General features: G+C 30.8%; 2 protein-coding genes across 9 annotated transcripts in view; both read left to right on the forward strand.

The window, feature by feature from the left end:
- Positions 1 to 6,772: 6,772 nt before the first annotated feature.
- LOC129957200 (uncharacterized) lies at positions 6,773 to 51,135 on the forward strand. 7 transcript variants are annotated; one of them, XM_056069405.1, is made up of 4 exons: positions 6,802 to 6,904; positions 37,841 to 37,951; positions 41,680 to 41,754; positions 49,313 to 51,135. In XM_056069405.1, exons 2-4 carry the CDS (start codon positions 37,919 to 37,921, stop codon positions 50,714 to 50,716), a joined length of 1,512 nt encoding a protein of 503 aa, XP_055925380.1. In that variant the 5' UTR covers positions 6,802 to 6,904; positions 37,841 to 37,918; the 3' UTR covers positions 50,717 to 51,135. The 7 variants fall into 7 exon arrangements, with proteins under 7 accessions (XP_055925382.1, XP_055925380.1, XP_055925384.1 ...); XM_056069406.1 differs by lacking the exon at positions 6,802 to 6,904 and adding an exon at positions 33,897 to 34,014; XM_056069409.1 differs by lacking the exon at positions 37,841 to 37,951.
- Positions 51,136 to 69,857: 18,722 nt separating this feature from the next.
- The window catches only part of LOC129957208 (uncharacterized), an 8,554-nt gene continuing 6,322 nt past the window's right edge, over positions 69,858 to 72,089 (forward strand). For both annotated transcript variants that reach the window (XM_056069431.1, XM_056069430.1), the window contains exon 1: positions 69,858 to 70,031. The gene's annotated coding sequence lies outside the window, so the exon portion shown is untranslated. The remainder of the gene's footprint in view (positions 70,032 to 72,089) is intronic.

The raw sequence follows: 72,089 nt of genomic DNA on the forward strand, positions 1-72,089 counted from the left end.
TTTTAAAATTCATTTAATATCGGTTAATTCTAGAACAAACGGCACGCCTATTTCTGTCCCTATACTTCAGTTTGAAGGTTATTTTAAGAAAATATTTTATTTTATGTTACTTTTAATTACCAGAAATATTTGTTCGGACTATAATATTTCATGCCTAATACTGACGCATTTATACTTTAACTTTTATATAACATATTTTAACTCATTAGGTGCCACGACCCCCATTTTTTAGAATTTTATGTACGTCACTAGGCGCCAAAAATATATTTGGTACGTCTGACATTTTAGTTATAATCAATATTGCGTGTAATGGAAAATGTTTATTCTTTGCTTCATTTCTTTACAGCAAGCAAGGAAATTTGTCTGTAAGTTGAATGGAACATAATTGTTATATTTGAAGCAATATGTTTTTGGTTTCGTTTTTATATTTTAACTACCCGCACAGCGTTGCCCAGGGCATAACGTCCAAGAGGAAAAATTAGCTTTAAACTGAAGTTTAGCCTCCACCCGATATGACATGGGCATGTCGCGCAACGTCAAACAAACCTCTTTCCCGAAGTGTGGACATTCTTTCTCTGGTATTCGCTAACCGAACGTTTCTTTCCTCTACATTTTCATTAACGCTCAACAAACGAAGCGTTTTGGCATTTAATGTGCTCCGCCAAAGTTGGCTTTCCTTTTTTTTTTTTTTCATAATGAGTTTTGAATTACTGTTTAAATCAGACGTAAACGAAGAAATGCATCGCATATACATATAGCTCTTGCTATTTGCGGATAAGTGCAAAGCACAGACACTACTGTTTTACGCATGTGCGAACCGTCGCAGGAAAATAATTAAAATCGCAATTATAAAACTCGTTTTTATGTTTTGATATAACTTCAATATACTAAAACCTTCCCCAACAAATGCCATACAAAATGGTACAAATATCTCCAATATCAATTAAGTATTTCTCGAGTTTTTAGCTTTTCTCTTTCAAACATACAGACGTCTCAGGAGACTTCATTTTTTACTATGTTTAGATGAAATACTTTACAAATATGTAATTTAGGGATTATAGTAACAATCTGTTACCTCCTCAGTCTTTTGTTTTTTATTGAAATGATTCATTTGATTGATCATTTTATTACAATACACTTTTTAAAAAAATATCAAATGTTTTCAAAGCAAAACAGGATTAATAAAATAAAAATTGAAATCTGTTATCTCAAATTTCAAGATATCATGTGAGAACATTATTTTCCGACAGAAATCCGAGTGAAGCACTTGAGTTAATTGAATTGGAATTCGTTCTAGTTAAACAATGTAGGAAGTTTGTCATGGGTTATTTGTTGATAACTTTCTATAACTTTTTGCCCAGTATTTAAAATTTTTCGTCCAGCATTTCCATTTTCTCTTCTGATTGCGAAGAGTTTGTCTTCAGAGAAAAACCTTGCCATTATTATTTTATCTTATTCAATCAAAGAGTTTTAGATTGGTGATCAAAGAGTTTTACATTGGTGAACGTGAAAAATCAACTATAACTGCGGCAGCAACACGATTTCTCCAGAAATTAAAATATTACATTAATCAAATTAAACTAGCATTGTGTCTCTCGTAAATTCTTTAGAACAAAGAACATTTTATATCCATAACAATTACTAAGTTTTATTGGTTCAACTTTCCAGTGATGAAAGTAGATATTCCTTAGGAAATTTGTAAAGCTGCTTTTCGATTGCATTATTTTTCTTGGCCACTTTTTACTAGCTTCAGATTTGCTATAATTTCAAAGTTTCACATCTGTATTAGCTTCCTATTTTTAATTTCTTGCAGAGTCTCAAATTCGGCATTAGCCAAAATTTGTTGTTCCTTAATATCAATTAATTCTTTTAAAATTAATAATTTTACTTCTAAAAATCTTTTCCGCACTACTAATAAACTATTTTTAGCCAGTGGTTGTTTTCCGTACAGGCGTTTGCATCGTGTATATGTTGTAGATCTAGGTGTGTCGAAATTGTTTCGACGTATATTATAATGCTAAGTTGAAGATACATATTTTACATTGCAATCTTGTTCACATAAGGTATGCCCCTCTTATATTTTTCTTAAAGGGGGTGGGAAGAGTGAAAAATGATCTGAAAAACGCAAATAAAACATAAAATAAACCAGCTGGAGTGGTCTTCTCAAAACTTTCCCCCATACTATCTAATAAACGTATTATTCCTGAGAATGCCTTGCATGGCATTGGCGTACAAGAGTTACTCTTGCCAAATTTGATGTATTAAAGTCATTGCATTTTTCTAATGAATGCCATAATTTTGGAAGTAAGAACAGGCAGACAGTCCACCCACAGTTAGTTGTATATGGCCCAAAATTTGACAGGTGACTAATCAAAAGATGTTAGATATGTGTACCGAATTTTATCTGTGTAAATCTCTTCACAAATTTTCGAACAGTCAGGCAAACGGACTTCATCTGAACAGATTTTACTCAAAACTTGATAAAAATCTGCAAATTTGATGATAAGATCGTATACCAACTTTCAACCACCTATCTCAAAGCGGTTTTGAGTTATCTTTGTCAAGGACAGACGGACACTTTCTAAAAGTGTGTTTCTCGAACTCAGGGAGTTCTAAAACTTGGAGATGAGTCAAAATCTCGAGTTCGAATTTTTTGACGATTATTATACTTTCTCTATACTTCTATACGAGATAGGAAAAATGGATTCGACGGTTTAAGGAGGTTTAATTTTGTAAACACGATGATTATTAAAGTTGAATGTGGCGAAATTAATTTTAACTGTTTCAGTAACGAGTCATACTTCCAACTCCAAGGATATGTTAACAAACAGAACAGGTTCTGTGTCACTGAAAATCCACATCATGCAACAATTCGGCCACTGCACTCACTTTGGCTCACAGTTTGGTGTACGTTATCTGCCGAAGCAATCATTGGGCCAATTAAGATAGACTTCACCGCACTCAGCGAAGCATCGATCGAAGCTACTATATTGTTACGAATCTGTGATGCGGCTTTCCAGCATAGTTGGTTCCATGGGAGGTCCCAGAGTTTGGTGACAAACTTGGCGACTTTGGCGCCAAAATAGATTATACCCGAAACATCGAGAATTTTCCCGATCTGTCCAGTAGGAACGGAGATACGCCTCGAACGTTCCTGATTGGTTGAGAGGCTTCTAGCCCCGCCTCCTGAGGCCTATAAAAGGGAGTACCCGCAGCTACCGGGGGGACGGTGAGTCGGGTTGTGAGCCAGTGGTGAATTGAGTCGTGGACCAGTGGAGTCGAAGAGTAGTCGGAAGCGACGGAGAAGAACTCGTCTTCCAGGAACTAGCGGAGCAGCGACGGAGTAGAGCTGCTGTGTATACTGTTGTATGCTGCTGTGTATATTGTTGTATGCTGCACGTCTTGGCTGAAGATAATCATCTTCTGTGCTGTATATAGTTGTCGTCTTTCTGCTGTCCTGTGTGTCTTCGTGCAAATAAACGTCGTTGTTTTATTTTCTACTGCCGCCTGGTGATTGAGCGTTCTCCACACCATATAACTTCCACTATCCAAACGAACCCCGGAAATTTCGCAACAATATTTTCTGTATACTATGTATACGAGAAAGTAATCAAGGAGAGCAAATAAAGGATTACAGATATATTTCTTAACAGAAAGTAGGCTTTGAAATTTCATTTCAACAAGAGCGCTACTGGCTTTTTTTCACCCTCATAAAGAATATTTAAAACTGAGTTTTATTTATTTGACATAAAGAGATATTAACTGATCTTAGTTTGGTCATTGCAGGAATGAAAAGGAATTCAAGACAGATTTCTTAATATAAAATATGCTTTAAAACATCCTATTAATAAGAGTGTTATAAGTTTTCGATTTATCTCCAGAAAGAGCATTTACAAATTAATCTCAATTATCAGTCTCAACTAATTACAGATGGTTTATAGGGATACAACAGAAAAAAGAATTTTCTTATGCAAAATCTCCTGTGCCATGTATATGGATATCTAAAATAATGTAATTGTTAATCGTCTTAAAATAAGGATATTCAAAGCTTTAGATCAGGTTTGATCTCAGAAGATTGAAGCATTTGATTGCCCAGATAATTTTACTGAATATGATAGGATCGAAGATCTGTATAAAATTTAGACTTCATAATTGTTTTCAGAAGTACATTTATTGATTAAAATATTATTTACCGCATTTAAATTGTTTAGAAAATAAATCTCAATTTTTTGATGAATTAAAAAAAATATTGAATAATTTTTTTTTAAATATTGCATAAGGTATTTAAAAAAATATTCTGTGGTACACATAAAATTACAATGCTGAAGAATTCGATTTTGTATAATCATATTTTTTAAAAAATATGTTTGATTTCAGCTAAAAAGTTTCGCATTTACTGGAGTTTCATCTTTTCCATTTGAAATAGAAATTAAAAATTAACGGGAGTTGACAGTAAATTAGAGAGGTATATATTACAATACTCTGAATACCGTAAAGTTACTATGATAATATGAGTTACATATCAAAATTAGAAGCTTAATTGTTTTTTACTGAAGAAGCTATTAAGAGACCAAGATACATAAATATAAAATTGAAAATTTACGAGAGTATTAATAAGCTGGTTGCCAAAAGCGACTAGTTTAAAATAATTAGGGAAGCCAAACTACCAGTTCCTCAATAATTAGTCCGATTTCAGCATTTTTTTTTTTTTTTTTTTTTTTTTCATTCTTCCAGATACGTCATTATTGATTCTATACCCCAGTCTCCTTACATTTTTTAGAAAAGTTTCAAAAGCACACTGCAGTATGCATTCAGTAGGGAGGAAAACCGAGACAAACCATTATTTTCGGATTTCGAAAATAATTGTTTCCTTCGACACTCACTACCCTCATGTACGTCATCAATGATCAATCATTCTTTTATCGACAAAAAATATCATGAGATACTATAAAATAAAATTTTGGCAGATATAGCAGCCTTAACAATTCGACCATTTCCGCCAATTTATAGACACTGTATATCAATGAAATTGCTCTGTGCTTAGTTTCCACGTTGAATTTAAAATTGCACTATGCGTTAGTTGCCATAATTAGTTGACGATTATTAATAGGATCGGTGAACAAGTGATTGCCGAAGACGTTTTGTTAAACTTATTTTCACGATATATTATTATATGTTTGGACAAAAAGAGAAAATATAAAAACAAAAATTCATAACCTAATTCACTTTTATAAAAAAAGAAGTTAACACCATTCACATAAATTGACATAGACAAAAAAAAAAAAAAGTTCAATATTTTTATAATACGTTTGCTACAGCTTCACGCCGATAGATGGCGTATCTGTCGAGTACAAAGTTTTTGTTAATTCTTTTTTGTATCTGAACGTAGAGTGTGAAAGAACGATTCTGTGAGCTAGACGTGGCATCCAACTGTCAGAGGTGTCCTAATCTGTAATAGTCTTCCTGAAGAGGCACAAAAAATGTGTCCGAAAATAAAATGGTGTTCACCAGAAAGATTGAGTATTATTTGAAGAGAATTACGAAGTTTATATTTTATAATAATACAATAATAAGGTCTATTATTTGATAATAACAAACTTACTATCACAGAATTCGACTTTGAGATTTGGAAGAAGTCCCGAAGTTCAATCATCGCTTAGTCGATGCAGACAGTAATTCAAAAAACAGAGACAACTAGATCGATAATAAATAAATAAAATAAAATAAAAAAACTCACTTATAGCTTTTTTTCAATTCACCACAAATAAAAAAAAATGTATTATAATTTCGTAATTACCTGGAAATGATATAATAATACCAAAAAATTCGATTTTGAACCCACATTTCTAAACACAAAATATAATCTTTAGTCTTTAGAGACAATTATAATTTCATTCATTACAAAAATATTAAAATTAAAAAATAAATAGCTATGGGTGTTTTAAAATTACTATCGGATAGCTAAATATGTTTAAAATGTAATTTACATTTTCAGTGTTAATCGATGACAGAATATAAATAAGGTAACGGTCCTGTTTTTTTTTGTTGTAAAATTATTAAAGAAAAGAAAGAGTATTTTTGTTTCGTTATTAAAAGAAATAAGGCGCATATATGCCGTGTTTTTATCATCGCTAATTGTTTGCATTTGATCCATAAAAACATATCACGATATATTTTCATTGAAATTAACCAGCAAATTACTAGACTTATTATTTTAAATAATTTGAAATATTGATATTTCAAAGAAAATGAATAACCAAATAAATAAGTTTTATTTCTGAAAGAACATAAAAAAATTATTCTAAGAAGAATGTATTCAATAGGCTTAATTCCAAATTACTGTGAAAGAAAAAAAAAAGAAAGCGAACGCATAAATAAAAGAATTCCCTAGCTGTAAAAGAAAAGATGTGCTTAATTTTATATTACTTTCTGAGACTTCCTATAGCAATCGTTTATTTCTTGTCTGAAAGAAGTTCTTAGTGCTTATTGAAAACGTTATGTTACCAAACCAAACCCGAATTCACTTCTATTCCCTTTGTTCCGGCATGGTCTGTCTCTAACGCTTTCCACAAATTGTCGCCAAGCCCTCCCTTTCCAAGCCTGTTCCTCGAATATGAAGCAGGGAAAGAGGTTGCAATTGTCCGATATGTCAATTTGGCGCCTTAATAATTTTTTTGGTGATTTTCTTTGAAATATTTTCTACACATTAGTCACAGAGAAGGAGAACTTACTGTGTGACATTAGTTTAGTTTGGCGATGTTCTTCTGCAGTTTCGCCAAGCTAGTGTTGTTTGTTGTCATTTCTCCGGCTTATGCGATGTTCTTTCAGGCATCGTTAGAATGTTATTTTAAAGTTCTATGATAATTTAGATCAACATATTAATTTATTTTGTTCTGATTTTAATGTAAGTGCTTTTTGATTCTTATTTTCTTTTTCTATTTATATAATTCATGTTGTTTTCTTTTTCTATTTATATAATTCATGTTGCTTTCTTTTTCGTATACTATGCATTCTTATTTACGAAATCTTGATATTTGTACTTGTACAAATGTTTCTGAAATTATATTTCACTCGCTTAGAAATATCTGATTTTAGATCTGAAGATTCTTATATCTTTTAATAATGATCATGGTTTTGTTGATTATTTTCATGGTATAGATAAATTTTGGTGAAATTGGGAACCGAGATTTTACCGCCATTTTGAGGAGCTTGATGTCTGGAACTATTTGCTTTGTGTTAGATAAGCATATATAAATGTTGCAGCTTTCATTTCATTATCAAACAAAAAACACGAATTATAATAGCATGCAATTTTCAATTCATTTCAGAGTAATAATAAATATCTTATTTGTTTTTGTAGCTCATGAAAAGTTTATTTTCTTCGAATATTTAATTCTAATTCTTCTGGATAATTTTGAAATTATCAGTTTTTCTACTATTAAATATATTATTAATGTTATTTGATTATGTTGATGCTAAGATATTACATTATGATTTGTTTGGAAATTAATAAATAATATATCCCATTTTGTATCCCAAATTAATAAATAATATATCCCATTTTGTATCCCAAATTAATAAATAATATATCCCATTTTGTATCCCAAATTAATAAATAATATATATTAAAATTTGCTTCATTTTATATCAATTCTCTCATGACATTCTGTTAATTTTTTTTATTTGTGTCATTCCTTTCAAATTGAAATAGCTATTTGCTTTTCATATGAAGACTAATTTTTGAAATGCATATATTTTTGGTATTATTTTTCAAATGAACTTTAATTAATTTAATTTTGCTTCATTTTGGGGGGGTTTCTTGATTTTTCAATACCTGGTATTAGTGGATTTTTACTATTTCAACTAATACTTTGGTATTAATTTAAGTAAATACATCTTGTTATGCATGTTTGAAGTGCATGCTTATATTTATTTATTTAATAATAGAATTTCTTAATGTAAAGATGGTATTTTGAGAAAAAATTCTTGAATTAAGTACCTAGTTAGTTTCTCTTAAAATCTTTAAGATAGAACAAAGAAAAATAATTGAGGTGGATATTGTAAATGGATTTGAAATGTTATTAATAATATTTTTTTAAATCAATTCATAAAACTAATTTAATTTTGGTTTTAATTAAATTTTTATTGATTTTTTACATTTAATTTTATATACATGGGAACCATAATAATGTAATTTTTTCATCAGTGAGCCTTTTAGAATCATTTTGATGTGAAATAATTGTCAAGTATAGAAAACAAGATATCTAGATTCGTTTGAAATATTAAATTTTGTGATAAAATGTGTTTAAAAAGAAATAGATATTTATAAAAGGAATTTTTTAAAATTGTAATTCTGTAACTTTATTCATTCATTTATAATTTTTGTTTTCTCTTTGGCAACAGTGTAGTAGATTTGTTTTCTAGCTCTATAAAAATGAAAATTTCAAGTTCGACTAAAGCAATTTTTAACTTTCTTGTGTTTGAAATATGATAGAAAGAAAAGTAGTGTAATTGTCAAAATTTTTTATCTTGAGATTTAATTATTATTATTATTATTATTATTTTTTTTTTTTGTATCTTTACATTTATCTAACTTGAATCTGACAAAACTAATATGAACATGAACATGCTTTCGCAAAACCCCAATGCATTGGGGGCGAGTGATAAAATTTGTTTTAGTATTTACTATCGAGGACCTTCTATCAAATACTAGACAATATTTATCTCAATGGTTCTGTCTGTATACTTGTTTTTATTTTCTCATATAAGTAGTGTAGAGAAGGTATTGTAACCGTCAAAAAATTCATTTTGATTTCTAAAGATCTTCTTCCATGACTCAAAATTTTGACAAATTTCCACGTTTTAGACCACTCTAAGTTCGAAAAAGCACTTTTTTGGAAAATGTCCATCAATCTGTACTTGACAAAGGTAACTCAACTCTTTGAGCTATATGGATGAAATTTAGCATTTAGTCTTTAAACCAAACTTGTAGGTTTCTGTCACATTTTGAGTAAAATCCGTTTAGAGGAAATCTGTCTGTCTGGCTGTTTGAATACAGCTGAATATAATAATTAAAAATCAGAGAGAGCTAGATGAATAAAAGTCGGTGCGCTGATTTAATATCTATAGTAAAATCTAAATTTTTTTAATATCTATAGTTACCTATCAAATTTTGAGCCAAAACCAACAACAGGGTTGACTGTCGTTCTGTCTTTTCTGAAATATTTAAACGTCATAGTTCAAAAATGCAATTACTTAAATACATCAAATTTGGTATGGGATTTTATGAGTACAAATGCAGTTTTATGTCAAATTTTTATTTCAGTTGATGGAGAAAAACTTGTTTAAAATACAAATTGGATTATTATTAATACATGCCATGGATTAATTGTCTAGTAACTCGCCAAGGATGACATGAAAGATTCAGTTGAAATATTACATTCACATTAATAATTAATATTTCGTAACTATTGTACGCCAATACCATTGAAGGCGTTCTTTGGCATGACACTTTTATTAGAGAGTATGCGAGAAAGTTTCGAGGAGACCACTGCCGCTTGTTGTGTGTATGGTATCGATGATAAAAATCATTGGTCTCACAGGGGGCCATGATGGTTAGGGAGATTTTAAGATCTGCCCAATGCAGAAGCAGGACCTGTTGTTAGGAGGAAGGGTTGTAACGATGGATACTCAAATTTTCACTACAGCTTTATTTCTTAATTGAACAGACTGATGCATGAATGGGATATAAAAATATTGAGTTATTATTGTACACATTTCAGAGGAAATACTGTTCATTTCAGTATTCTGAGACTGTTATTTTCCGACGATTCTATCTCATTAAGGGGAGAGACGATGAAGGATGAGCGCATTTCCGGAATTCTTCGTCCTTCTTTGACCTTGAATTCGATCTATAAGATACTTTTATGTTCAATTTTTTCCCCCACTTGTATGTGAGTATCGTATCGTGTCGTTTCTGACCGTGTTATTTTAATTCAGTCCGCGAATAATCCGAGTTTATTTTATTGTTAAATGTAAACATCTCCTCCTTTCATATTTCTTGTCATCCCTATTTTGATGAATTAAATCTAACCTAATGCATGCGCAAAAGTCCGGAGGGTTTTAGAATCCATTGTCAAACAATAATCATCTTCTCATTATTGATAAAATTAACTTCAAATCGCTTATTTTTGTTTCCTTAATTAGAATTATTTAAAATTTTATGCTGTTTTTAAAAGATCACAAAAATGAGATCCGACGATCAAATTACAGATCTTTGAATTCAAATACGGTAATATAAATAATTTGTAATTGCTATTTAAAATTAAAAAAAAATTAACGTTGTTTTTTACATTTGTCATAAAGATTTTAATTTAAAGGATATTATCGCGATAAATTAAGATTTGAGAAAGGCATTTAATTGTATCTATGCACAGATATCCATTTCATTTTTATATTTCAAAAAAAGAAAAGGCCTATTAAATTATAACAAATAAATACGCCATTATAAATCAGATATATGAACACAGAGGTGCAAAATTGTAATGTATTACTGTGATACATGATAAACCGGCTCTTAGCGACAGTCATCAACATCTATAAGACTAGTTAGTTATATGAACGTCCCTTTTGTAAAGCAACACATTAGGGCTTTTCCCGGACTGACCTCGTAATGTGGAACCGCGGCTAGTTAACAAGCCCCCCCCCCTTCCAAGCTTCCGCACCACACCAACGGGTTGACATTTGGATTCGACGGATGTACTGTACAGGTTAGGTTATTTAGATTTTTTGGCACAAAAGCCAAATCTGGCTATGCTGCGCCACTCTAATGGAGTGATAAATCAAATTCAATTAAAAAGGTAGTAATAACAAAGTTATATATATAAAGTCAAATCTTGAAAGGCAACGTATGTTTTAAAATTAGTACTTTAAAAATAGTATACTTTTCAGATTTTCTAAAATAAGCGTCAAACAAATTAAAAACGAAAATATGAAAAATCGAGAAAGCAAAACTGGATATCAAGGCGTTTATCCCTAATAGAGTCTAGGACTCATTTATTTTGCAGTATAGTTTGTAATGTCTTTGGTGAAATCAAAAAAAGTTGTTAGTAGTGAATGTTACGTCATGGCATGCAAGAGCGCCACCTACAACAAATGTGATCTTGTTCATTCGAATGCTGTAACCCGTTGAAAGCGGTTGCACAAAATAAAGCCTGAATAACTACATAACGTCATCCGTATTTTCTTCTAATACATCCATTTTTAATCGACGATAACATTGGTCAAAAGCGAGCCGGAGCAAATACCATGGATAAAAAAGTTGAAAAAAGCGATGACCGAGAAGCGGTTTCAGAAAAGAAACTAAATAAACTGAAAGGCTCGATAAAAACTACTTTGAAAAGAATCGAAAGTTTTAATGCCGAAAAGTCAGCTTCCAAGGACATTAACGCAATGGAATTAGAAGTGAAATTAAGGAAACTTGGACAATTGCAAGCACAGTTGGACAAGATATCCGAACAATATTGCGGTATTGAAACGTCGGAAGATATAGAAACCATCCTAGAAGATATTGATCAAATAAATATAAGGATTGAAGAAACAGAGGTAGGTCTGAAATTGCTATTAAATTCAATTAAAGATGAATTTAAAATTAACCCTGTTTCAAAGGATAATGCAGTAACTAAAATCCGACTACCGGAAATTCCATTACCAGAATTTTCTGGAAAAATAGCTGATTTTGCAAATTTTAAAAATTTATTTGTTAATTTAATTAGCAACAATGAGCAATTAAATGATTCTCAAAAGCTGTATTATCTCCGTGCATGCTTAAGAGGAGAAGCTAAATTATTAGAATCGTCTAGTGATAACTTTCAATCACTCTTTAAAGCATTATCAGATCGTTATGAAAATCAACGTCAATTGATAGACTCTCATATATTAGAAATAATAAATTTTGAGAAAATTCGTAGCGAATCTGCTAAAGAACTGTGTGCCTTAATAGACTGCGTTAATAAAAACATCAGAGCGTTAAAGGTTCTTACATTCGAACAAAATAAGCTATCTGATTTAATGCTTGTAAACATCATTCTACAGAAAGTAGATAAAGAGACAAGGAAGCAATTCGAGCTTTCTCTAAATACGGCAGAAATTCCTACATTTGAAAATTTGATGAAATTTCTAGAAAAGCGAAGTTCTTTGTTAGAAAGTATTAACCGTATTCCAAGTAAATACGAACGTCCACAAAATACGAGCATATTTAAAAGAGCGAAAACACTTATAGTTAATAATAAAAATTCCAATGCTAAAGCTTGTATTTTATGCAAAAACTATCACGCACTATTTAGATGCGTAACTTTTCAAAATATGTCTATCGATGCTAGAAAGAACTTTGTTAGGAATAACAAATTATGCATTAACTGTCTTAAACCTCACCCGGGGATCTGCAAATCAAAATATTCTTGCAACATTCCAAGTTGCGGTAAAAGGCATAACTCGCTCATACATGATGAGTCAGCTGAAAATCGCGCTACCACTTCAGATTCAAGGGCACGGGCGAGCGAAAGCCAAACAGATGCAGAAACGAAACCGAAACTAAACGTACTAACCGAAGTATCTGCTTTGACGTTGAATCCGAGAGAGACTAAACAGGCGATAGAAGGGAATAAATCAGTTATATTAAACACTCTTCTTATTTATGTGAAAACTGCAGATGGTCGGAGAGTTCAATTAAGAGGGCTCTTAGACAATGCTTCGACTTTATGTATTCTTCGAGAAGATGTAGCTAGAAAATTGGGAATCAAACTAAAATCAATAAAACAAGGCATAACTGGTATAAATGGAATTACGCAGTTTATTAAACACGCTGCTAACATTGAAGTATCAAATCGAGATTATTCATTTTCACACATGGTGAAATGTTCTATTCTTCCTAAAATAACCGATGAGATTCCTGTATCGAAATTAAATATATCTGCATTAAATATTCCCTGTTCAATTGAACTAGCTGATTTCAATTTCCACACACCAGGTCAAATTGATATACTATTAGGAAGTGAGCTATTTTTTGAGATTTTAAAACCTGAGCAACTTCGTCTGCAAAATGGAGATGTAATATTACAAAATACTAAGTTTGGTTATTTAGTTACAGGCATTCTTCCCCAGTTACCTCAAAAAGCCAATTGTTATCTCGTAAGTGAACCAAATTTAGATGAAGCAGTTAAACAATTTTTTGAATTGGAATCATTGCCGGATAATGTTAAAGAAATAACAAAGAGTGAAGAAGAAATTTATTGTGAGGAGCATTTTGTTAAAACCTATAAAAGAGATAAAACAGGAAGATTTATAGTTCAGTTACCCATAAAGGAAAATGCCGAATCATTACTAGGAAATTCCAAAGAAAATGCAATCAAGCGCCTAAATGGTATCTGGAATAAATTAAACAAAAATAATACTATGGAAATCTTATATAAGGAATTTATGCGAGAATATGAGAGTTTAGAACACATGGAGGAGATTAAAATTGAAGCTGATAGCAATGTGAACTATTACATTCCCCACCATGCGATATATAAACCTGAGAAAACGTCAACTCCCTTAAGAGTGGTTTTTGATGCAAGTGCAAAAACAACAAGTGGATATTCTCTGAATTCCATTTTACTAAATGGAGGTATTATTCAGCAAGATCTTTTTTCCATAGTAAGTAGATTCAGAAAGCACAGATATGCATTTAGTGCAGATATTAAAAAAATGTACAGACAAATACTGATCGATCCCACTCAAAGAGACTTACAGCGTATTGTCTGGAAATCAAGTGCTGATGGTCCAGTGAAGATTTACAAACTGTCTACAGTAACCTATGGAACAGTTTCTGCGCCATTTTTGGCTACCAGGACTTTAAGAGCTTTAGCAGATGAGGAAAAAAAGGACTTTCCTAAGGCTGCAGATGTGATTTGTTCTGATTTCTACATGGATGACATTCTGTCAGGTGATGCAACGCTAGAAGATACTAAAAATCTTCAAACCCAGATTTCTGAACTCCTCGGAAGAGCTGGATTTGAGCTTCACAAATGGGTCGCTAATAACTCTTAATTTATTACAAAACCTGTCTACAACATCCTATTCATTTTCGAAAGAACAGGGTGTTAGTTCTGTAAAAACATTAGGTATGTTTTGGGATCCAAAAGAAGATTGCTTTACATATAAGGTAAAGATCAAGCCTAAGGACTCTTTTTCAAAAAGGGAGGTGCTGTCAGAAATAGCGAGTCTTTATGATCCACTTGGACTTTTAGGCCCTCTCATTACAAAGGCAAAAATATTTATCCAAGGACTTTGGAAGATAAAATTGGACTGGAATGAAAAATTACCACCTGATGCAATGACAGAATGGAAAAGGTTCTACATAAAACTCTGGGAAGTAAACAACTTCAGAATTCAAAGGTTTATTCTACTTCCTGATGCAGTTCGCATTGAGATTCATGGATTTTCTGATGCATCAGAACGTGCCTATGCTGCTGTTGTCTATTTAAAGTGCTTCACCCAATCTGGACAGTTTAAAACTAGTCTAGTGTGCAGCAAATCCAGAGTGGCTCCATTAAAGTCACTTACCATTCCCCGACTTGAACTGTGTGCTGAGTTGCTGTTATCTGGATTAGTGAAAAAGATAGTTCCAATTCTGCAATTACCCATTGATGTTATCTCATTGTGGACAGACTCTACTATTGTTTTGGCGTGGATCGAGACTGAAAAACAATCCTGCTGACATTATTTCTAAAGGATGCAGTGCAGATGAACTCATAAGAAATAAAATGTGGTTTGCTGGTCCAGATGAACTCATAAGAAATAAAATGTGGTTTGCTGGTCCAGATGAACTTACTGATGAACCAGTAGACAATCAATCCATGCAGGATTTTGCCTTTGCTGATGAACTAAAATGTGTTGTGACTCTCAACATTAATGACTCTAATTCAAATTTTTATGATGAACTTTTTAATCATACAAATAATTTCATAAAACTAATTAGAATAGTTAGCTTTATTTTCAGGTTTATTAACAACACTAAAGCTAAGGAGTCTCGTAATAAGATAAGTAAGTATTTAACTACTGAGGAGCTGCAAAGAAGTACTGAATATTTAGCTAGTGTAGCTCAGTTGAGTGAATTTAAATCAGAAATAGATGCACTAAATAAAGGTAAAAATATTTCTAAAACAAGTAAGTTAAGATCTTTAGATCCATTCCTAGATGAAAAAGGATTACTTAGAGTTGGCGGTAGACTTAAAAATTCTGACTTGCCATTTGAATCTAAACATCAAATAATTTTACCCAGTAAGCATACATTCACTAAGTTACTTTTTGAGCATGTACATAAAAAATGTCTACATATTGGTGCACAAGGTTTGTTACATCAAATTAGACTACAATACTGGCCCTTAAATGGTAAAGGTATTGCAAGAAAAATTGTCCATGATTGTATTAGATGTTTTAGGCAAAGGCCTAGGGTGTTAGACCAGTTAATGGGAAATTTGCCTTCAGAAAGAGTAACTCCTAGTTCTCCATTTTTAAATTCTGGGGTAGATTTTTGTGGTCCTTTTCAAATAAAGTTTAAAAACCAAAGAAAGGGAATATATTCAAAAGTTTATGTAGCGATTTTTGTATGTTTGTCAACTAAAGCTATTCACCTAGAAACGGTAACAGATTTGACGACTGAAGCTTTCATTGCATTTTTAAAGAGACTCTGCGCCCGTAGAGGCCGCATTGCAACATTGATGTCGGATAATGCATTTAATTTCAAGGGTGCAGCTTCAGAATTAAATCGCTTAAAAAAACTAGTTTGTCAGACTAATGAGACTTTAGCCAATTACCTATCCGCAGAATCAATCCAATGGAAATTTATACCCCCTTCTTCTCCCAATTTCGGAGGCTTATGGGAAGCAGGAGTAAAATCATTTAAACACCATCTTTATAGAACTTTAGCTAACAGTAAAACAACTATTGAAGAATTTGAAACAATAGTAATTCAGATTGAAGGTATACTTAACTCACGTCCCTTAATTCCATTATCAGATAATATTAATGAATATGAAGTTTTAACTCCTGGACACTTTATCATTGGACGCCCAATAACTTCAATACCTGAACCGGAAATTGTAGACATTTCTGAAAATAGGTTGTCGCGCTGGCAATATACTACCAAATGTGTTCAAACAATTTGGAAACGCTGGAAAATTGACTATTTGAACCACTTACAGCAAAGAAATAAGTGGCAATTCAAAAAAAAATAATGTTAAGGTTGGATGTTTAGTATTGTTAAAGGAAAATGATTTGCCTCCTTGCAAATGGGCAATGGCTAGAATTTTAGAGATAATTTATGGAAATGAAGGCAGAGTAAGAGTTGTTAAATTAAAAACTAACACAGGTATTTTTACACGCCCTATTTCAAAAATTTGTCTCTTACCAATAAGGGATAACTTTGAAAATTAAAATAGTTAAGATAGTTGTATATATTGTATGTAATTACTTATTTTATTTATATCATGTTTAATATATAAATTTAATATATATAAATTAATTAATATATATTTTGCAATTTTGATGTTCACTTGTAAATATTTCATCTGAATAGTTTATTTGGTTTTAGAAAATGTAAGCTAATTGTATAATTAAATGTGTTTTGAAATCTTGCATATTTCAACGCCGGGCGGAATGTTACGTCATGGCATGCAAGAGCGCCACCTACAACAAATGTGATCTTGTTCATTCGAATGCTGTAACCCGTTGAAAGCGGTTGCACAAAATAAAGCCTGAATAACTACATAACGTCATCCGTATTTTCTTCTAATACATCCATTTTTAATCGACGATAACAGTGAAGAAATCACAAAAAAATTCTCGAAGAAGGAGCAAAAAATATCAGGTGGTATGTTTTTCGCCCTGACTAGAGTGTGTGTAGTAAATATGATCCTCGACAGTGGGCCTGGGTTCTATTTCAAGATAGTAGATAAGCCTTAAATATTTAATTAAATATATGAATGGGGTGTTGTCTGTCTATTTATGTCTTTGTAATATGTGACTTGCATAGTTAAAAAACCATCAGCTAAAATAATAAACTTTTATATGTATACCATATATCCAAATGACAGATCTGTGTTTAATTTTGGACTTACTTCGTCTGAAGGAAAACAGCCTGTGTATTTTATTAATTGATTTATTATTATTATTTGTTCCTTCGTGTACCAGAATATCGTGTATAAGATATATATATTATCAGCATAATTAATGAATGAAAAAATAGGCGAAATGAATACTTGATTATGCTATACACTTTGGGACTGCGTAAATTAATTTCTGCTCCAAACGGAGAAGAAGAAGCAATAAATACAATGGTATATATTAATTTAATTCAAGAAAATAATTATTTTTGTACATATTAAATTATTGTTTTGAAATGTTGAAATTACATTTCCATCCACACACCTTCCATTATACATGTGTGTGTGTTATGATATTTTAAAATTTAATTTAATCGTAAGTAATTTCCTAATTTTTGTCCTAATTCGGCCCATGTCAAAGTCATTCTAAAGTGTTCTCTTGTTTCTGATCCCATTCCACTTCTGTTTAATTAATTCAATTGAAGCTTTATAAAAATGATGCACCATCAGTTCCACGTGCCGAGTGAAAATGATCCCTCCGTTGTCCTTGTCAATGATCAACACGTGTATTGAATCGACACGTGGCGGAAATCTCATGTTATATAAGATTAGGGATAAAATGTTCAGTTGGTCTTCATTCTCCTTTTTCGCTCTGTATAGTTCTATGTTGTATGTGTGTATTCGTCGCTCCTGCTTGTAAATAAAGCGTGCTTCTCCAAAATAAAATGAAAAAAAAAAAAAAATAGAAATCGAATGTCTCTTTAATGTCTTCAAACCTGACTTCTGCTTTTAAAAATTATATATATATATATATATATATATATATATATATATATATATATATATATATGTAGAGATATGTTAACTCTGGCTCGAAAAACAGGCCTCTACTAATCGGATTATGTATCAAATCAAATATCTCACACGGGCCCTAGGGGAAAGCCCGGTTGAGATGAATGCTTAGAGATGGCTCCTATTACAAGAATCACACACTGATTTAACATAAACGAATTTAATGAACTGGACGAACGGCTGGGCCGCTTTTGGATTTGCCGTCATTCGTGCCGTAAAGTGTTAGCAATTTTATTTAAAAAACCATTTGACAATTGATAGTTTAGAGTTAGTAAAAATAGAGGGTAGACGATAGAACTACGTGTTTTCATTTTTGAACAATATTTCTAAAATAATGACCTGCCACAGTTCGAAAATTTGGGAATTGGCTCCCTAGATCTTGTGATTTAACACCATTAGATTTCTTTTTATTGGGTTATTTGAAGTCAAAGTTCTTTTCAGCAAGCCCACAAGCACGAGTGCATTGAAGCAGAAAATTCAACGCTGTGTCAACGAAATTCGTTCACATTTATGCAGAATAGTCGTGGAAGATTTCGACAAAAGTGTGAGTTTATGCCATCAAAACAGTTGAGACCATTTCCCTTACGAGTCTTCTCGTACAGAACCCTATCCTGTGTACTTTACGATTCAGTAAAAATATAGCAATTTAAAGAAAAAATTAAACAGTATCATTTATTTAATTCCAATGTTGCGTTAACACGTTGTTCTATCGTGTAACTTTCCATTTTTACTAACCTTAAACTATCAGCTGTCAAATGGTTTTATTACTAGGGTGGCCAACACTTTACTGCACGAATAAGGGCAAATTCAAATATTGCGGTAATTTTGGGACACCCTTTATGTATAAAGCAATACGAATTGTTTATTGCAACTAATCATTTCTGTGATTATCAAAAGAAAAAAGAAAATGCATTTTTGGAAAATATATTCACGAAATGGAATCTTATCGTTATTTTTCGCTATTAAATATATTCACAGAATGTGAATAATTTATCGTCAGGAAAGAGAAAAATCTAAAATCTAATTCTTATATGAATGTTTCTTTTTATTTGTTATTTGCCTAAATAATACGTAAATAAAGTTGAAAACGAAACCTCTTAAATACCCTTCGAACTAACTGCGAGTTGTAATATAAAACGTGCATAGTATTCCGCTTGTACATGTTGTTTTATTTTGTAATTAGGTACTTAATTATTCTTTCATTAGTCGTTTTAAAAGGAAAAAAACATGACATTTATTTAATGACAAAACACAGTCCTAGTTTATTCTGGTGCGTACATATCCTTTAGTACTTTTTTAAAAACAAAAACAAACTTTGAGCTGTTGCCATTCCTGCCTAGATATCGTCTGTAATAACAATAAATAAAGAAATACCATACTATTGCCAGCAGTAGATACAGTATACTTGCATGTATATTGAAGGGACCAAAGATATAGTATTGTAAACCAAAACAAAATATAAATCGTGCTGCCGAAATGCACTGCCAATCGCAGAAAAGCAACAGATAGTGTTGTAAATGACGAAATTAAAGAATGGACTATTATCCATGGCTATGCTGTACGTTTAATCTTGAGAGTATGCATCCGAAAATTTTTGAATCGGAAATGATCAATCAAGTATATAAAAAATAATAATAAAATCTGCCCTTTTGGAAAAGTTAAAAGAAAAATGCAGTGGAACAACACCGTATTTCTTTTCCTAGCTTGTAATTTTTTTGTCTTTTTTTCTTTTAATTTGTAGGACAAGCTGCTTTGGGATGTCTGAATTATCGTTTTACCAAGTTTGCCTGAAAGCAGTGGCCCGCCATATGAAAGCAGGAATTTGGATTTCATGTCCTGTAAATCCTTTTTTGAGCCTCCCGAGTAAAATCATTGACGATGTGATGGAATCTGGTGATTTTCGAAAGATATCTGAGATTTTCCTGCTTTTAACAAGTGGTTCATTGACACGCCTGGATTTTTGCGGATACAATCTTGAAGATGAGCGTGATTTATTTCAGGAAGTAATAGAAAGAAATGGCTTCAAGACTTTAAGACATCTTTCTTTGTTCAGTTGGAGGTCAGAAACCACGCCTTTGATAAATGCTGCGATACGCTCCTGTTCGAAATTAGAAGAATTCCACTCGTGGCAATTCCTTGACTTTGATATCTTCCGAAATTGTAAAGAATTGAGAGTTCTCAAATTCCACGTGTCTCTTCAAAGAATTATTTATGCGGGCGGGTGTTTGGATTTATCCTCGTTGTCATCTCTAAGAAATCTACAAGTGTTCGATAGTTTCGAAAGGAATGGTGACGTTGTAGCTGCTGTTCTGCAGCACTGTCCCTATCTGATTTCAGTAGGATGCAATGATTCCCTGAATACTTTAGAAGAAATTCAAGCAGGCGCTGAGCAAAAGTATGAAACGGACAATACTACTAAATCTGCTCATTTCCAATTAAAAATGTGTCGTTGGGGGAAGAATAAAGATAAATTGTTTACTATACTTGCTGATTATTGTTTTTCATACAAGTCCTGCTTTCCTGAGAAAGTAAGAACTGCAGTGTCTCTATGCCCTTTTGTAGAAAAGTTGATAATTTATGTGAGTCACAAAGATTCCTTGGAGAGTTTGAGACATTTGAAACATCTGACTCACCTTAAAATAAGTTTCTGGGAATGTGATGGTAATTATAAAGCAGACTTCTTTTCACTTCTCCAAGTAATCGGGGGAAAGCTGAAGCATCTAACTTTTAATGACAAGAATCGTATTCAAGTAGACGTGATCTGTGATTTATGCCCTCGTTTAGAGAGCCTTGAATTAGGTAGATTTGCAACCCTCAGTGGGCCTGTCAAGCCTCAAAGCATGCTTTTTCTGAAGAAGCTGTATATTATGGGCAGTGACCAAAATGCTTTTCGGTTCCTCCTATCTAGCTGCAAGGCCCTGCAGGAATTGACTATTGACAACGCTTTATGTCTTGAAGACAGTCTCTTAATTGAAGTATTAAAGTTGAATCCACTGGAAAGACTAAGAATTAGTGACATTAAGGAATGTCATTTATCGGAAAAAGGTATTCAGCTATTTCTAGAATCGGCAGTGTCTCTGGAGGAAGTGAATATTTCAGCACCTCGACAAGAAATTTTCCCTAGTGTTAAGAAACTGATTGATGAATTGAATCTTACTCGTGAAAAAAATAGAAAAGCTATGAAACGATCTTTCAGTACGTTCAATTAAAGTAAACTGTTGTAACATTTCCAAAGAAGCTTCTTCTTTTGACTACATCTGAAAATTTTAAAAAGAGATATAAAAGAAACATGGATTATTAAATAAGTTGAGTAGGCATCTTCCTACTTTGTGGTGGTTCATAAATCTCCTACATTCCTTCCCGACATTCTCAGTGATCGAATTTGTTGCTTTTATTGATTTCTTAAGAAATAAACATTCACTCGAATCCATTTAAATCGAAATCAAGTGTCAGATTTTAGTCTAGTTTTTCAAATTCGCGCATACAGAAACGTTTTAATTTTTTTTACATCTGAAATTTACAATTCTACCAGATTTTATATTAGAGTATTTAGATTTCATAAAAAAATGGGTTGTAATTTTTTTTGTTGTAAAATGCTTTTTATTCATCCATTAGTTTTAATCTTGATTTTTTATATTCGAGATATTATTCACTAACTGTTTTGAAAGTGACTTTAAATAGAATGTAAAGAAATTATCAACCAAAAAAAAAAATCACTCAATTTTTATGAAATTAAATGAAAATTAAATATTTCCTGAATCAAAACTAATAAAATATTTATTGTATTTAGAGCGCGTTAATGCTGTTACATCTAAAATACAAATGAACTTAACCAAATTCGCAATAAATATTAAATTTAAATGCAATAATGAATTAACTAGAATAAAACAGAAGGAAATGAAAAATCCGGCCCGCAGACTTTTTTAAGGGTCATCCACAGACACAGATTTTTTTTTTTTTTTTTTTTTTTTTTTTTTGGGAGGGGTCTTGACTTCCGTCCGAATATTGACCTCGTGACCCGAAAATCCCAAGAAATTAAAATTTGTGAAGATAAGAATTAATAAATGAAAGACATTAAATTACACATTAATAATAAGCAAAATATTATTTCAGAATTCAAATCAGCAAAGAAATACTCATTGAAAGTAAATAAACTGTTCTGTTCCGGTTTATTTACTTTCATCTTTTCACCAAAAATTTTTATGAAGAAAATTGAACCTATCAGTGCAGACCATAAAATTAAACTGAATACGCCTACAAGGCTTGGTCAAATTGCCTATCATCATAAAAAATAAATTGAACGATCTCAGCGCCATCTAATGAGCTAAAAATCAGAGAGAATAAACTTGATAGCATACCTTTAGTTGTGAAAAAAAACAGATTAGAAAATAATATAATATATGTTTGAAAATAGATAAACCTTCTCTTATTAAACATTCTATATTGCTAAAGATTTTGGGAAAACATTGGAAGTTAAATTTCGTATGAGATTGTTTGTTGCTTTTAAAAAGAAGCTGCTCTTTTTAAGAAGCAACAAACAATCCCATTAAATTGCTTTAATAGATTGTATTATTTTTTCATTTCTCTCTTTCATATCACTGTTTATTTAAAAGAATGAATAAAAAATACCTGGTGATGGAAGTCTGGTAAATTAAATAGATGGAATTGGTATTGCTAATAGTTTTTACGGGGGCTTCATTCAGCCCTACTTGTAAAATTCATTTAATATCGTTTAATTCTAGAACAAACGGCACGCCTACTCCCCGTCCCTATACTTCAGTTTGAAGATTATTTTAAGAATATATTTTATTTGATATTACTTTTAATTTACCAGAAATATTTGTTTGGACGATAATATTTCATGCCTAATACTGACGCATTTATACTTTAACTTTTATATAACATATTTTAACTCATTAGATGTCACGACCACCATTTTTTAGAATTTTATGTATGTCACTCGGCGCCAAAAATATATTTGGTACGCCTGACAGTTTAGTTATAGTCAATATTGCGTATAATGGAATATGTGTATTCATTTCTTTACAGCAAGCAAGGAAATTTGAAATCCGTCTGTAAGTTGAATGGAACATAATTGTTATATTTGAAGCAATATGTTTTTGGTTTGGTTTTTATATTATAACTAGCAATACCCGCACAGCGTTGGCCGTGGCATAACGTCCAAGAGGGAAAATTAGCTTTAAACTAAAGTTTAGCCTCCACCCGATATCACATGGGCATGTCGCGCAACGTCAGACAAACCTCCTTCCCTAAGTGTGGACATTCATTCTCTGATATTCGCTAACCGAACGTTTCTTTCCTCTACTTTGTCATTATCGCGCAACGAACGAAGCGTTTTGGCATTTAATGTGCTCCGTGAAAGTTGTCTTTTTTTTTTTTTGCATAATGAGTTTTGAATTACTGTTTAAAATCAGACGTAAACAAAGAAATGCATCGCATATAGATATAGCTTTTGCTATTTGCGCATGTGCGGATAAGTGCAATGCACAGATACTGCTGTTTTACGCATGCGCGAACCGTCGCAGGAAAATAATTAAAATCGCAGTTATAAACCTCATTTTTATGTTTTGATATGACTTCAATATACTAAAACCTTCCCCAACAAATGCCCTACAAAATGGTACAAATATCTGCAATATCAATTAAGTATTTCTCGAGTTTTTAGCTTTTCTCTTTCAAACATACAGACGTCTTAGGAGACTTCATTTTTTACTAAGTTTAGATGAAATACTTTACAAATATGTAATTTAGGGATTATAGTAACAATCTGTTACCTCCTCAGTCTTTTGTTTTTTATTGAAAGGATTCATTCGATTGATCATTTTATTACAATACACTTTTTAAAAACTAACAAATGTTGTCAAAGCAAAACAGGATTAATAAAATAAAAATTGAAATCTGTTATCGCAAATTTCAAGTTATCATGTGAGAACATTAATTTCCGACAGAAATCCGAGTGAAGCACTTGAGTTAATTGAATTGGAATTCGTTCTAGTTAAACAATGTAGGAAGTTTGTCATGGGTTATTTGTTGGTAACTTTCTATAACTTTTTGCCCAGTATTTAAAATTTTTCGACCAGCATTTCCATTTTCTTTTCTGATTGCGAAGAGTTTGTCCTCGGAGAAAAACCTTGCCATTATTATGTTAGGTTATTCAATCAAAGAGTTTTACATTGATAAACATGAAAAATCAACTATAACTGCGGCAGCAACACGATTTCTCCAGAAATTAAAATATTACATTAATCAAATTAAACTAGCATTGTGTCTCTCGTAAATTCTTTAGAACAAAGAACATTTTATATCCATAACAATTACTAAGTTTTATTGGTTCAACTTTCCAGTGATGAAAGTAGATATTCCTTAGGCAATTTGTAAAGCTGCTTTTCGATTGCATTATTTTTCCTGGTCAGTTTTTACTAGCTCCAGATTTGCTATAATTTCAAACTTTCTCATTTGTATTAGCTTCCTATTTTTAATTTCTTGCGGAGTCTCAAATTCTGCATTAGCCAAAATTCGTTCTTCTTTAATATCAATTCATTCTTCTAGAATTAATAATTTTACTTCTAAAAATCTTTTGAGCACGGCTAATAAAGTATTTTTAGCCAGTGGTGGTTTTCCGTATAGGCGTTTGCATCGTGTATATATTGTAGATCTAGGAGTGTCGAAATTGTTTCGACGTATTTTATAATGCGAAGTTGAAGATACATATTTTACATTGCAATCTTGTTCACATAAGGTATGCCCCTCTTATATTTTTTTAAAGGGGGGGGGGGAAGAGTGAAAAATGTTCGGAAATAGCCAAATGAAACATAAAATAAACCAGCTGGAGTGGTCTTCTCAAAACTTTCCCCCATACTTTCTAATAAATTTATTATTCCAGAGAATGCCTTGCATGGCATTGGTGTACAAGAGTTACGAAATATTAATTCTCGGCGTGAATTCAGTGTTTTTACTGAATCTTATGCGCCAACATTGGCCAGTGTTATGGTGATTAGTCCTTGCATGTCTGTAATAGTATCCGAAAATCAAATTTGTGATTTAGACACATTTTTCTGTACCCATTGGAACAAAGACATGATACAAAACTTCACTTGTTTTCACAAAATCCCACACATAAATTGATACATTTAATCTATCAATTTATGTGTGGGAGTTTTTTGAATGGAATTTTTATGAAATGGAAGTTTTTTTTTTTTTTTTAAATTTAAATTGAGGTGTTTTTTTTTTTTTTTTTTTTTTTTTTTTTTTTTATATGGAAGAGTTTTTGAATTATTCCGTTCACATGCTTCTGAAAGTACAGACCGACAGACAATCAACCCTTTGCTGGATTTTGCTCAAAATTTGACAGGTGACTACACTATAGATGTTAAATCTGTGCACCAAATTTTATCTATCTAGCTTTCTTAGTTTTTTATTTATCGTGTTAATTTATATTCAAACAGTTTATATTTACGAATTTAATTTATATTCACGAACATCATCTAAACAGAGTTTACTCAGAAATTGATAGATATTTACAAATTAGGTGTAAAGACCGCATAGCAAGTTTCTACTCTATAGCTTAAAGCTTTTTGAGTTAACTTTGTCACAGACAGACAGACGGACATGTTCCAAAAATATGTCTTTTTGAACTCAGGGAGATCTAAAACGTGGAGATTGTTCCAATTCTCCAGTTCGAATTTTTTGACGATTCTATTTTCTCTATGCTACCTACGCGAGAAAGTAATGAGCTCTAACGAAAATACGGAGTTAAAACATCACATCAACATTAAATTTCAAAGTCAATGAATATTGAGAAAATTACTAAAAATTAAAGGTAATAAAAACATTATTAAATCACCAATATCTCTAAAGCTAATATCATAAAAAGAATTGCTATTATTATATTATTTATTTAAAGAAAAAAACAATTTTGAGCTCAACTATTTACATCGAATTCCAATATTTATAGCGCGATTTTCCTTTTTAAGTAGAATCAACATCGCTGATATCGCGGATTCTGATTTATTTTAAAGGCGCCATCGTCGCTCAATTTAGATAAATTAAATTTAAATTTAATTTTCAATTAAATTAGGAAGAATAATGCTGGAAAATTTTTCTAAATCAATGAAAAATTATAAATGCAGTAAGTTACAATTGGTAATAAAATATTTAAGTCAAAATTTTTAATTACTTTTTTTTATTTACTTCCATATTGAAATCTTGAGGGAAATCCTTGCCAATTTATCATACAAGCTGACAATAGAGTTATGCAATTTTTTAAAAAGTCTAAAACAAATCAAAAATCATTTTTAGTGTACTAGTGTGCATTAAACGCATTTAAATGAGCGTTTGCTTTTATTTGTTGAAAACATGTAGTGCTGGAATTAGATTAAAGTAAAATTATAGCAATTTTCTTCCACTTACAAGCAAATAAATAAATGCTACTTTAATATTTTTGTCGTTTTCAATATCTGTTTCCCTGTTTGTAAAATTTTGCTTCCCTATTTTTGTTTTCATTTATTTTTTTAACACTTCAAAAGTATCATTTTAATGCTACTTAACATGTACACTTATGTAATATCTAGTATGCTACCTATGCTCACATTCTTCGACGATAATCTGTTTTGGTTTTAGTTTAATTTAGTTTAGTTACATTAACATCCCGTTTTAAAGCAACACTAAAGCTATTTTGGGACGGATTTCGTCATTTTGAAGCGTGGTCAGATGAGAAGGACGACACCTGAGCTGCCATCCTCCCTCCACACTATACCCCCCAGCAGGAGGACGTTTGGCCTGGACGGATTTTAATGTGCACCAGACCCGCTTACACGACGAGTCTTCGGCGGAATCGAGTCATGAACCTGAAACCTTTAGACCTTAGAAAGAGACCTTACCACCAGACCACTGCGGCCCTCTAATATGTCTTAGGAAAAAGAAATCAAGTTAATTGGACTGATCCTAGACAGTAAATTCACTTTTAAAAATCATATCAAAGGTACTAAAAAGAAGTGCTGGGCTAAAGTTCACCTCATTATCCCACTCATTGGCAAACGCCCCCCCCCCCTTTGACTAAACATTAAAATGTTATTTTACAAACACGTTTTAAGACCTATTCTAGCTTACGTTGCTCAAATTTGCGAACTCGCTGCTAAAACGAACCCAAACGAAATTCAAGGTTTACAAAATAAAATACTTCGTATCATTATCAATGCTCCATGGTTTATCCGGAATCATATTTTATACAGAGATCTTAAAACTCAACAGCTATATGATTCCATCAAAGAACTTTCAAGAAAATTTTTTAATCAACTCAAAATTCAAATTTCTGTTCAATTCTGTTTCTGTTTTTAATCAACTCAAAATTCTGTTCAATCAAGGAACAGATTAACAATGCCCACTGCAATGGGAAATACGCCTTTCCTTACTCTATGAACTTTGCTACTTAAACCTCCAGCGGGATTCTTCCGAAATTTAAATTGCATCTAAAAAACTGCTTCAATTTACAGCTTAAGCTTATATAAACAATCCTTCTACGTAGCTGACGAACCAATGGTACTTTCTTCTGTTTTTCCCTCTGCTACTTATTACCTCAAACTGAGTAGAAACGCCTAAGCACTGAGGCTCTAATTTTAATAGTGTTGTTTTACAATTTCAAATGTATTGTGTTTTCAGAAAAAAAGTGATGAAAAGGTATTTTACAATATCCTAACTCAAACATTATTATGCTGAAGAAATAGACTTTTAAATGTTTTTCGAAAAACAGTAATCTTTAAAGTAACTTTCATACTAATTTAAAGTACAAAAATCATCCATTTGAACTCGCAGAACACTTAGTATTCGTTTCAGTATCACGAGACTTCCACTTTTTGACGATTCTACTACGCTGAGGGGTACTACCTGGAAGAATGAGCGCATTTCCAGAATTCTTCATCACTCTTTGGCCTTGATTTCAGCTCCCATTAGATACTTTTTGCTTCGGTTTTTTTCACGTGCATGTGTGGGCCATGCCGTTTTTGATTGCGCTATTTTATTTTAATTTAAAATTGTATATTGATTGCTTGTATGGGTAATTGAAGAGGCAAAAAAACTTTTAGGAGTTGCGCGGAGAATATTTTGTATAATATCGTTAAATGTGACTGAGATTATCTGTCGTTGTTAATCTCAAAATGTTATAAAAAAATGCAACAACAAATAAAAAAAGTGCTTTATCATTGAAAAATGTTTATTATTTTGTAAAAAATGGAATTAACAATTTTTACAACCAGAAATCTTTCATTTCTAGATTATAATTTAATGTTTTGGACCTTTACAGTAAATAAAAATTGCTCTAAAGTATTTTAATACGAATCAGTATCTTTTTCCGACAACATACCAATTAATTTTCCTTTCTCCCCCCGCTTAAATTTGTTACAAAGTTTATATTATTGATTAATTATTATCATTTTAACAAGTGCCTAAGTTTGTATTAATCGGCAAGAACTGAAAGTTTACCTCTGCATTTTAAACATATTTGAAGGAATTAACTATCTTTTGCAAATATTCTTTTTTTCAATTAAATGCAAACTATAACATTTTATGATTGAGAATACGAATTTAACGATTGAATTTTCATTTCCGTTGGAGGAAAAAATCGTTTGCTTTTCTTAATTAATATTGAATCATTATCTTCTCTGTTGTGCATTTAAATATTTCAATTGTAAACATTAATTGGATTAAAAGCGTCATTGCCAAACTTTAGGATTAAATGCTTGTCATTGGCAAATATAGTGCAATTAATAGCAATTTAAAAAAGATTAATAAAAGTACTTATACGTGGGTTAAAATCTCAACGGTTGTCTTTTATTATTACAATATTTTTAATGTTGTATATTCTCAGTAACGCAGGCAGCATATATCAAACCAAAAGACCATCAAATTAACAAAAGCTTCAAAATAAAGAGGTTCATTAAAAAAAATAATTTATTCAAAAGAACACACACACACACAAAAAAAACAAAACACGCAGCTTATGGAAATTATGCTATGTGGCTTTGAGTTTTCATATTCGTTTTTGAGTTATCATTTTCACAGATATAGCAGATATAATTCGAACTTAAAGAGGTTTGAACGAAAATTGGATGAAAATTTGGCTATACCAAATTTTATCCAAAACATAAAATACTGAGGTAAATCCCAAAGATTATCAAAAGTCATAATAAATATATCAAAGATTGCATATATCAAGAAACTACCAACCAAAAATGAAAGCAATTTTTTTGAAACTAACTTAAAATAAATATTTTCCAAGTCAAAACTATTAAAAGAAAGATGCATTGTATTTAGAGTGCGCTAATACTGCTATATCTAAAACACAAATGAACCTGTCCAAATAATAAATAAATAAATATTAATTTTAAAAGCAAAAAAAAAAAAAAAAAAACTTTTAACCTCAACAACTCAGAATTCATGGTTCCAATCCAAAAGAGAGAAAAAAAATTGTAAAATGTTTTAAACTTTTGCAATTAGTGGAAAAGCGCAAATGCAGCGCAATTCCAGCAAAGTGCAGCTATAAAAAAACTACCATCCAAAAATTAAAACAATTTTTTTTTTGAAACTATCTTAAAAGTAAATATTTCCCATGTCAAAACTGTTAAAAGAAAGATGCACTGTATTTAGAGTGCCCTGATACTGCTGTATCTAAAACACAAATGAACCTATCCAAATAACAAATTAATAAATATTAATTTTAAAAGCAAAAATCAGCCTGAAAGAAAAAAAGCTTCTTTTAACCTCAACAACTCAGAATCCATGGTTCTAATCCAAAAGAGAAGAAAATTGCAAAATGTTTTATACTTTTGCAATTAGTGGAAAAGCGCAAATGCAGCTTAATCCCAGCAAAGTGCAACTATTAGAAACTACTAACTGAATATTAAAGCAATTTTTTGAAGTTAACAGAAAAGTAAATATTTCCTATGCCATTTTTGCTTTTAAGCTTAATATTTATTTATTTCTAATATGGATTGCATATATCGAGTTATCTATATGAGTGTGAATTTTAAACTGGTGTTTATATTCGAATTGAATGCATAATGTATACGAAAGATTAAATGGTCTCATTTAGAAATAGATTCCCTCCCCCCATTTTTTTTTTTTTTTTTTTTTTTTTTGAAATTGCAAACTTAGACATTGGGTATGAAATGGTAGTTACACAGTTTAGCAAAGTATTTAGTAGATTTAAAACTTTAATTTCAGAATTAAATATGTCGAAAAATATATATATATTTTTTGAAAACTTATTTTCGACAAGGAGCGAGTGAATAAGTCAAAGAGTGCCTTCATTGCATGGAATTAAAAAAAAATAAGTATAAAATGACACGGAGGAGAAATAAAAGGGTGAAATGTATAAATGTGACAAACATTAAAAAAAATATGTTTTTGTGCTTTAAATGCATTTTTCTCAAAATCGAACATTTCATAAAACTCTTATTCTTGTGACATGATTTTTCAAATTATTTCTGTGTTACAACTTCCAAATTTGGTAGGTAGATTTCACATATCATTCTTTAGGGAATGCACTACAATGTTTACAAAATACTCAATTTTGAATTTTATAGCTAATTATTGTATTGACAGTTGTGCAAATATTAAGAAACTTTTATATTATTCAATTCAAAATTTTATAAAAAATTTATTTTTGAGAATATTTATTAGATTCTAGTACATCCACCAGATAAACGTGTTTAAAGTATCTCAGCATTCTTTAATTGCAGTTTTATACTTTTAAGGTATTCTATAAAGTTCGGAGCAGATTAAAAAAAAAAAAAACCAATGTTTATATGATGATTTTTTTATTAATATATCTAAAATGATGGAAAACGGGAAATTATTTAAATATATATGTAGCTTTTGGAAAAAAGAAAGAGAGCATATTTTGATGTAATTTTAGCATTTATTTACAAAAATTAGGATTGTTCTAGAGAAAAAAAATTATTACAGTTTCTCATTTTTCAAACATTACATGTGGAACAGATCTTAGAAAGTAGTTAACTATTATCTAAGAATTATATTCTAAAATAATATTTTTGTTCATAATATATGAAATTATCTATAAAATTTTCGAATCTTTTTCAACAATATTTACATCAAACAATGATAAATCGACCTCTAGAGCATTCAATATCATATCCATAGTTCATTACATTCTGCATAATATAACGAGCACTAATTATAAATATCATTTAGATATCTTGATTATTTTTTGAGATATGACGATACTCGTACAGTAGATTTATAAAAAAAAAAAAAAAACTCGTTCTTCAGAAAATGCATTTAAAGTTTTTAAATGCTTATAAATAAGCATCTCTTACATATCAATAGTTTGCTATAACTTTGTTTCTAATTGACAGAGACAAAATAAAAAAATCACTGGAAAAAAAAGTACTTATTTTTTTTAAAACTGCAAAAAAAAAAAAAAAAGCGATTTTTTTTTTTTACATTTATGTTTTTAACCTAGTTTTGTTATTTATGTTTTAACCTAGTTTTTTTTTAACCTTAATTTTGTTTTAATGTGAGACAAAATTAAAAAAAAATCACTAGAAAAAAAGTACTTATTTTTTTAAAGTTGCAAAAAAAAAAAAAAAAAAATTCGAATTTTTTTTACATTTATGTTTTTAACCTAGTTTTGTTATTTATGTTTTAACCTTAATTCTTTTTAATGTGAGACGTTTTGTTTTAATGTTTTTTTGAATTTTACTACATAATGTGACACTGATGAATTTTTATCAAATTTTACTACATAATTTTAGTTGATTAAAAAATTTGTGATGATTAAAGTATCTATTATTAAAAATGAAGTCTTAAAGAAATAATGATCATTAAATGTTTATTTTAATGATCATTCAGAGATTATTTCACAAAATGGTTTCCGAACACATGCAAATGCTTAAATTTTCGATTAGAGCTTTTCACTATCATCAACTTTCCCTTTTTTAATTTTAACCCTACAATGCATTATTTATTTTTTTGCAAAAAAAAAAAAATACTTTGAATAACTGCATATAATTAAATAAAATTATTTAAAAAATTTTTAGGTTTTTTTTTTTTTTTTTTTTTTTTGTCAAATTAAAGAAAAATTAAAATGTACCAAATGGTTACATTATAAATTAAGCAATATCCCAGTGACACATATCACATTAGAATAATTTTGCAATATCAATTCCTTTTTACCAATATATATTTTTCAAGAACAAAAAAAAAAGTGATTTCATTTTTGATGATAGATCTATTCATATAACATCCGTTCTGGTATTTTTCCCAAGTTTCTACTTTAAATCTAATTCCAATACTGCTATTATAATCTACAAGTTTTTTCTATAAATTTTTATCAAAAAGCATTTAAAAAAGGATTTCCGAACATTAATTGTTAATCTTCAGAATAGCTGTGAAATTTATAAGTGGAAATAACAATATGTCGACGAATGGCTACACGATGCACAAAAGGGTTAAATATCTGAAAAAGTCTAATTACGAAAATAATGGAGGATATAAAAATGTAATAATGTTTTTCAGTTCAGCTCCAGTTTCTGCCCAGGAAAAATTAAAATCTTTTTAGAGACATATGCTCATTTAAAAAGTAGGTGACTACGTTGAAAAATCAATTGTTTTGGGAAATTTTTTCAAATTTAATATTTGAACAAGTTTCTTTATAAAATCGATAGAATTTTGTTTCTATTTTTTTGGAAATTTAATGGGAATTAATTTTTTTCAAATTTAATATTTGAAAAAGTTTCTTTATAAAACCGTTAGAATTTTGTTTCTAAATATATTTTTTGGGAAATTACACTGATTTTTATATTTGTATTTACATAGATTTTAATGCTATTTTACATATTTAAATGCTATTTTCTCAAATTCCTATCTTTGATGGAATTTTTTTACGAAAAACTTCATTAATTAAAATCTAATGCATATGTTTTGTTCATATTTGGCATAATAATTTAATATATAATTCTGCAGTTCAGGAATTAAAGAATAAGTATTCTATTCATTTAAAAATATTTTACAGCTGTTTTAGTGCTTCATAAAGAGAAAAAAATTAAATTAAATTCTTTATCAGTCGAACTCCAATATTTAAAGAGTGAATAGAAATACAACTTATTTCTTAGCTCAGAACTAGATAATATATCTCTTAAACTATCTGCAAAATTTTAAGTAAATCATTTGATAAACCTCCAAACTAGATTTTTTTTCTCTTCATACCACATTTTAGGGCGAAAAAATCTATTAATTTTTTTTTTCAATATTTTTAAAACACTTAGTCATTTAACAGAAGATTTTTGATTTATACTACATTTTAGCCAAAAAATAAAATGCCCCCCTTTTTTCCAATTTAAGAAAGAAAAAAAAAAAAAACTTTGTCACTTAACTGGTGTATTTTGGTTTCATAGATATTTTTTCAATCGCTTTTAAGCAAATATTCAAAAATATAACTATTTTCGAACGTTTTTCAAAAAACCACACCGAACGTATTCACATTTTAATGTTTATAATTTTGTGTGTTTGCGGGTTCGCCTCCGAGAAATCCCCGAACCAAATGCTATTTCCAGGAATACAAAAAAACCATGAAGCGTTTACCCGGGAACCCGGATTCCCGGGAAAGAACGCTTTGCACCAAACTCCGCCAAGGCTTATATTTTCACCGCTTGGGTGCTGCCAATTGCATCTCAAATATGATATCTAACAATGGGGCTGTGATTAAAAGATACGCCAAGTTGTCAACTTTATCTTTAATTTGGTGACTTTCCACGAAATATTTCTTCTACATTCAATCCTCCTTGGCTGTGTATTGATCCGTTATGTGAGCGTTCTTCAGCAGAGTTTTCGCCAAGCTGTTTACACTCAATGTCCATTGTCGGTCTGGTCCGGTAGGAGATCTCTTCTCGTCCCACAGTTTTCCAAATAAGATTATAATGTTATTTTAGACTTCTAAGAAAGCCTAAATTAGCGTAGTGGTTTCTTTTACCCTAAGTTTAATGTAAGTATTTTCTAATTCTTATTACCTTTCTTACATTTATTTGACGTTGTTCTTTTTGTCGTACTGTGGATTCTTATTTCCCATTGGTTCTACCTGTATACATATCTCTGGTATTATATTTCTCTTACTTACTAGAAATATCTAATTTTAGACATGGAGACTTAAAAATCTCATACTGATGGTTATTATTGTGATATACTTTATATACATTTATTGTGATATACTTTGGCGATTTTGGCCAAATTCTATCGCCGATTTTGGCGAGCATGATGCCTATAAGCAGTGGTGGACTGGATCTAAAAATAACGGTTGCTAGGCAACGGCGGTAGCCCACTCACACCCACATTGCTATTGTTCAGTTTCATAAAGAATAGACACTTTTTTTTTAAGAATATGAAATGAAACAGAAAAAGGCTAAAATAAATTTTTATATTTGTAACTGAAATGGGAATCTAAATATAGAAATGAATGCGAAACTCACAAATAGTTTGCGGTTTATAGAAATCCATAGATTTTTCTCGAACTTTACTCTCACATAAATTAAAGTATAAGGTTTCGTGACAATTAATTAAATAATTAATTTTTTTTATATTTAAAACTACAATTACTACAATGTAGAACAGATTGATTTGTGTCTATTCAAATTGACTGAAAATATTATTGATATTTTAAATTATTTTAATCATTTATCTTCATTCTTAAATTTTGTGTTTGTCTTTACAAATTTTTAATAACTTAAGGAAAAAATTAGTTTTAGGTGTTTTTTTTTTCTTTCTTTATTTTTTATTTTTCGCATAGTCTTGAATTTTTCTATAAATCTGCCAGATTTATAGAAGTTTTGTGCAAATAATATTCATATTTTAATTAAAAATAATGCATACGATAAAAATATTTTGTATAGTATAATTTTAATTTGATTGAAAATTATTATTAGTTTGAATATTTATATATTTATATAAAAAATATATGGTTCAGTTGTTTATTAACATCCCTCTGGAAAATATCACTAGGGCTGTTTTGGAATGTATTCCTTTACTTTAAACCCAATCAGTATACCTATGGGAAGATGTTTGGCCCACTTTGTCAGATTTAGGCTGCGCCAGGCTTGTAAATGTGATAGTTCTTAAGTGGAATCGGATTTCGAACTTTTATCTCTCTAATCTAGATACCTTGATCTTACCGTCAGGTCATTGCGGTTCTAAAAAATATGATTTAAAAAAATGCTTTTATTTGTGGGTTCATTGACATACCATCAAGTGTTATTGTTAAATATAATTTTTTTTTATTTCACCATACATTATATGTTGCTACCAAGCAACAATTTATCTGATGTTATATCTGATATTTTATTATTGTTATAAATATTTGAAGTTTTGCATTTAAGCACTGCAAATTTAAAGGGACATATGGGACATTTGCATAATATATGTTGTGATATCTCTTAATTTAATTTAAATCCTGATTATTTCTCTATTTTTATTTTAAATTAATCTATGCTGCAAAATTTAAACATTTTCTCTTATTTCCTGATCCAAGTCCCACTTTTTTTTATTTAATTATTGACAGCACGCGCTCTAAAAAATATCCCTTTTCTTTGTTTCTCATGCCACAGGGGATAAACATTCCTGGATTCTATGCTGGTGTTTCAAAGATACCTATGATTCTCTTTTCTAAGTTCGATAAGTGTAAAATAAATATCTATCGGAATTTCACAATAAAACCACTAAAAAGAATATGTTATGCCTGTCGTGGTAAAATAAATTAAAGTTAATTTTTTAAAAAAATCTTTTCCTTTCGGCCAAGTAATTGCAAAAATTATGATACGATAAATGAGTCAACAGGATAATGCTGTTCATTCATGTATTCGAAAACCCTCCGCACTTTTGCGCATGCGCCAAGACGCGTTTATATAATCAAAATAGGAGTGAGAGAAAGGATGAAAAGAGGAGATGTTCGCATTTAACAATAAGGTGAACTCGGGTTATTTGCGAACTTAAAAAGCTTAAAAACTGAGGATAACTCCTAATTGTGTGGGAGAAAAAAAATTCACAATGAAATACTTTAGAGCAATTTTTATTTACTGTAAGAGGCGTAAGCATTAAATTATGATGAATTAATTTAAGATTTTTATTATTAAAATGTGGTATTTCGCTTATATATATATATATATATATATATATATATATATATATATATATATATATATAATAATGATTGATGTGAAAACGCTTTTTTTGTGGTTGAATTTTTAGATAACATTTTGAGATTAACAATAGTGGATAATCTCGGAAACACATTTAATGATATTATATAAATTATATAATGTCATTGCAATTTTAAGTTAAAAGTTAATTTTAAGTTAAAATGGAATAATGTGATGGGAAACGACACGGCACTCACATACACATGTGTGTGTGTGGGGGGGGATGAACGGGAAAAGTATTTAGTGAGTGGAAATCAAGGTCAAAGAAGGGCGAAGAATTACCGAAATATGCTCGTCCTTCCGCATCGCACCCCCTTACCGGTAGAATCGCCGAAAAGTGGTAGTCTTATGATACTGGAATGAGCAATACATATTTATAGCACCCTTAAATCAAATTAATAGCAAAAATTTACTACGAGAGCCTTAAATGAAGCAATTTTTTTAACTACGCGCCGAAGGCGTGCAGCGCTAACACATTGCATGAACAACTTCCCAGCCAAGAGATCGTCTTTGTCCTTGTGTAAAAAATATGCCTCCCGTGGCAAAATAAATTGAAAGTCATTAAAAAGACTCTTTTTTTTCGGTCACGTAACTGCCAAAGTTATACTAAGCATATGAATTTTTATTTATAACTCAGCCGCCTTTGACTACCAGTTGGTACAGTGAGAATATTGGTTGTGTTTCATTTCAATTAAATCTCTCATGCGTAGTAGTTTGATGTTTATTAAACCCTCAACAAATATTTTTAAACATGAAATTGTGACACACATTAATACCATGTTATTTTGTTAGGAGCAAGTCAAGCAACGATAGGAAATGCAGGGTGTCCCAAAATTACCGCAATTTTGTTTTTAAAAAGCCCATTTGACTGCTGATAGTTTAGGGTTAGTAAAAATGGAGAGTTACACGAAAGAACAATGTGTTAAAAAATTTAAGTCAAATAAAAAACATATTTTTTTAAAATTGTTATATTTTTATTAAATCGTAAAGTACATAGAATAAGGTTATGCATGGAATAACACATAGGGCAAATGACCTCCACGGCTTTACTGGCACACACGCACTCATTTGTCGAAATCTTCCAGGACTATTTTGCATAAATGTGGCTGAATTGCATAATGTGGTTGATGCAGCGTTGAATTTCCTCATTCAATGTACGCGTGCTTGTGGGCTTGTTGGCATAGACCTTCGACTTCAAATAACCCCGTAAAAAGAAATCCAATGGTATTAAATCTCCCGATCTAGGGGGCCAATTCCCAAACTTTCAAAATGTGACCGCCAGACTTTTATTAATTTTGAAATATTTTTCAACAATGAAATGTTCAACGCTGTTCTCTCGCGTAACGTCCACTTTCACTAACCCTAAGCTATCAGCTGTCAAATGTTTTTTTTAACAGGGTTGCCAACACTTTACTGCGCTGATGGTGGGAAATTCAAATCTAGCGCTAATTTTGGAACACCCTTTATTTTAGAGAGATATATATTTGTAACTTTAACTTCAAAAGACCTTAAAAATGTAAAAGAGAAATTGTAGTCAAAGCAGCTATAAACTTGTATTTAATATGCAAAATAAATTTTAATTGGTGGATATAATCTTAACGCAATCTATAATTTAATTTGCAGTGGGAAGAAAGAATTGGACAAAAGGATGCTGGCTTTTGCTAGGAGGAATTAAGTTGAAAACCTGGTCTTTGAATTGCAATGGGAGCTGCATTGGGAACTGCGATGGGAGCGGTATTTTTTAATACTTTAGCCAATATCCTTTTGCATTATTACAAATATATATATATATATATATATATATATATATATATATATATATATATATATATATATATATATATATATATATAAATTGAAATCTGCTATTGAAGTTATCATGTGAGAATGTTATTATTTTTCAAATTGTTTGTTTTAATTTGTTTAAGTCATTAGCCAATTTAAACCAGTTTGAAACAAATACGGGACTATCAGATTACGCATGCGTCGATATTTAAAAAAACGTGCCCCCCCCCCCATCTTAAAATCTTTCAAGCTCCAAAATTTTATCTCAAAGCCTTTTTTTTTTCCAAAAATTTGGTTTAAACTGCTTTGGAATGATCACGTGACTATTGTATTGCGCAATCGTCAATTTTTAGAAAAGCGGTGATCCCCCCCCCCTCTCAAAATCATTCAAGTTCCAAAATTTAGCCAGCTAAAAAAATTAAAAAAAAAAAAAAAAAAACTGCATATAAAACTTTTGATACTTCTCCTCTCTGTTGCGAGTTAATTCCCATTTTCTTATTTATGCTTTTTCGGGTGTTAACCTCTTACGATCCTGCAGTTAATTGCCAAAACAGTAGAATCGGATGCATGGCGGACATTCGCGCCAAGTTGTAACTTTTTGTTGGCGATAAGTCATCTAATGTGTCTACCTTCTTTATCATTTTCTGATACCCCTAAAAGCGAAAAATTGATGCCTCAAAATCTATAAATCGCTATTTTCTGCCCGTGCATTTTGTAGCTTCAAAAACCTCAAACCAAAACAACATCATGTTCTCACATGATAACAAGTTTAAATATATAGATTATTTACTTTTATTAATTACCTATAATTATGATTTTATTATTTTGTTACTCAAATTAATTAAATTTAAATAAGATTCATCAAATAAAAAGAAATTAATTATATAATTTATTATATAATTTATTGATTTATTTAACGTAGTTGCTTTACTAAGAATTTACTATTATATTGAAGAATTTGATTTTAAGATCAATACAATATGCTATTTATATAACTTATGTTTTTCAATTGTGATGAGTTTAAAAAGATATGCAATAACAGGAGTTTTTCAGGAACAGATGCAGGAATAGATTTTTCGGTAAACTATTGCAGTATTGCGGGGTATGTGAGAGACAGGTCTAGGAGTGTGTGAACACGAAGTTCTTTACTTCCGGACATAACAAATAAATCAGGTGCTTACGTGGCAAGGGGATGTATGGGGAGGGTATGTGAGAGCGGCCTCGTGGACTTTTAACAGGCTTTTTATTTTCTGAAAGTATTTTCTATAACTTTTAAGGAACCGGGGGGGGGGTCGATTCTTTCATATTTTTTGTTTCTTATTGAATTAATAGATGGCGTTAGAGTTTATGATGAAATTAGGCAATAGGAAAAGTTTCAATAGTGTTTAGGGGGTGTTGTTCATTTAAATAGTGCTTTTTACAATACAGTGTAGTGTTTTTCAAAATTTCCTTGAAGGACAGATTCTTTTGTTTTCCTAATTATTTATAATATAAGAATAATTATTTCTATCACAGAGAGCTAGAAAAAGTTATTTTTACTGGTAGAATGGGCAGGAAAAAGTTGAATATGTGAAAATTTTGCACGGATTTTCTGATTTATTATTTATCTTTTGATGACTAGGAAACACAGAAAACAAGCTTGGCTAGATTGCACAGTTTTATAACAGATGTATGCTCAAGACAGTTCAAGGTGGGTTTTAAGGCATGCGACCTTAAACACACTACCATGATAATATCAAGAACGTTCTTTCAAGGAAGCACAAAGTAGAAAATAAACTGGGCTAGATTGCACAGTCTTATAACAGATGTATGCGCAAGACAGTTCAAGGCGGGTCTTCAGGCATATGACCTTAAACACACTACCATGATATTATCAAGAATGATCTTTCAAGGAAGCACAAAGCAGAAAATAAACTGGGCTAGATTGCAAAGTCTTATAACAGATGTATGCTCAAGACAGTTAAAGGCAGATCTTCACGTTCTTAAACACACTACCACAATAATGACAAGAATGTTCTTTAAAGGAGGCACAAAACAGAACTTTTTGATGAAAATCTTGAATATTGATTGAATTCAGTAGATTCTTGTCGAATTTTTTTTCATCATACATTAGCATAAAATTACAAATTTAATCACTCTGAATACTGGAATTTCAGAACAAAAGATACGGTGCTCATTCAATTTAAGAATCTTTCAGTCCATTTTCGCATTAGTTTTCTAAAGTGCTGTGGTCAGAGGATTCTTGTCGATGTCTGCCGATCTTATGCACGGTTCCGAAACAGTGATGGCATAAGTTATCTTGGCACAACTAGGGAACATCGAGACCGCATTACAGGATACTATTTATCATCATCGTTGCTTTCATCACCAACACCAGCATTCAAGATCTGTCTATTATGGGAAATAGAGAGCTCAAAAACTATCCAAAACGACGAGGAAATATATAACAAACTGCACTCTCTCGGATACAGATATATGTTTACTTAATTAAAGGTGAAATTTTACACTTGAACAATGTGTGCTCACGGTAATAATTAGATGGCATTACAGTTGCCACAACTAATGCAATCATCATAGCGGATGCTCAAGAATTGGCGTACTATTTTGAAAAATCCTACCAGTTTATGGGCATTTGTAACGGTGATAGAGATTTTTACTTTCTAGTATATGTAATATAGAGAAAGTATAGTAATCGCCAAAAAATTCGAATTCGAGATTTTGACAAATCTCCTCGTTGTAGACTTCTCTGTGTGCGAAAAACAGATTTCTGGAAAATGTCGATCTGTCTGTCTCTGACAAGGATAACTGAAAGACGCTTTGGACTAGCGAATGAAATTTGATATATTGTCTTTATACAACATTTATCGATTTCTATCAAATTTTGAACAAAATCCGCTCAGAGGAAGTCTGTCTGTCAGATTTCAACTATAATTTAACATGATAGCTATAAAAGACAGACTTACACAGAATTAAATCTGTAGTTTAGATAGCTATCAAATTTTGTGCCAAATCCAATGAGGGATTGACCTCTGTTGGTCTGTGCTTTAGAAATATACAAACACGATAGTTCAAAAATGCAACGACAAATTTATCAAATTTGGAATCAGATTTTGTGAGTACACGTGCAGTTTTGTGTTAAATCTTTGTTTCAACCGGTTGAGAAAAACGTGAATTCGAATTTTGGATACTATTAAAGCCAAATAAATCGCCAAGGATGACACGATAGATCCAATAAAAATGCTAAATTCACTCTAAAATTTAATATTTGGTAGCTATTATACGCCAATACCATGCAAGGTGTTCTCTGGTATGACAAGTTTATTAGAAAGTATGCTAAAAAGTTTCGGGGAGACCAGTCCAGCTGATTATTTGTGATGTGATTGTCATGTCCATCGCTTCAGCTATCGTAAACTGTTGCTTGTTCTCCGCACGAAATCGGTAAATTGAACGGCAATAATCAAATCTTTTTGATTTTTGCGTTGGCGAACAGCGCCATCTAGCTCATTGATCAAGCATTTCTATCTGATTTCTGCTCGCTTTTGTGTTTCCTTCTTCTCTGATCGGTTTATATGTTGAACTTTGAACCATACTATGCATTCCCACATTGTTAAAATCTTCATTCTATTTTATTTGTAAAAGGTATACAGAATTGTTTATATATCATCTTCTAATTTTAGTTAATTCGTCTTTGGGAACGAATACGTTTACTGATCTTCGGAAGCGAACCAGAATCACTGCTGCTCATAGAAAGGGTAATTGTAAAAATTATCGATCAGTTGCAATTTTTATCCTATATGCACTGCTGACCATTAAAATTACAACACCATGAAGGAAAAAAAAAGTTATTTATTATACGTAAACAGTATGGTGGGAAGACAAAATGATTAAATTTGTTAGCAGTTTGGGGGTTTACAGAGGTGCAAAATTAGTAGAAACAACTACCAACCCTGGTAGCTAAAATGTCTTTTATCCGATTAGGCATGGTGTGGATCGCGCTTGGACGACAAAAACGGACTACTCATTCCATACTACTTCAAGCCTACACACACTTTATCAACCGTATTAGTTGGAGACTTGTGGCAGACCGGTCTCTCAGATACCTATGATTAGATGTTTTCAATAAGTGACAGATCTAGAGATCGTGCAGGCTAAAACAGGAATAGAATTCCCTGTGTATAGATGAACGGTCAGAACACGATGTACAACATGTGATCTTGCATTATCTTGTCGGAAGATGGCGTTTGGCAGGCCTCGGTGATATGGCAGAATTACTTTACGTAAGATGTCAGAAATGTACTGTTCTGCTTTCAAATTACCGTCAATCCGAATTAGAGATGTGCGTATCATGTACCCAATAGCTGCCCAAACCATTACACTATGTATAGAATTCTTATGCCCATATCAAATGCAGGCAAGCGACGTGCGGTCCCCTCGAAGCTTCCGGACACATATACAGTCATCAGAATATTTCACGCAGAACCGGGAAAAACGACATTGTCTGAGCAAAGTGTCATCTGAAAAGACGCCTTTGTGTCACTCCCGTATCCAACTTTGTCATTGGCGCACCAGAGTCATCTTCTCTCTCTATGCTGCATTGTTAAGGGAATAATGGTCGCCGTATTGATAGTTCATGCTACTGCAAACGTCTTCGCACCGTACGAGCGGATACTGAATTTGCAGCAAACATGCCCATTTCCTAACTAATGGTTGTTTGTCCTTACGGGCGTTAGTCATGGGAAGGCATTGAGATCCTGTATGCCGTTCAGTATGAACCTCAACAACCCATTGATTCCATATTCGCATGACAGTGGTTGGATTTCGACCAGTGCGACGGGCGATATCACGAAACGATAATCCACACTCTCCATAAGCAACGATCCTGCCTCTATCAAATTCCGACACTTGCTGGTAAGCATTTCTTCTTCTTATTCGAGGCATTACACGATATTCTGAGCAAACTTCAACTTTACCAAGCGCTTTTCGAATGGAAAATCCACTACACAGTTTTTCTTTTATGCAGTGCCTCAGATGCCGTTTCTCCCTCCTGCGTCGTCTAAGTGCGCGGAAATACAAATCATTTGCATATCCCAACCTCATCTTCCTTTCATGTGATTTTGAAATTCGGCAAATTATTCCTTCCTGGTGTTGCAATTTCAATGGCTAGCAATGTATATTGAATATTTGAATATCATAATATATTATAAAAATATTTGAAATCATGATATATTTAAAAAAAATTTCCACCAAGTTAAAAGTTAGCTCAGATTGGATTATTTTGAAATCGTTGAATTACTACAGATTTATTACTTTGTTCAACAACAAAAAGATTATTTTTATTTGGAAAAAAGCTGTCAGGGTGCGTAGTGAGAAATTGCTGCAAAAATTAAGTACTTTTAAGCACTCTTTAAACACCTTAGCAAAAAAAAAAAAAAAAAAAAAAAAAAATTAAGCACCTTTGTGCATGTACGCATACGTAAACCTGCGTATTTTCTAAGCATAGCTTATTTTCTGTTTTATAATAATGCAATAATTTTTATTGAAAAAAAAAACTATTAATTAATTTTAAATGTATTTTTTAAATTTAAACTTTTATTTCTGTATTTGCACAACGTCTTCTATGGTAAAACAAATAATGTCTTTTTGGTTTCGACAAACACAAAAAAGGGCCATAAAAATAAAAAAAAACTATCAATACTAAAAATTTAAATCCATTTTTGCAAGATTAACAATCAAGATTTGTGATCCTTTTTCAATATATTATATAAAATAATAAACTACCAGTTTATTTAAATAGATAAATCATTTCTGAAAATGCTGCCATTGAAGTAGAAGCATGCCATGACCAAACAGTTTGTATTTGATTTTTAATTATGCAGCAACCAACAAGATTCAACATAGCTGGGATAGAAAGTGTAAATTTCATCCTGCATTAACTCACTAAATTTAAAAAATTTATTTATAATCTTATAAAGCTAAGAACTAAGCATTCTGGATTGGTTACCATCATAAGACTGACAAAAATGTCACGAAATTGACGATAGATCAATGCCATGTTCTAAATAAGTTTTTTAATTATTTTTTTTAATAGAAAAGAGTAACAGCGTCCACACACAACACATGAAAGGTTAAACATACACTCATCAGATAAAATTTAAATCAATTCTTCAACATCTCAAACACTAAACATTTTTTAATGTTAGAGAAGTTTTATTAAAATAAATTTCGAACGTTTTTGAGCCGCAACAAGTACATGTTTCTTACTGCCCCTTCCGGATGACTCTTTCAATACTTCAATAAACGGCAAAGCACATTGTTGAAGAAAGAATGGGCAAAAAAGGCCCTTTAAGCGTTATTTTAATGTGTTAGAACCCATAAATCCCTTGTCAGAATTGGTTTTGCTTTCTTGATACATCTAATAAACAGACTTTTACGATTATGCTTTCAACTATCGTATTCAATATGTGGGAAAACAAAAAGCCGTCTTTGCACTTCTCGAGAAAATTAAGCGATTTTTAAGGACATTTTTTCAAAATTAAGCACTTTTAAGGTGCTTCAAAATAGTTTTCAAATTTAAGCACTTTTCATGACGCTACGCACCCTGTCGATGTTATTTATATTGATTTTTCGAATGTCTTTGATACGATTGATGTCATTCTTTTCTGGAAATTGCATAATATTGGCTTCCATATTAATTTTACAGATTGATTGTATTCTTATTTAAATAACCGGGCGCTTTATTCTTATTTTAATAATGTTGTTTCATATATATTTGTAAATACTTCTAGTTCTAATCTCGGTGCTTTGTTTTATATTCGATGGACAGTAACGCCTTCAGGCTTCAACATGAAAATGATACGACAGTATGGCTGTAAGCGTCGTATTTACATACGGCGTACTCCTTTCTGTCATATCACATAATTTTATAATTATGCGTTGTGACTCTACGCTATTATAAGCTATCCATGAGATTTAGTAATGTCTCAGCAGGCCACTGCCATCAAGGTAGTACTGTCCCTCAAACGCATTTGTTGTATTTTAAAAATCTCTGAATATTTTTTTATTTACTGATGATTTGAAATTATTTAAGTTCGTACAACCAGACACTGATTCTGCTTTTTTGAAAAATGATTCAGATAATTCAATCAATGTTGTATGAAGCTGAATCAAAATACTATGAAATGTAGCACCATTTATTACACCGAAAAATCTCAACCTTTGATTCGTTCTTATCAAATCAATAATCTTATGTTAGGTCGCTCAAGTTTACTTTCTGTATCTAGAAGTTGTTTTCGGCATAAAGTGACCTGGTTTTCTTATCAAAGTTTGGCTTTTAGCAAGGCTTAGTATCAAAAACTTGTAAAAACTTACTTTTAACTCAAAGGGAAAACTAAAATTATTTTCTATTGGGTTGACTTTGAAGGCTTTGTATTTTAGCATTGCCCATCTAATCTTGGATTTTGCAATCTCTTTTGGATGTTTACCATAAAAACTAATTGGAAATTATAGAGCAAATACAATCTAAATTTTGTCACTATTTGTATTCCAAAAATGGCATCTTTATGCACATGACTTATTTGAAGCTTATGTTTGCCATCTGTTTGACATTCCTCGTTTGAAATCCCACAATGACCATTTTTGTGTTATGTTTCATTATAAAATCTTCAATAATATTTTTGATTGTTGTGATATACTAAGCTTTATACTTTATTCAGTGGCAACAGCTTATTTGAGAACATATTAACCCTTTCTAGTGCCGTGGGAAGTATGCTTCCCAGCAAATTTATCAATTTTTGTATGAAATTATGTAGGTTGGCATAAGTTCTGACAATTTTTCTTAGTAAGTCAGAATCTTAAATGCTTCAGTTCTTTATCTCAGACAAAATGATGTGTCTTGATGTGTTACTTAATTATTAATTAACCAAATTAATTAATTAATCAAATTAAATTTATCTTATAAGCTAAATGAATCCATTTTCTTATTCTAATTTCAAGCCTAAAAATATTTTAACATGACTAGAAAAAAATGGCCCTTTAAAGGGTTAATTTATATAGAAAAATTCTCATTGTGTAGATTTCACAAAATATTCAAGAGATTTCTGAAGAATTTGTTATTTTTAATATGTTTTTTAGTGTTTTCAAAATCAAATTCAATTCTACAATCAAAATCAGTTCTATAATTTTAAAATTCCTTATGTGTTTTTATAAGTTATTAAGATTGGATGTTTTCAATTTCTCAGTTCTAATATGTTTTTCGATATTTTTATCTTTGATTGTATTCTTCTTTCGAAATCTTAATTGTTGATATTCACCTTTTAATTTCATAATGTGTTTTTAATGTTTTTGAAATAGAATACTTTCAATTTTGAAATGTCTTATATGTTTCTAATATTTTTAAAACTGAAACTATATAATTTTTTAAATTTTATTGCTTTGTTTAATGTTTTAGATTGATTGTTCATATATTACATATCTAATATGTTTTTTTCATTCCTTACTTATAGTTTTTTTTTGTGTGTGGGTTTGTGTGCTTGTTATTCTTTTTGTAATGCACTTTGCAACTTCAGCTTTTTCTGTTGCGACCATTTTCTTAAATTAAATTAATAAAAATAACAAACGAAAGTGACATTTTGAAGGACTCTAGATTCAACAATATTTTGAAAAATGGTTAAAGTGTTTTAGTAAAAATTTGTATGGATTCTTTCTTATAAAAAATGAATGAATATCCATACTAAATTGTTAGAATCTGATTGCATTAATTTTGAAATTCTACTTATTAGATACCTATTTATTTCAAATCCTGAATTAAATACGGCCAATTATTGTAATGTAATATCTGTACCAACTGGCTGAAGAATGATAGTTAAAATGATATATAATTACAAAAATTTAATATTAATTTTTATTATTACATTGCAATATTTATATTATATATCAATTAATACAAATTTCATTATATTAAAACATGTTATAGTCTGTGTATTTTCTGTAGGCGGTTCAAGGTCACATTTCCTACCGCTTTACTGGTACCAGACAACCAATAACGAGGTAGAAAATGTGACCTTGAACCGCCTACAGAAAATACACAAACTATAATTGAGTATTTTATCTGACTACTGAACTAACATTTCATAAAAAAAAGACATTTGTGAAAAATGTACTCATGAAATAAAATTTGTTTGAAAGAATGGTACGTAATGTATATTTCGTAAAATATAAATTTGTGAAAAAATTATTAAAATGTTATTTTTGTTTTCTTAAATAATAAATAATTACAAATATGAGATAAAATCAGCAGTTCTGAAATACTCTTCATACTGCCGGATTATGTAATAAAAAATACGATATATATGATGACCAGTCTTACTGTGATCAAATGGCCAATTTCTAAACCATTAGACATAGACATATAGTTTCAATTGGAAAAATGATTTAAATAACGTGGCGAATTATATTTTACGTTGCTTGAGTCAGCAAAGATATATCTGAAAAGGTTATGGAATCTAATTTTTTTATACGGACCACAGTCTTATCGATCATTTTTAGTAAAATATACTTGACATTGCAACATTCTAAACAAAGAAAATTTCATTCTTTTGCGACTAAAACTGACTGGCTTGAATATCACTGTTTTAAACGAATTTTACTGATAAATTCCAAGTCTTTAGAGAGATCTGAAGGTATCGTTTGCAAATAGAAATGATGCAGCATTGTATTATTTTTCAAAATATTTCTTAAAATAAATTTGTATATGACTCTTAATTAGGTTAAACAGCTATAATTAGGCCAGTTTTAGCCATAAAATGAAGAAATTTTTTTAAATCGTATGTTTTAGAGTGTTGACAATTTTTTTACTAAATAGCACTGATGAGACCGCAAGCAAAGTTAGAATGCGAAACTTCTTTCAGAAATCAATTTGTTCGATCAAACAATGTAAAATATAATTCTTCCCATTATTTAATGTAGTTTTCCAACCAGAAATATATACATATCTCTAATAGTTTAGAAATTAGCTATGGATCCACGGTAAGAGTGGGCGCCCTGTATTGTATTACCATTCTCATAGATGCTGGTTTTTGAGAAATTAACAATTTAATTTAATTATTCAGAAGACATTTAAAAATAACAAACAAAGCATTTATTAAATGATCAAATGTATTCATAAATTATTCTTCAATATATATATATGTAATGATATTTTAAACTCTAATTTCAATTTAATTAATTTCCAAGGTTTTATCTTAATTTAGCCCATAGTAACTTTATATTCTCTTATTTCTTGATCCAATTCCACTGTCTCTACTTAATTAATTCAAGCGAAGCTATGTAAAATTGCTGAATCGGCTAAAAGCCTAACTTTCCCACACTCCGCGTGAAGGGACAAAATACCGTTGCCGAGACACGTTCTTTTCTAAAAGATCCCCGTGTTTCCCCTACCTCTTCGACACGTGTAACAAAAATCCCTATCGAAATCTTAATAATATATTAGCACTATGAAGAAATATTTTCCCTATCAATTTCTCGGGTTATATAAGACCAGGGATAAAATGTTCAAGTGCTTTTTGTTCATTCCTTTCTGTGTCGTTCTGTGTGCTCATCGCTTGTACATATGCCTGCTTCTTCAAATTGAAATAAAACGACGCCACGAAATCAAAAGTATCTTCACTGTCTTCAAATCTTCAAATTGCATTCTGCTTCACATAAAATAATGCTTATATATATATATATATATATATATATATATATATATATATATATATATATATATATATATATATATATATATATATATATATATATATATATATATATATATATATATATTGTAACTTACGTTCTATGGCACCTTTTTTATCAATTCAAAAACCAGCATTCAGCTGTTGCCATTCCTCTATACATATTTTCTTTTCCTAAAAAAAAAAAAAAAAATTACAATCATACTTTTATCAAATATTATTAAAATATGCTTAGTTCACTTTTCAAGGACCATAGGCAATGTAGCGTTAGCCTTGAAAATATGTAAACACGATACAAAAATATCCTAATAACCATTGAAAAAAACCCGACAAACACTGGTTAATCTTACAGACTAGTATATGTGGTATCTATTCTGCTACTGAAAAGTGGACATATTTATTAAATGTGTGCATTCAAAAGATATAACATGTCTTTAACAATGCTTTTTGTATGAAAAATGTTCATTCAAATATTTTAACCACTGCTTTTCCGCAAAAGTTTAAAAAAAAACACTTGCGGTAAAATAACTTCACATTTTTATTTCTGACTTGTAATTTGTTTTCTTTTAATTTGTAGGGGATGCCAGAAATATCGCTTTACAAAATTTGCCTGGAGAGAGTATACGACCTTGTGAAAGCAGGAACTTGGAAATCATGTACTGTAAATCCATTTTTGAACCTCCCGAACGGAATCATCGATGATCTAATGGCACCTACAGATTATGACGAAACAAAGGTATCAGAAGTCTTCCAGCTTTTAACAAGTGGTTCGCTGACACGCCTCCACCTTAGTGGAATAAAAGTCCAGGAAGAAAAGCGTTTATTCTTAGAGGTAATAGAGAAAAATTGCTGCAAGTCTTTGCGATTCCTTTCTTGGTATTCATCGGAACGCAAAAATATTCCTTTGATAGAAGCTCTGGTACTTTCATGTCCAAAATTAGAAGAATTCCGTTCAAAAATCTCTCTTAATTTTAACGTCTTCCGAAACTGCAAGGAACTGAGAGTTCTCAAGTTCTACGCTACCCTTCAGATGTTTTGTCCTCAGGATTTAGAAGTGTTGTCGTCGCTGAAAAATCTGCAGGTGTTTTTCAGTTTTGACTCGAGTGGTGACATAATAGCCACTATTCTGAAGTGCTGCCCTCAGCTGATTTCGCTGGGACGCAGTGATTCTCTGAATGGTTTAGAAATGATACACGCACAAGCAGTGAGCCAGTGCGACATCGACGACATTGAGATACCCGATCGCTTCCACTTGAAGAGATGTCTCTGGGGGACAAGAACCAAGTACATGGGGGTCGGTGATGCTTCATATAAATCAAGTTTTCCTGAGAAAATAAGAATCGCCGTGTCTTTATGCCCTTTTGTCGAAGAGTTGATAATTTACGTTTGTCACACCGATTCTTTTGAAAGTTTGAAAAATTTGAAACATCTCACCCACCTCGAGATAATTTTCTCTGAATGCGATGGCGATTACATGACAAGTTTCTTTGAATTCCTGAAAATAATCGGGCGAAAGCTGAAGCATCTTTCTATCGACGACACGCATCCCGTTCCTGTCGACATCATCTGTGATTTCTGCCCTCAGTTGCAGAGCCTCGACTTGAGGCGATTTGCAACCGTCAGCGGGCCTGTCCAACATAACAGCAATATTCTGCTGAAGAGACTGCGCATCATGTACATTGATCAAAATGCTCTTTTATATCTTCTGTCCAGCTGCAAGGGCTTGGTGGAACTGTCTCTTTTCTACGCTTTGTGCTTAGACGACAGTCTCTTAAGTAAGATACTGAAACAGAATCCTCTGGCCGAGCTTAAAATTAGCCACATTACAGAGAGTAGTTTAACGAGAAGGGGCTTTCGAATGTTTTTAGAGAAGGCAGTGTCTCTAGAGAGAGTAAATTTTTCTTCATTACGACGAGATGTCGATTATATCGTTGAAAACTTAATTCGTGAGTTGAATCTTACCAACCTCACTTATGGTTAAATGTTTGAATCTCATTGTGGCATGCGGATATATTGTTTCCAATCCAGTTCCTCCGTTTGGTTACGTTTGAAAGATTTGTTCGTGAACTTTATAAACATGCTCGGATTATTAAATATCCAAAGAAGGCATCTGCCTAAGAGTCTCCGCTACTATGAGGAGCAAGAGGCCGATGCCTCCATTCATTCTTTCCCGGTGTTCTCAGGGTAACCTTATTTTGTACTTTTATTGATTCATCTACTCGAATTTATTCAAATCAAAATCATTGTTGTTTACATTTCAAAATATTATACTTAATGTTATTTTCATGTTTTTAAATTCTCTTAGAGAGAGATGTGGTTGAATTTTTTCTACGTGAAATCAACAACTTTGGCAAACTTCATATTAGAGTATTTAGATTTCATAAACGAAGTTTTGTAATTTTTTTTTACCATTTTGTTTAAAATAATTTTATTTGATTAATTTATTTATTTTTATATGCAAGATCTTTGAACCTGTATTAATAGAGCAATTAGATTACATAAAAGAATTTGTGCAATTTTTTTTTACCATTTTATTTAAAATAATTTTATTTAATTGATTAATTTTTATATGCTAGAGTCTGGAATCTATATTAGAGTGTTTAGATTTCGCGGAAGAAATGTATTTTTTTTTTTTTTTACCATTTTGCTTGAAATAAATATCTAATTGATTAATTATATATAATAATTATGTACGAAATCCTAGAACCAACACTCTGGAAAGTGATTTGTAATTGAATGTATTATTTTCTCAGTTCTCATAATAATTGCCACTTAGAAACCGTTTATATAGAGACTAAATAAATGAAAATGAATAAAAAATATATCTGGTATTGGAAGTTGAGGGAATCAAAGGGGCAGAATTTCCATTGCTAATGGTACATATGCAAAATCCATTTAAAAACGACCGGCATTAAAAATACACCTATTTCTACCACTATGCATCAATTGCACGGTTATTTTAAGACTATTTGTTATTTATTTATATTTCATATGTCTACTATTGCTTTGAGTGGCAGTGATAGTATTTTTATGCCTGATATTGGCGCATTTTTACTTTAATCTGCATTCAATGTGTTTTAATTATTTAAGTAAAAATTTCGTCAGATTTTTCCCTTGATCATCTCAATAATTTGCAAAATTTTGTTCTTTTTCAATATATTCAGATCATTTTTAACTTCTCTAAATTCTGTTATTTTGAAGTAAATACATAACATGATTTTGAATAGATACGTTTGAAATGTTGGAATACACAGGGTATCTTCAAGAATTTTTAAACTGTTAGAAGCATGAAAGGTGTAAAATGTTCTAATTAGCGTAAATATTGATATTTTATGTTGCTTATTTCATTACGGAAATAAATCATTTAGAAATATATATTCTTTCCTCTAGTCCTGCTTATCATATTTAACGAAATATTCTTAATATACTGATATTTTAAACACATAAATTTCTTTTTTCTTGTGGCCAAAGTTCATCAAGTAATGAAGTTTAAGTTTTTTTTTTTTTCTGTTTTAAGCCAATGAAATGCTGTTAAGTTCAGAAGAAAGTGCTCTACCTTTTTGGCCGTTCACCTTGGAACCAGATACTGAAATGGTCTAATAAATATCACCTAAAATAGTAATATTAAAAGTTTTATAACTCGCTCAATTTCAGACATAGAACTTCTTTTATTAAAAAGTTTACAGAATGAGGAATATTTTACTAAACTACGGAACTACGTCTAATAGAATCGGAGGACAGAATACAAATTTTGATATAGTACTTTTCTCAGCAGCACATTTACTGACTGAAGCTATATAAAATATAATTTGTTTCCTCCTTTTAGATATTTTTCTAATTGGAAGTATGTCCCCATCTCTAACGGATTAAAAACGTTTTTTAAGTTAAAGTTTAACTCTCATTTATTATGAATTTTCTAAGTAAAACAAAATTATTCAATTTCATTTTTCTAGAATTGCTAATGAATATTATATAGGTTTCAGAAACAAATCTTCAACGTTTTTAATTGCCCCCCCCCCTTTTTTTTAATTCCTACGCCTATCTAGTTTACCCCAAATGTGTAAAGTTGATGTTATTTGGATGTTTTAAATATATAAATATGTCAAATATAAAAAATTAATATATATATATATAATATAAAAACATGTTTGTGTCAAAAATTTGTTTAATGTCTTTGTGTCAGGATCAAGTTGATCTTCATGTAATGTTTATAAAGACTTTTTTGTGACTCATTCCTGTCATTCTCGATCACTCCTAACCACGCCAATGAAGGGGTGGCACTACTCGCCAATCGTTTTTTTTTTTTTTTATTTTATTTTGCTTCTCCTTTAAGGCTAGTCATTTTCTATCACTCCATGATGATATTCCTCCAATCCCTATGACGAAAACCTTGCTAAAATACATTGTAAGGCTCCCCCACCCCAACAGCGTTCTCTGTTCACCCATTCTAAATGGTGTCCCATCTCACCTTATTTTCTTTGTTCATTCTATTTGGACATTAGAAAATCAGCAGGGTTTGGATATCAGACCAGTCCACGTCATACCAATACTAACTGTTTTACCCGATGTGTGGTAGATTTTATAGTGACACCGCCCAAATGATATGGCGCGAAGTGATCGTGAATGTGTTGCTTTATTTGCATCTCAAATGAGTATATATTGTGTAATCTAATCGTTTTTTGTGTATGTGTATGTATACATATATGCGATATCTGTGATTTAAATGAATAGATATATCTGTAAATGTTTTTTGAAGAATGTATTGGGAAATTATCCATAGTAATATGGAAATTTCAACTTATTTATTACTAGTCTCCTTTGGCGACCAGCTGGTTCGCCTTCAGTGTTGTTTGTGTTTTAATTTAAGTTCAATTTCTTATACATAAGTGGATGTTCGTGTCTCCCTCAACAAAGTATTTTCAAGCATGAACTTGTGATAAACATTGAAACCTTGTTACTTTCATACCTTTTGCACCTATTCTGTTTATTGTGTACATGAAACTTCCTGATGGAAACAATTCCCATGATATCATAGTGCCAATAAAAACTTCAAATTGCATGTTGTCTTTTGTTTTATTGTGATTTCATTTTCTTATTACTATACTGATAATAAGTAGAATCCCCCCCCCCTTTTTTTCCCCTTATCTATCAAAAGCGAAAAAAATTAAGCGATCTAATGTTTCGTAAAACATTGAAAACGGACTGAATTCTGTTATAATGTAGTATTATGACTGTTATTGTTTAAAATTATTTTTTATTTGATTTTTTTAATTATTTTTTATTTTAGGAATCTTTTATTTAATAGAATAAAACAATAATTGTACTACCATAATTATGCAACTTTGTTGAATTTTCTTTTTATATAATACAAGGGGGCTCCACCTGCTCGCTTTCGCACGTCAACTCCGATGTTGTCCGATACTGTAACCGATGTTCGTCAGTTTCCAGTTAGTAAGTTTTTAAACTTCACTGGATATTTGTTCAATCCTGGAAGCCATGATGGGAATATAATTGAATAAGAATTTCCATTGGCCTACTTCCAATTCAAAACTCAAAGCCCATAATGAGAACATTACTTGCTTATATCTCAAATATTAGAATATTGGATCAATTTATCATATTTTGCTGCCAACTTAGCAACTTCATGACCAGCTTTCTTTTCAAATTCGTAGATTCCCGCTCTGTCTTTCTTCGTGTTTTTTCTTCATCTGATATCGCTAGACACCCCATTCCTAATTTAAAAAAAAAAAAAAAATTAGGGTTAACACACGTATTGCTTAAGTATTCAAACGATTTGTAGCCGAGAGACGAAAAAATTTCTGTTACTCGAAAAAGATGAACAAACCAGAAAGTTATTCATTAGCGTTGCCACAAATGATGTGTATAAAAGATGAATTAAAAAATAATATCATTTCAAACTCATTTGGTGTTTATTAAAGCTTTACTTTTTCTCACCATTTCACCTGTCAAGTGCAATATAAAAAAAACACTTGCTCTGTTGTAAGAATAATTTTCATTAAATCATTTCAAACAATACTGGCAAAACAAACCTCAAATGTAATGGGTCAAGTGACTCGCTATCTACCAATCACAAAGCGAATAAAATGCAATGTTTACATATCTTTTTTATGTAATAGATAGATGTATTAATCTAGAATTTTTGATTTAATAATGAATTATTATGGTATATTATTGCGGCATTATTCTGCTTCTTTTGTGTAAAGCAACATTTGATTTGTATTTAATAATTTAAATGTATTGTCATACATATTTTTAAAAATTAAGTGATCTGATTAATTATCATCATTATTTTATTTCGTTATTTAAAACAATTATGATCCAACATCTGCTTTATAAATTCAACGATTCATTCATATTTTTATACAAATTTTTGAATATTAATTGTGCTTATTTGTTTAAATCTTCTTTTCTATAAAATAATATTGGTAAGTATTATGTGAAAGTGATGTCATTGAGAGTGGTGTTTTCACTATTTCTTAATACCAGGCCCCGGTTTTGCAAACATCCACGTGCCCCAAATTACCGCGTGTAGTCTATATCTTTTTATAGACAGCAAATAAGCTTTTGGATAAAGCAAATACTCAGTCAGATATGACGCAGGAAAGAATTAAAAAAACATCTGAAACTCTTCTCCGCTATTCAGAGTGGAGAGCTAGTATTGATTTTTGAAGCCAGAACTCTTTGGCATTCATTTCTGAATTTACTTCTAGTTCTTCGTTGGATGTGAGTTGACTGTTATTCTAAATTTGATCATTCTGTTGTATTTGCATTTATGAAAGAATATAAAATCCAACTCGGTAAATCATGTACCCGTAGCTGATATGTAAACACACTAGTTCGGGCATGTTGTTATATTAATTTTCTAAATAGGCACTTACACAATGGTCGTCCCTTTTGACTGTTTTAGAGGTTCCCTATCTTTTGTCATTGGGTCAGCTATAGTTCCACAGAAGTTCCAGTTGAGAACTTATTTCTAAATAAAGATAAGATTACTTAAAATCATTAGATGCAAAAGCCTTTTATAATCTTAAATTCGAACTCGATGGGTAAAAGTGAAGTTTAGTGTGCCCCTTGTTGCGCCAAGGATGCCAAGTCGCCAATAAAGATGGCGGACAAAGTATAAACAAACACTTCTGCAAAACAATTATGGTTACCACATTCCGTAATATAATTATGATTTTTTTACTGATAAGTATTATGTTTTGAATGCAGAACAAAAGTTAGAGCATGCGATGCCGACATAACAAATTATCAAGGGAACCAACCGTTAGAGCACCAAAAGAATTACGAAAACTGCGAAGAATTCCATTTCAGCTGACTATTAAAATAAGAATACTGACGAATTCGTAAAGTAAGAATTCAGACGATTTTTTTCAAAGCACATACTGACAATTAAAAATTGCAAAAGAATAAATATTTTCTGTTTGTATTTACATTAAAAATAAAATTGCAGTGTCTTGTTAGTTGTAAAATAACTTTTAATTGTAATAAAGAACAAAATGAAAGTCCAATTGATATTTTTTATTTAACATTTTTCATAAAATAGTTGTAGTTCATGTACAACTCAACCATTGTAAAAAATAGTAAACAAAACAGCATTAAGGTTGCCATATTGGCGACAAACTCGGGGGGCACACTAATCTTTACTTTAACCCTTTTATGATCTCTTTAGGCAATATATATTATAATATTTTGTATTACTTGATTTTCATGATCATCATATAATTAAATTTCAGATATGATCAAAAGTAGCATTCTTAAAAATTATTAAATCATATTTGCTGCATTTATTAACATTTCGTCTTCATTCTATTATACTTCAGCTTAAAATTTTCTGGCACCTAATAATAGCTTTTTTTTTTCTGTGAAATTTTTAAAAACTTGTGCAGTGTATATCACTGTGGTGGCATAGCGATTAAGAGGTATACATGACTCGAATTCTAGTCTTAAGTGAAGCTATTAATATAGAACAAAAATGAGTTTATACCAGCATTTAAAATCGATGAAATGAATGAGAGACACCATTACATTGTCTAAAACACTGATGGTAATACGCATATTATGCCTTGGGGGCTACTTACCTTCGTTATACCACCGAGTCAGTGAAATTTGGCTTGCGATTTTTGATCTGATTTTTTTTAGCACAATGGGTCCAACATCACTGTTACAATATCTACATGATATTGTCCACTATATAAAATATTGAACTTCTGGAGATATCGTACATTATCTTGTAAATAATAGAGAATTTTATTTAACTTGCTCCATGTTTATAAAGTTGGAATTAAGATATCAATTTACTACTCCATTCCTGACATATTGGAATTTTGAAATTTGAGAATTTGTATAAGAAATGAAAATACACTATTTTAATGCTTAATTGTAAATTTATTGAAAATCAATTTAAATTTTGATTTCCACCATAAAGCTTGATAGTACCATCTGGAAATCAATTTGAGAAAAGAGTTTGAATTGGATTTCATAATATTTTTAACTACGAATTACAAATTAATTGAAATGATTAAGAAAATTCATTTTAGCATATTAATAAAACTATATTTTTAAAAACTATTTTTATTAAATTAAAATATATTGTCCTCCATCAGAAATCTTTCAAAGTGATTAGTTACAGTAGCTACTGGAGATATGCCTTAATTTCTTAAAAACATGTTATGGTATAAAATTTGGTTCGAGCTTTGGAATGTAAAATTACTCATGAAATTGCAATGATTTGAGTTTCGTACAATAGATGGCGCTATTTTGTTTTTCCATTTGGTTGTATTTGTCTTATCTCTTTACGTAAATAAACTGTTTATGCTTTATTAGAACCCGGTAGAGCAAAATTCTCTCACTTCTGTAAAATAAAATTGCTTCTTTTGAATTTGCTCAGACTATTAGTATTGATCTTTCTAATTTATAGCCCTTCAAGTGTGTGCTTATGCAAATAGTTTTTATTCTTGTCTGAATGATATAAAATTCTAATAAACTCATTTAATACTAAATACCTCTTGTTACTGGTAAGTTTTTAATTTTTTATGTATTAAGTTCCGCTTTAATTGTGGAAAAATCAGCAGCTGACCGTTGAACAAATTAATTGAATGAAAAAAAAATCAAATTTAAAACAAATGATTAAGATTTTTTTAAAGTTAATTTCTATCGGACAAGATTTGGATATTTTTATTTCCAAATTATCTAGGAAATACCATTGGCCTCCAGAAGGTTTCAGAGAATGGAAAGTAAGGATTTTACAAGACATTAAAACAAAATTTAATGCAGACAACGTTAGAACTAAAGAACGAGGAATTTATTTCAACAAAGCTTTAAAAAAAGAAATAAAAAATTTAAAAGAGAGGTTTGTTATTACAGTAATTAATAAATCGGCAAATAATTTCGGTTTAATTTGTAAATATTATTATAAAGAACTTCTAACTAATGAATATAACTCTAATTCAACTTACAAATTAATTAGCACCGGGAAAAAGGAATTGGATAAAAGGATGCTAGCTTTTGCTAAAAAAACTAAAATCAAAACTTGCTCTTTAAACTACCCTTACCTCTTCCCAACAATTAAATTTCATAAACAACCAATAAATTTTAGATTCGTAACTTGTAGCACCGGCAGTTACAATTACTATACGGGAAAGCATTTCTTTAAATACTTAAAAATTGTCCTAAATAAAATTAAAGATGAAGATAATTTTATTATCAATAGTAACAAAGATATTTTGGACTTTCTAAAAGATAACAATATTAATAAGCTTAATACTTATGATTTTGAAAATTTATACACTAATCTACCTCATGAAAAGTTAATAGATGTCTGTACTAATATATATAAGGAATATTTAAATAGAGATTTAATTACAAAAACTAATTGGTTAGAATTATGTAAATTTAATATTAAAGAAAACTATGTTTTTAACGGAATAAATTTTTATAAGCAAGAAAAAGGAATTCCAATGGGAACAGCTTTTTCAAGTGCGTTAGCCAATATTTTCCTACATTATTATGAAAAAGAAATAATTAAACTTAACTTAATAATAGGCTGGAGATATATTGATGACTTAATTTTGTTAAATGTGGATCATCCTAATGATATTATTAATTGTTACCCAAAAGATTTAGTTTTAACTCAAACAAACGAAAATCAACTTAAAGCTAATTATTTAGATTTAAATATAGAAATTGATAATGGAAAAACTTTGATAGGTATTTATGATAAAAGGGATGAATTTAACTTTAAAATAATTAAACTTAGTAACTACCATTCTAATTTAAACTCTAAAATTTTCAAAAATTTGATATTTTCACAATTTAACAGTATTAAAAAAATTTGCAATAATAAAAATTCTTATATTTTAGCAACAAACAATCTCATTAAAAATTTAACTATTAACGAATTTCCCCAAAACTTTTGCAATATAGAAGTTTTGATAAGAGAGGGTCTGTTTAATTTCTGACTTCCTCCAGTTTGTTAACTTTGAGTTTTAACTCAATAGATGGCGCTTCAAGTTTGATGACAATGCATTATGACGAAACGTGGTAGGCGTATATAGCTTTAAACGTGGAAGAATTAAAATTTAGTTTAGTTTAACGAAGTGCTTCTACAATAGCAAGTTTTAACCTCAAGTAGTTTTTCTCGAATTTGTACTTTCAATTTGTAAGTATTTTGCCTTTTGTTTATATTACTATTTTCATGTATTTGTGGTTTGATTTGCTGTGGTCTTATTTGGATTGTTTTTTTGCAAATGTTTTTACTTGTTTTAATCTTGTGATACTAATTTTATCTCCAAAACCTCAATTTTCTGGGATTTTCGGGTCACGAGGGGTCAGTTTGTTGGACGAAAGTCAGACCCCTCACAGAAAAAAATCCCTGGTTTGAATCCTTGCCTGAGGGTGACCCTTGAGAAAGTCTTCGGGCCGGATTCATTTAATCTTTCTTTTTGATTCTTTGGCTGTTAACTTAATATTTATTTCTAATTTTAATTTGGTTAAGTTCATTTGTGTTTTAGTTGTAGCAGCATTAGCGCTCTCTAAATACAATGTATAGTTTATTTTATTATATAGATTCAGGAAATTTATATAGGTGTTTTTTCACATTGTTTATTTATGGATTGATAGTTTCATTTATTTTTATTTATTTACTATTACTCTAAATTGGTGGGCCTCTACATTTGTACACAATGTTATTGAAGCCGATGTTCGGTTTTATAAATATTCTAATAACTAATTGAAATGTTATGGAACATATAAGAACCTGGCCAATTATGTTTGATAAAATATTAATATTATTCAAATATTTTCTTACTGAATTTGCATTTTTTTTTTAGAAATTTATTTATTTGGCATCTTGGAAAATAATTATTTTTAATTGGCCTGCATGCAGACACCTCTAAGCTCAACAGTCCTAGGCAGCTAGATTTAATCTAATAGCAAAATTTCCGCCACTGTTTGAAATTCTTTTTCTGACAGTCAACCTGTGAACGATAAAAAAAAAAAAAGTAAATGGTCTGAAATTTTTGTTTTTTTCTTAAGCAAAATTATTAATTTGTATCAAACCTCTGACGAAAGCAGTCAGTGAGAAATTTTGTTTTCTGTTAAATCCATGTCCGTTTTGAGCGCAAAATCTCAACCAGCGGGGATATTCTTCCCTCAATTTTCTCTTAGACAATATAACAAATATTGTTATGGAATTCAGGGAGCTCCCTTCTCCAATAGGGGACTATCTCCTTTGATGATGGTAACTGTGTAATGCCTTTCGATTAATATCTTGTAGACCTTTCTTTCGGCTTTCATTATACGAATCTGTATTTGCTCAAAGTGTCTCAAGAGATGGAGAGCAAGGCGGCAAACCATCAAAGGTCGGGGCAAGGTCACAAGAAGAAGTGTATGTTTCTTTTATTTCCTCATATACAGACACAATATACCTCATACTGTGCTCTGTAATATAATGAAAGTCGTGTATAAATATTGATCTCCATTTTTTTGACAGATTGGGTGAAATTTTTAATGTGTTTCAATGATTTTGGTTCAAGACCGAATTTCATTTATCCAAATCTATACATTTTCATGTCTACTCTTTCAACAAAAAATAATACCAAATTTCATCTTGATTCTTCTTTGAGTCTTTGAACTATCTTTTTCACATGTACGTGGGCAGGCAGACTTTTCTTACATGGATTTGGACCAAAATTTGATAGAAATCTACCAATATGATATAAGGACTGCATACCAAATTTCATTTTTTATTTATTTATTTATTTTTGTACACTTGTTTTTGAACAAACACAGACAGACATATTGATTCTTCTTTGAGTCTTTGAACTATCTTTTTCACATGTACGTGGGCAGGCAGACTTTTCTTACATTTATTTGGACCAAAATTTGATAGAAATCTACCAATATGATATAAGGACTGCATACCAAATTTCAATTTTTATTTATTTATTTATTTTTGTACACTTGTTTTTGAACAAACACAGACAGACATATTGATTCTTCTTTGAGTCTTTGAACTATCTTTTTCACATGTACGTGGGCAGGCAGACTTTTCTTACATTTATTTGGACCAAAATTTGATAGAAATCTACCAATATGATATAAGGACTGCATACCAAATTTCATTTTTTATTTATTTATTTATTTTTGTTCACTTGTTTTTGAACAAACACAGACAGACATATTGATTCTTCTTTGAGTCTTTGAACTATCTTTTTCACATGTACGTGGGCAGGCAGACTTTTCTTACATGGATTTGGACCAAAATTTGATAGAAATCTACCAATATGATATAAGGACTGCATACCAAATTTCAATTTTTATTTATTTATTTATTTTTGTACACTTGTTTTTGAACAAACACAGACAGACATATTGATTCTTCTTTGAGTCTTTGAACTATCTTTTTCACATGTACGTGGGCAGGCAGACTTTTCTTACATTTATTTGGACCAAAATTTGATAGAAATCTACCAATATGATATAAGGACTGCATACCAAATTTCATTTTTTATTTATTTATTTATTTTTGTACACTTGTTTTTGAACAAACACAGACAGACATATTGATTCTTCTTTGAGTCTTTGAACTATCTTTTTCACATGTACGTGGGCAGGCAGACTTTTCTTACATTTATTTGGACCAAAATTTGATAGAAATCTACCAATATGATATAAGGACTGCATACCAAATTTCAATTTTTATTTATTTATTTATTTTTGTACACTTGTTTTTGAACAAACACAGACAGACATATTGATTCTTCTTTGAGTCTTTGAACTATCTTTTTCACATGTACGTGGGCAGGCAGACTTTTCTTACATTTATTTGGACCAAAATTTGATAGAAATCTACCAATATGATATAAGGACTGCATACCAAATTTCATTTTTTATTTATTTATTTATTTTTGTTCACTTGTTTTTGAACAAACACAGACAGACATATTGATTCTTCTTTGAGTCTTTGAACTATCTTTTTCACATGTACGTGGGCAGGCAGACTTTTCTTACATGGATTTGGACCAAAATTTGATAGAAATCTACCAATATGATATAAGGACTGCATACCAAATTTCAATTTTTATTTATTTATTTATTTTTGTACACTTGTTTTTGAACAAACACAGACAGACATATTGATTCTTCTTTGAGTCTTTGAACTATCTTTTTCACATGTACGTGGGCAGGCAGACTTTTCTTACATTTATTTGGACCAAAATTTGATAGAAATCTACCAATATGATATAAGGACTGCATACCAAATTTCATTTTTTATTTATTTATTTATTTTTGTTCACTTGTTTTTGAACAAACACAGACAGACATATTGATTCTTCTTTGAGTCTTTGAACTATCTTTTTCACATGTACGTGGGCAGGCAGACTTTTCTTACATGGATTTGGACCAAAATTTGATAGAAATCTACCAATATGATATAAGGACTGCATACCAAATTTCAATTTTTATTTATTTATTTATTTTTGTACACTTGTTTTTGAACAAACACAGACAGACATATTGATTCTTCTTTGAGTCTTTGAACTATCTTTTTCACATGTACGTGGGCAGGCAGACTTTTCTTACATTTATTTGGACCAAAATTTGATAGAAATCTACCAATATGATATAAGGACTGCATACCAAATTTCAATTTTTATTTATTTATTTATTTTTGTTCACTTGTTTTTGAACAAACACAGACAGACATATTGATTCTTCTTTGAGTCTTTGAACTATCTTTTTCACATGTACGTGGGCAGGCAGACTTTTCTTACATGGATTTGGACCAAAATTTGATAGAAATCTACCAATATGATATAAGGACTGCATACCAAATTTCAATTTTTATTTATTTATTTATTTTTGTTCACTTGTTTTTTGAACAAACGCAGACAGACATAATTTTTAAAATGTGATTCTCTGACCGGGAGGGGGAAGGGGCTATAATGGAAATTCGCCAAAATTTCAAGTTTGAATTCTTCGACAATTATAATCACGCCAAAAAGAGTGATCACAATGTTTTTCTCTAAAAATAGAAACATTTATTGTAAAAAAAAAAAAAAAAAAATTATATTGTGCCATATGTTTTTGTTTCGATGTATTAAGAAGATGTATATAAAGTTTTTCATAAAATCATTTACGATAGCAAATTTCAAAATGCGGACCCTGTATATCCCGAAAAATGTCAAGATGGTCTTCCAGTTTCCGCCACGTGTTGCACAATGTATCGGCTGACACACTGGGCACAGCATCAATATCTTAAACTGTGGCTGCAAACACTTTATGTCGTTATCTGACCGCGGTTCAAAATGACGAGGTCCGTCCCAAAATAGCCCTAGTGTTGCTTCAAACGGGACGTTAATATAACCAAACCAAACACTTTATGCAACCCCGAGTTGTTAAATACAGTTTTGGTATTTTTAATTAATTTTTGAACTTTGTTTTATTTATTTAATGTTTTCTATTTACATTATAATTACTTGCTAACAGTCTTTAGCATTATTAAATTCTAACAAAAACTGTATTTTAAACACGAACTTCTTTTTAGCTTTCTAAGATGAATCATAATGTAAATGAAGAATAAAATGCCGGATAATAGCCGCACGTCCGCTGTGTCATACAATGCAATGTTTTCTTAAAAGCAATGAAATTGTGCCATTAGATTTGTCACATAATACCACATCTAAGAGACCAAACCCATCAGATTTTTAAATTATTTTGTTTTGTTTTTGAAAAGTCGAAAATAAAATTCCTATCCTACGGCTCGTTTAAAGTTATATATGAAATCTAATTGAACTGCAAACTCGGGATCGAACATGAGAAAAAAAAGCGAATGGGTGTCCGAAGTCCTAATCACTATTCCATCGTTGATATCGTAGCTTATCAGCCAGTTAAAAGCTATGCTACGCTGGCAATTGCTTTTGTATTGTGGTCATGTTACTCGCATGCGAACCACAAGGTCCCAGGTTTTATCCTCACTCATATCAATTCGCTACAATACGCTTATGCATGTCATATACACTCAAGAGCCAAAACATGATGACCACCCCTACATTTTGCAATAAACTCGCCTGGATGACGTGGAAGGCACGTGATCAGGTGGAAGTGGTATTTAACTGCTGCTGGAGAGTCTGAAGAATTATTCTTTCACTTACTTCTGTGTGTGATGAGAAAGGCTGCGGATCGAAGCGACTTTGATAGAGGGAGATTGTAATGGCTCGAAGGCTCGGAACAAGTATTTCCGAAACTGCACGACTCGTGGGTTGTGCGCGATCTATGGTTGTTAGTACTTATGCAAAGTGGATGAATGACGGTGAAAGCAGCAGTAGATGACATGGTGTTGGACGTCCACACGCTATCAAAGAAAAAGGTCGTCGGAGACTGTCTCGCATGGTGAAGCAAAACCGGAGCCATACAGTGGCTCAGCTGACAGCCCAATACAATGCAGGGCCAAGTAGAATAGTATCGGAGCACACTGTTCAGCGGACACTGTTGGATATGGGGCTACGCAGCAAACGTCCCACTCGTGTGCCTTTGATGACCAAGCGTCATCGCCAGCTGCGCCTGCGCTGGGCCCGGGAACATCGTGACTGGTCCATGAATCAGTGGGAGAGAGTTGCCTGGTCAGATGAATCACGATTTGTCATGCATCACGCCGATGGCCGTGTCAAGATACGCCGTCTTCCAGGCGAACAGTTGCTCCCTCAATGTACAGTAGGTCATACACAGGCAGGTGGTGGCGGTATTATGCTTTGGGGGACGTTCTCTTGGGCGTCTCTGGGACCCGTGGTTGTGGTAGAGCATACCATGAATGCTACAGGGTATCTGAACATCCTTGCGGACCAATTGCACCCTTACATGGCCTCTGCTTTTTCCAGCTGGAAATGGAATGTTCCAACAGGACAACGCCCCGTGTCACAAGGCTAAAATTGTGTTGGAGTGATTCCAGGAACATGATGCTGAATTCCAGTTAATGTCCTGTCCGCCTAACTCACCGGATAGAACACTTTTGGGGTGACATGGGAAGACAGCTCGGAGTTCAAAGACCACCAATTCGCAATATCTCGGATTTGCGTGACCGTTGCTTAAACATTTGGTACAATCTGTCTCCGACCATCTGCCAAGGACTTGCGGCATCCATGCTAAGGCGGGTTGAAGCTGTGTTGCGAGCCAAAGGTGGGCCAACTCGTTATTTACAGGTGGTCATAATGTTTTGGCTCTTGAGTGTATATCCCCATGTTAATATTTAGTTATAAAAAAAATGTGTGTATATGCGCAAAAGCGCGTTTTTTTCGGGAAACACACTTATATAGATAAACTTAAAAAGCAAAACCTTATGTAAATATAAAATTTGATCCAAGTCGTTAGAGTCTTTTTCGAGATACGCCAAATTAGTTTATATAATACAAGAATTGCTCGTTTAAAGTTATAAGATGATAAATTATTTGAGTTTCTGATATAAATTCGCTTAACATAACTTAATAGAAAAACTGGATGATCGAGATTCTAGTATACAATAAGTTCTCGATTTGTTCCTACAGTGCGTAGCAGGCTCTCCTATTCTGCCTGCCTCTTCCTAGAATACCTGAATTCTTTAGAGCAATTCTTTTGTAAATCAGTCCCAATTCGAAAACTGCGTATTTTGGGCACCACTAGAAAAATAAAGAAATAAAATTAAGAAAGAGATAGCATTAGTCATAATTATTTAGGACGATTGTTCACAATTCCTTCCAGAAGCTATCTCATTAAGTTTAAGTCCATCTTGTATTGAGTATAATTAATATAAAATTTTACCGAGTATGAAATAATCGTCAGAATAGTGTAAATATTAAAATAAATATTGCAATAATATAAAATGACATAATAATAATATAAAATTAATAAATAATTATTTAAATTAATAAAAAAATATATATTACAATAATATAAAGTTACATAATGATATAAAATAAATAAATAATTATTTAAATTAATAAAAAAAATTATCTATTACAATATTATAAAGTTAAAGAATAATAATAAAGAATTAATAAATTATTATTTGAATTAATAAAAAATTTCTATTACAATATTATAAGATTTCAAATATGCAAACAAAAAGAATGAAAACAAAAAGATTCTGCAACAATGAGTGTGGCGACTTATCAGGTCGGAAAATTGTGACTTCCAGTAATTAATGATAAATGACTGAAGCCAAACACTCTTACTCTTTCACAGCGTTGTTAGCCAAATACTTCGAAAAAACAATACAATCAAATGGGCGCAAAATATGCTCAAGCGATCGGAGAAATGGTTCGCTATTTAGAATGTTAACATTTTTATATAAAATTAGTTGATATACCCGAATTTCCTTAAGATTAAAATCCTTTTATGTATAAAATTTTATTGTAACGATTACTTTTGCATAAAATATTATAACATGCAAAATCTTTTTATCAATTGAACCAGAAAATTTTAAAGTACCACCGATAATTAATTTTCTGTATGCATTATTTATATTTGTTTCGTTAGTGCTATAAATTTTGTTCACAATTGCTAAAATATCAGAAAGGTACCAAAAAACATTTCAAGATAATTAAAATTAAATATTTAATTTTTCATCAACAAAAATTAAATATAAATTGACATAAATTGTTAATCGTTTGCTTTTAAAGCTTTTTTTTTCCAGAAATTTTCTGATATATTTGGGGAACATCTCGTCCCATTTATTCTTGTACGTCAATAACAAGAAAATAAAAAATAAAATGTAAAAAAATTAAAATGAAATCTACGATCGCAAATTTCAAGTTATCATGTGAGAACATTATTATTTTTAAATCACTATTTGTCTTAATTAATTTAGGTCAATAACCAGTTTAAACCGGTTTGAAACAATCACGAGATTTCTCTATCGGTCTCTATCCCTCTCTCTATATATAATGATAATTCTTTTAAACTTTCATTTTCAATTTTTCTAGCTGGCAAACAAAGTTTCGGAGTTCGACCCATTTTGAGATGAAATAACAGCTGTGATGTCATAGTTCTACATCAACCTTATAAAAACGCATCTGCTGTCAAAGAAGCATACGTAATAATAAAGCAATTCTGGTAAAAGCAGGTCAGCCTTTTAAAAACGCATCTGCTTTCAAAGAAGCATACGTAATCATAATGCAATACTGGTAAAAGCAGGTTAAAAAAAATATGCGATTAAAAGATGATGATGAAAATTGCCATTTATGCTTTATTCCTTGCCTACGTGATTTAGAGTTTCAAAAACCCCTAACCAAAACAACATCATGTGTTCACATGATAAAAAAATATTTCACACACTGGCGAAAGCCTTTTTTTTTTTTTTTTTTTTCTTTACCCACTTTGAATACAAGCGATTGACTTAAGCCTACTTTTAAACATTGTAAATTAATTAAAACGATTTGCCAATTTGAGGGCTGGGGCACGGAGTTCTTGAACTCGAAGTTCTTAGCCTCCAGATATAACAGATGATAAGGGTATTGACATGGTAATGAAATTACTTAACAAGTTTGGATTATAAAAGTACTTATCAATTACACTGATCATAATAATAAAATAAAAATATTTTGAGAGAGAAAGAGAAATTAAGTTAAAAAGAGCAACATTTTACATACAATGTTTTCAGCAAAATCAGTCTAGAGACATATCGGTGTATTAAAACTAAAATAAGACTTTATATGTGGATAAGGCGGTGAGGTTTCTTCTTCTCGGAAGTATGGAGTCATATCATCTAACTTCTTTAATAGCGATGTTGTCACTTCTGTCCAATTTATCAAAGAATATTTTTGATAATTTTTTGATGGAAATCTTAACGTAGCAAGACTCATATCTTTGCAAATGCTGTTATTTCTGACAAACCATATCGTGTTACTTATTTGCCGAACCGTCATAAAAGAATAAATAATTAAAGTGGTAATAATTAAAATTTAAAGAAATTATTGTTTTTTTTAAAAAAGTTTAATAAAAAAAGTGAATAATTTTTAGATTATTTTAAACCTAGCGCGTTTTAAAAATTAAAAAAAAAATTAATGTGGCAGGGCTGAGATTTCTGACAAACCAGGGCACTTACTTGTTTGTTTATCCGTCATAAATGATAAGTAATTAAAGCAATGATAATCAAAATTGAAAGAAAGTATTCTCTTTAAAAATAAAATTTGGTTAAAAAAATAAATAATTTTTAGGAAATTTTGAGCCTAAAACCTTTAAAAAAAAATAAAAAAAAAATAAAAATTTAATGTAGCGAGGCTAAGATTTTTGAAAATGTTGGAATGTTATTTACTTTCTGAACCGTCATAAAAGATAAGGAATTAAAGTGATAATAATCAAAATTTAAGGAAATTGCTGGTTTTAAAAATAAAATTTAATAAAAAAGTTAATAATTTTTAAGGAATATTAAGCCTAGAGCATTTAAAAAAATGTAATGTAGCAAGGCTGAGACTTTTAAAAATGTTGTTATTTCTGGCAAAACATGGCACGTTACTTATTTGCCGAGCCGTCATAAACGATAAGTAATTAAAGTGACGATATTCAAAATTTAAAAAAATTATTGTTTTTAAAAATAAAATTTTACAGAAAAATAATAACAGTAAATAATTTTTAGAGAATTTTAAACCTATAATATTAAAAAAAAAAATTAATATATCAAGGTTGAGTTTTACAATTGTTGTTATTTCTGCCAAATCATGACATATGACTTATTTGCTGAACTATCATAAACGATAAGTAATTAAATCTCTGAGATAAATAATAAAAGTCCTAAACGATAAGTAATTAAAGTGTTTATAATTAAAATTTAAAGAAATTATTATTTTTAAAAATAAAGTTTAATAAAAAAAAAGCAAATAATTTTTAGAGCATTTTAAACCCAGAGCACTTTAAAAATAAATTATCAGATTCCCTTTAACATGCTCAATTTTTAAAAAAAATTAAGTGACAAATTGTAATAATTTTTTTAATTGAAATTAAGTTTACAAATGACTAAATGACCTCAAAGAATCTTTCAAGTAGATCTCTGAGTATGCAAAGAACAGACGTATTGAACTCACAAAAGCAATTTAGAATTTTTTTTAAAAAAAAAGAAAGAAAGAAACTTGAAACGGTCAAAATGAATTCAAATCATAGATAATATTTTAACTCGATTTTGAATAAGATTTTTTTAAGGAAGTAAAAAAATTTGTTCGAATTAAAAAAAAAATTCTAATTAATCAAACCGTATAGCTTTAAGAAGTCGAAATAGTTCATATTTATTTGCAGCTTTTTATTAATAATTTTCACACAACTGTATATAATGATATAGCTTTAGTTTTTTAGCCATTAATCAAAGTTTAACATTAGATAACACGTAATTTTCTATTGCGAAACTTCTAAAAATACCAAAAAAAAAATAAAAAATAAATAAAAAAACATTTTACTGCAGCTTGTATCTGCCTTCTCCATTTTTTTGGGGCTCCTCAAAATCTGGGCCACACTATCAAGATTTTTCTCGGAGGCCCTGATTGGGAAAATCATTGCAAAAGTTACTAGTTTGGCGTCTTGATTTTTTTTTTTTTTTCAATATATTTCTTCACATCTGTGTTCCATTTTGGCTGGTCTTCTAGCGTCACTGGGCTACTCCAACTTTCCTCTCTAAGATGTTTAAACTTACATTGGTTTGAACAAACGAGAAGCATAGGAAAAGCTCGCTTTTCGTTTATAGTTGTGGCCTACAGAGCATGAGGATTCTTATCTTATTTCAGAAATCAAATTCTCTTGATGCGACCTTTGGTGTAAGTATTTACTGATTTGTCTTTTTCTAAAAATATTCATTCTTTTTGTATATTGATGTTAATTTTATGTCTCTTTATTGTATTTGAATACTTCGTGCAGTGCTCATTTTGATGTTTGATAATTTTCGAAAATGCGTTGGAAGACAATCTACTATAGTTTTAAAGAAAAACAAAATATTCCTGTATAACAAATTTGCACTTCACTTTAGTTTCCACGACAAATTTTAAGAGTAACATGCATTGGATTAATTTGATCATTTGAGAAATGTTATTTACTGCTATTAAAAAAATCATAACTTTATAAAGAATTTGAATAAAAAATAAAGTTTTTACTTCATTTTTTTTATAAATAATGTTCTTACTCTTCTTATAAGAAAATATCATGCTTACTTAAAAGGTTACGCCCTATTATTATTATTTTATATTGTTCGATGAAAAAAATTGGTTTTAAATATATGTGAGGTAAAAATGAATTATCCTTCATAATCTGCAGTATATAAAATTAGAGAGTGGAAAGAACAGACGGGCTCTGTAACCTACAATTTTTACACCTCAATTTTAAACCTAACATTTTATAACCTACAGTTAAAATAATCAAGTAAACCAAAGAACCAATTCCTCAGATTTAAAACATCCGATATCTTTGTGGCGCTAGCTTCATAAGTCAGTTAACAGCCTATGAACAGGGGTGATCACTTTTGTTTAGTGGTTATGTTATGTGGCTACGGAGTCTAGCGTCGTAAGTTCGATCCTCGCTCACGCAATTGCCACGTCTTCATTTTTTTTTCCCAGTTGCCAGTTCATGACCCCTAAATATGTCATCGTTGATCACCGTCTTCATCCCTCCATTTTCGAGAATTAATTTAAATCCTAATTTTTATCTTAAATTAGCCCATGTTATTGCTCTAAAATTTTCTCTTACTTCCTGACACCAATCACGCTCTTTTATTTAATTATTTCAAACACGCGATCTAAGAATTGCTGAGTTGGTAAATCCGATGGCAAGCGAAGGGATTAAAAATCCTTAAAACTTACATAGGGAATTTCATTCCCTTTCCTAAGTCGATATGATCAAATAAATTCTTATCTGAATCTCATAGTAAAATCATAAAGAGGAAAAATTTCTGTCTCTTTTGACCTCGTGGTGCGATGCAAATACTGACCTACCGCCACGAGAAAAACCCTAAATATAATTGCCTTAAGTAATATTCGCCCACGGATTCTAAACCCCTCAGCGCTTTTGCGCATGCGTTAGGATGGGTTTAATTCGGCAAAATAGAGATCAGAGGAAATATGAAAGGAGGAGATGTTTATGTTTAATAATGAAGTAAACTCGGATTATTCGCGGACTGAATTAAAATAATACGGTCAAAAACACGACAATAACATACATATAAAAAATACTGAACAAAAAGTATCTAATAGGGAGGAAATAAAGGTCAAAGAATGAGGAAGAATTCCGCAAATGGACTCACCCTTCCACGTCTCACCCCTTAGTGAGATAGAATCATCGGAAAATGGGCGCCTTAGGATACTGAAATGAGCAGTACCCAATTTTCGTCGACGCAAACAAAATAACGTTGCTTCTCTCAGAATTTTTTCATTGCTCTCCTCCAGAACACAATATCCTGCCTTTCAATCAACATCTTTTGAGAGCTGATACATTTTTTTTTTTTTCATCGTAAATTTCTTGTTTGTAGAATTCGCCTCAAGGATTTTCTTTTCCATTCAAAATTAATTTTTTTATATTAACATTGGGAGAAATTTTCCAATAGAAAGAACACATTTTTTTTTACTGTGAAAGTCCTGAATAGTTTGTCTTATGACACATTTGTCAAAATAATCAATACTGCAGTTTCGAAATGATGGTCTTTTTCCGGGAGCCGATAAGTCCATCATTCACTGTATAAAAATTAGTCAAGTAATAATTTGAAAAGAAATTTTAATTAATTAATGCTATAAAAATTACAATCGGTAAGTAAACATGGGATCATCATATGCAAGTGAGGAAACCACACACCGACTAAAGAAAACTCCGGAAACACTCGCATTCCGATG

The sequence above is a fragment of the Argiope bruennichi genome, chromosome 11, assembly GCF_947563725.1.
Source record: "Argiope bruennichi chromosome 11, qqArgBrue1.1, whole genome shotgun sequence".
Classification (NCBI taxonomy): domain Eukaryota; kingdom Metazoa; phylum Arthropoda; class Arachnida; order Araneae; family Araneidae; genus Argiope; species Argiope bruennichi.

What these genes read in the sequence shown, in the direction of transcription:
- LOC129957200 (XM_056069405.1), top strand. Translation starts at nt 37,919, where the DNA reads ATGGGAGCTGCATTGGGAACTGCGATGGGAGCG. An exon ending in TGGGAACTGCGATGGGAGCG is followed by an intron (nt 37,952 to 41,679) that starts GTATTTTTTAAT and finishes TTCTAATTTTAG; the next exon opens with TTAATTCGTCTTTGGGAACG. An exon ending in CACTGCTGCTCATAGAAAGG is followed by an intron (nt 41,755 to 49,312) that starts GTAATTGTAAAA and finishes TTTAATTTGTAG; the next exon opens with GGGATGCCAGAAATATCGCT.